The following is a 72089-nucleotide window of genomic DNA, read 5'->3' as shown; positions in this document are numbered from 1 at the left end:
TCCACCTATATTTTCGTGTTACTAAATCTAAGAGCACAATGCTACAGAAATCCATTCGAGGAATGAGTTGCTGCAGTGCCGCAGCTGATCACAGCAGGTGAATGAGGAACTGCACGAGCTGCAGGCAAGCCTCTGCTGCCACCTAATGGGTTTCCTTTTCCTTCAAGGACTGCAAAAGCTGAGGAACAAAGACACTTGGATGCATTCAGCTGAGTACCCAAAATGAAAAGAGAGGCAACGGGACAAAAAGCATGTTGCCTAACATAGCTGCTTTCCCCTCACCGCACCGTGTCCTTTTTGCAGTCAGAATTCCAGCTAGGAAATAGCAACAAGCCCACCTATTTGCTTCTTCCCACTAGCGAAGATTACAGACTACGGGCAGGGTGGTTTTTGGATAAATACAAAGGAGCTCAAATCTTTCATTACAAGTCACGGTTTCCAGATTTTGAAACGAGGCATGTTTCCAAATTGGCATTTTTCAGACAGCTTCTTTGAAGAACAACCTTCAAAACCAAGCTGTATTCCAGCAATGGGCTCGCCAGTGCTGGCTATAAATGCCGTAAGAAGTTCTTCCACTGTAATCATTGAGGCACAAGTGTAAGTCAGAAAAAAAGAATCCAACCCTCTCTTCTCAAAATTGTGGTATTGATTGAAGAGTATAACATCCAAAATGGAATTTTTTGTCTTTGGAAAAGCATTTCACAAACACCAAAGCATCCTTTCTGCTTCGAAACAATGAAATTACTTGAAGAAATACTTTCATGGTTGATACCATTCACCTACCTACTTTAAGGAAACATACATATCTTCCTTACTGTTAATTGAAAGGTTACATACCCGAAAAACAATCCAAGAAGCACAATGTAATACAGGACACAAGCATAAATTACTATAAAAACAAAAACAAACAAACAAAAAAAATAAATCCTGAAAGAATGAAGCTTCAGAGAAGGATTTGAAGGAAAGAAATACAACACCGTGTTCTTGAGAAAGGGAATCCAAAGCATTTTACCTCAAATACCCTGGAAATACACGTTTACTTTAAACAAGAGGAAAAGAGCCTTCCCGAGAGAAACGAAGTAATTCTGGTGCCCACACCGATGTTGTGCTTAGCACCAATTAGTACCGCTGACATTGGTGCAGCAACAAAGCAGAGCAGTTAACAAACAGCTTCTGGAAGATAAATGCCTGGGATCAGAACGAAACTCCCCCTGTGAACAGCTTTGTACAGTGGGGGAATTCTTGCAGCTTCCAGCAAAGCAACTGGTAGAGGCTCATGGTGAAGGGTTACTGAACTTAATGGATCACTGGTCTTGCTTCATTTTCTACCATACCTTCTCTCAATACCTAGGAAACTTTTTTGTATACCAAGTGTCCATGAAAAGCCATTAATCTCCAGGACAGACTTTGACAGTCTACACTTAACCAAGAAAAAATAAAAATCCCACAACCCTTCCTTGGAATTTACTCCAACCTAAAGAAAAGTAAATTCTGAGAGACACACTCTTGGGCATTTCAAATCCAGGTAAAATTGTTCCCTCATGTCCATAAAAAGGTAATGGATTGCTCAGTTCTAACACTATCCCTTCACAGTATGTAAAATTGTTTGTTATTTCCTTCCCAGATCTATGGGCACATAGGGAGAAAACAAGATCTGGTTCCTCATGCACAGTCCCTACAGCACAGCCCCCAGTTTTGTCCATTACAAAGCCACTAATCCTGCAGGTAGGCAGCAGCCTGACCAAACCACAACTCAAATGCAGAGGAAGGTAGGATGTGCAAGAAAAAATCTTATCACAGCTTATCTTCCCTGGCCAAGGACAGCCAGGATAACAAGTCAAAGTTTAGTCCTGCTCATTTCCTCATGCAGCAGATCTTCATCCTACCTCTTTACCAAGCAGATTGCGAAGTGTCATTCCAGCTGATAGACTGTAGCCTGTTCTCAGGACAAGTACCTTATGCTTTGATTATTTTTATGAAGTGCAGTGATCTCTAACATCATGGAAACTAACAGAGAATGACAATTTTATGAGCACAGGTATCAGCAGGAGCATTTCTGGATCTCAGAACAACGACATCGTGGTCACTTCACACCCAAGACCTTCTCCAAGGTTAAGATTCCTGTTATGGCACTGCAGGACGCCTGCATTTGCAATTTCATTGCAAAATAAACTAGAAAAAAAAAAAAAAAAAAAAAAAAAGGACAAAGGAAACAAATGAACCAAACCATTATACAGTGAAACACAAGGAGGGATTCCATCCTCACGCTGGTGTTTGCACCATTCCAAGCAGGAGAGCTTTAAGTCAGTGACAGAGGAACTTCCACAGAAAGGATCCCTGCTCTCAGCGATGAACGAACTTCTGGGCTTCGAGCCTTTTTGTTCATTATAGGTTGCCACAACGTCTTCAGCAAGCCACTGCATGTAAAAATAGTGGATGTTCCGTAGAACCTTGTGAATCAACTGTCTATTAAAAGGCTGCCAACAATTTCTTAATACCAGGCTGACCTACACGTCTATATTCCCTATGCCAACAAGGGTCAGCAATGTTTAGAGTGATTCCCGTGTAACACCACTGTCATAAAGCAGTGAGAGAAACCCAAGTGCTGTGGGCAGTCTCACAGAGCTAAACCCACGTTGAAAAGATCCGACATCACTCCTTGGCTGGTATTCAACAGGCATCACGACCCAAGAGGATCCCAAGGAATTTAGTGAATAGAAAGCAGTAAAGGGAAGGACGTCACTCGTGTGAGGTGCAGCACAGCACTGAAAAGTGCAGAGACAGCTCTAGGGCAAGGGGAATCAGACGAGTGGGATGAGCAGCCAGGGCTGAGGGAAGCTGCTCCGGCAGAGGGAGCAGGTTATGCAATAGGAAACAAGAGCAGACAAGCAGGAAGAGCCAGAGCCGTAAAAGGCTCTTAATCTGGGGCACATGCCACAAAATTGTATCACTAATGCTCCGGAAGAGCCACGGGCCTGCCCTGTCCGGAGCAGTGAGCAGAGAAATCCTTCAGAGCACGGAGAAAGAAAGCGGATGGGGTGTGGGCGAGGAGCTCTCACGTAGGGGAATTGCAACAGGAAGATTCCTGCTATGTTACACCGACGGCGAGCAGCCAAAGATATCCTGACGGTGAGATTTTAGGGCAAGTTTTTGAGGAGAAAAAAAAAAAAAAGTCAGATTAGACCTCAGGTGGATGCCTGCTTCCCACCCACCTGTTCTGTACTCCACGGCCTCTGCATTTTCGTGGGCACGCAGCATGCAGCTGGGAGAAGTCCCAGACATCAGGGAAGCACCTTGCTGTCTCCATGAAAACCTGTTCAAATCATCAAGCAAAACACCATGTGCTAATGCTTTATAACACTTTTTAGATGGTTTATTCTAAGAATTTCTTAGCATCTTGTCTCTAGCTAGCACAATCTCCAGTCCCTCCAATTATTTCCCAATTTGCTTTGGCCATTCTTCCCAGTCCCACATGGCTTTGGCTCCAGACCAGAGAAAAAAGCAATTACCCCTTTAAAGAGCAAAGTGCTGGGCTGGAGGCCAGGAGGTGACCATGAATTAGTCTTCTTTCCTCCAACATCTACAGCTGTGTCCTTCACAGCCCCAGATTCTTGAGAAAGTTCTGCATTCGAGGAGCCAGATGAAACTGCCATCCTCAGCAAGCTGGCAGAATTCATATCCCAATCTGCCAAGCAGAGCTGGGAAGGGATGTCTGCTTTGTTATGGCATATCCATAACATCAGCAGCACATCAGTCCATACATATGGCAGGTTATAGCAACGCAACAAGAGGAAAAAGACTTATCCTTCAAGTGCTTTGCGTGGATATCCAGCAGTGCCTTCTAACTCTACAGCAAGATGCTGAGTTAGGTAAGCCGTGCAAATAGCTGCTCCTCCGTGTGCAGAGGTGTTAACAGGGGACTTAAAGATCAATACTAGGAACGTCACAGCTGAGAGAAATTGCCAAACAAGTACTGACAGTGAATGCTTTTTTCAGTCACACTACAAAAGCTCAAAAAGACTGAGGCTGAATTTCAAAAGGCAGAAATTACAGTAAAACTTGATGATTTTACTCGCACTTGTAACTCATTTCTAACAGTGTTACCTTCAAATTCATGTATCTATTAGGACTCCAATCAAGCAAAGGATATGAGAATGCATTTAACCTTTAAAATACACAGATCACTCTTAAAGTTCGCGCTCACTCCAGAATTTAAATGTATCCTTTCCTTCAGTGTTTCACTGCACTGGGCCACAGAATGCCCAAGAGTATTTTGAGCACAGAGAGGACACACTGAAACCAACTCTGCACACTCTGTTTTGCTGCTTACGTGGCCTTTTCTGTAGTGACATTTTATAGTGTCCGTGTACCACAATGCTATTTTGGAAAACAAAAGGGACCAAAGAAATAGTGTGACCTTTAGACGATGTCAGTACCTAAAGATAAACAGCAGGATGACTGGGATGGACATAAAACAAATCTTTCATTTTATATTGTTAAATAAAATAAACTTTTAAATTAATTGTTTCCCTTTCACATTCAGTTTGGTGAAACCAGTTTTCATCTCTAGCTCGGATCCTCAGTTCCTCAGAAATCCTATTTCACTCTGTCAATTTGCCAGCACATGCTCACAACACAGCGCCACAAAGATGCTCCGTGTTAAAATTCTGCAAATTCTCAATGAACAGCCAAATCTTAATTGTCAATGTAACCTCACGGATATCAAAGTTATTTGAGAAATAAGAGGTCTTCAGGTTCAGACACATTAAAATCAACAGAGCTTAACAGACACCCTGAACAACACTATTGCCTTACTTTGGTAGCAATCATATACATTCACAAATGAGTGAAGCCCGACCTGAATATGTAATACTCGCATTTTCTTTTCATAAGTCTATAGAGGACTAGAACAAAATGGACTTAAATATACTAGGGGACTACGTAACAGAAATGTTGATGAAAGTAAGACTTGGGTAAGTGAAGCTTACATCAGTACAACCCTCTCATCCCTACAGCACAGGGTGAACACGAGGATCCTTAGAGGAAAGAGACTTGGGGACCACTGTGGCCGGAGCTCACTGAAGATTTGCCTCCAGAGCACAGCAAATGAACAAGATGCTAGGAGGCACAAAGGAAAGAGGAGGTAGTAAAAAGCTGGGAACAGATTCTGGGTGTTCATATCATTAGAAGCCTCAGAGATATTTCAGACTGCTTTAATTCTACTGCAAAATATTTTTCTTTTGACTTATTCATGTGACATCTGTTATTATTGTCAATTCCATAGTAAAAATACCCATACTTACACGTTACCTCTCACTAGGATTCCCACAACACCTCACAACATTAAATAAGGATTAAATGGACAGAAATCATTTTAAACTTACTATCATGGACTGCAAGCAGATGTCAGGACAACTATATGCATACGTAGAGATAACTGTCAACCTGCTTGGAAATATTGGATATTAAATCTTTCCAAAATTCCTGTGAAATGGGTAAGCATTATTTTTATTACTATTATTATTTTGCAGAAAGTAGTAAAACGAACCCATTCCAGGTTGTGAAGAAGTAGATTAACTGCTACATTTTGTCCTGCATTGCAAAATGGGGTATCATTCGATGAAAGGCTATAAATCCTTAAATCTTCAAAGCCATTTTAATTGTAATTTATATCAGTGAAACAGGTTCTCTCGATTTTCTACCTTTCTCAGACTAATATTTATTGCAGCTTTATTTCAGCTTTTAAAACTGAAGAACTACAGCAGCACATAATACATGGTAGCATCGGTATGTGCACTAGCTTGCAGCCATGCCACCTTCCCCCAGGAACAGATCAAATCCCTTTAAACAGGACTGAAGTGAGTCAGCGGGTAGATGGCAGCTTCCTAAAAGGAACTACGGTGCTGAGAGAAAGGGAAGTCTGATTTCAGTAGGAGGAATTCTCCGTGGGAAATTACTGCTTAAAACCCAGTGCTGGATTTTGTTCTGAAACTTTTCAAAGCGCACATCAACATAAAGCCACAAAAGATCTATTGTGGTATTTATTCATGAGTAAGCAATTTTAATCTGACGCCCCCAATGTCCAACTCAAAAACCCCTTTCTATCTTCTCTAGTTCAGTTTTCTCTGCTGTTTCAGTCAGATGAAGGAAATCTTATTTTTCTTTATTCTTATTTTTTCATTATTATGGAGTCACAATGGTTCTATATAGCAGCCCTGATTCCCTCAAAAGATTTTCATTTCAGCCCTGGTAGAGGAAGTAATCCTTGCAACCACTATTTACCTCGCAGAGAGGCTTAGCCAGTGTTTGCAAAGCAGCCGAGATCCTCTAAAGAAAGGTTACTGTGGGTTGCAAGGTTACCATAAAGCAGGGAATATCCCGAGCCAACTGTGGCACACAAGTGGCACCTCTTCCTATCAGCAGCCCTCGGGGCTTCACGATCTAACAAGCAGGCTTGTTCCCTCTTTATTCCACGTAATACTACCACCACCTGCTAAGGAGCTTAGATTCAGTCATCCCAAGAGGTTTTTGTAGCTCCCATAACCACTGGGAGAAGAGGTCTTTGTTCTCTGGATGGTTTAACTGGAGAGGGTTTTAGGCAGCTCATGGATCACGGCCAGATCAGCAGAGGTAAAGCAGCCAGTTTCTTTTCAATATTTTGGGAGCTTCAGTGGAAGTACTGTTTACTTCCTATCTTCTCCTGCCCCCTAGTGAGCTTTGGTTTTCACTCCACCTGAACGATCCTGGCTGCTTTGTAACTTACATGCACACAAATGGCCTGAAACACCAAACTGTTTTCTTTTTATGTTCTTCAGAACTGTTCCCTACATCCTTTTCCACTAAGTATCTCAGAAATCGAAGAGCATTTTCTAGCCCTACAGTGCTGATATGCCGTAAGTGACTTTTACTTAACAGGGAAACATCCTCAAGACTGAAATACCATAAAAGCACTTTATGTCAAAGAAAAGTCATATGTTAATTTATATTCCTTCTTCATATTATTCTTATATTAGAGCTCTGAAGTTAGAAAAATCACACACAGGTTCTTTCATTAATCACCCTTAAGTCTTAGGGGGAAAAAAAACAAAAACACAACAAAACCATAACATTTGCTGCCTATAAAACATCTCAAATACAACACACAAGCAAAGCCCCTGTCATAATCTAAAGAAAAGAGGAAGAGGGAAAAGTGACCTAGTGAGATTTTTAAAAAAATGAAAATTAATAAATAAATAAATAAAATAACTTCCTATAAGGTGCATTTATGGGGGATCCCTCCATGACACTGCATTTAACAGTAGCCAGTCCAGCAAACACTTATGTGTATTATTTACTAAATATGCCTACCAGTAAATGTTTTGGGGATTGGGCTTTTGGAGAGCAGCAATTCAGAAAAGAAACAGACATCACTTACTGCGCTAACTCTGCCTGCCTTTTCAATTATTTATCTTCAGATGTAAATCCAACCTCTCTCACATACTTCCTAGGAGAATTTTACCCCAGTACTACTCCCAAAAAGCAGAGTTGTGTAACGTGCAAGTATCTTCACAGCAACAGTGCTTGTAAAATAAAATACTAACCACATAATCACAATAGAATTCTTTTGCTACTGCAAAGCCTAGCAATGAAACCTGTCAGAAGCTGGATGAAGCCAGATTTTGTGAAGGAAATTAAAACAAACTGCAAATGGACAAGAACAAGAATGCAGAAGCATATTATCTAAAGCTGTCTCAAAATTAAATAAATACTTTGCCTCAGAATATGCAGGCTAAGAAGAATAGGTGGGTGACAATGTTATACTAACAGAACTTGTCACATATGAGTTGGTTATTCGAGCTTAACAACCAGGCATTGCAGACCAGATGATGCTACCTCAAAAACACTCAAAAACAAAAACCCACAGCAGTTATTTACCAAAAGTATGTCACACCACAGAAACTTTGTATCTTCCTGGTGGCATTGTATATGGAACATAAGAAATTGAAGCTCAAGTTAAAAGGATGCATGACCTTTATATATACAGCTAAGGGAGTTAAAAACAAACCTTGTAAAAGAACAGTAAGGGAGCTTCACTCATTTGCTTGTTTCACATGTGCATAAATCAGCAAAGAAAAGAGTAAGAGTGAAGGAGAGAATTACTACAAGTAGAGTTAACACCACAGCACATAGACCATAGGGATTTAAACTACACAATTTTTAAACTACAAAAGTAAGTCTGTAATAGCTTTTCTATAGCGCAACAAGGTGGACTATGTTAAAAGGTCATGCTTCACAATCCCAGAATTACAATTCTACAGGATGTTACCCCTGATAAAATAAAATTAATGTTATGGTCTGGGAGCTGTTTCCAGTCACATGATATAACTTAATTGTTACAATGGCCATAAGAAGCTCATCAAGAGTACTCCCCTCTCAGGAAAATATATTACATAAGGTCCTTTTGGTTATTGAATGAAGTGGACAAAATAACTTTAGGGTTGTAATTAAAGACTAATATGCCAGAAGTAGGTGATTGAGAAAGACAATGAGATTTCCTAGGAGTATCATGCGCAGACCTTCAGCTGCAAACCTGCACTGTGAAGCTTAAGTTGCCTGTCATGGCTCCAAACCTGAATGCCACAGGGGCTTAATTTGGTTTCACCTGAAAGGCGATATTAATCAAAACTTCTACTTTTGTTGCCAATAACTAATTTCTGCAGATCATTCTGGGATTACAGGAATTCAGTACGTTCAGTGCGTTTCCATCTGTTATGGAAAAGTAGGAGGGACGGTGGCTGAAAAAGCAGCGGGGAAGCAGAACTGGCTCTACCCGTCATGCCACAAAGGGAATCCCCAGCTGACTGTTCAGACAAGCTTTCCATTTCCTCTACCATCCAGAAACTGCACGTCAATTGTCTCTGACAGCAATATGGATAAAAAGGTCAGAGGAGAGAGAACTATCACACTAGACAACCAGAGAAGCATTCATCTTGATGGTACAGAAACCTTGGCTTAGTTGAGTGCAAGATTTATAATGAATGACAAATCTTTTCTTTTAGAGGACTTTCACTCTCTGCTCATAATTAAAGCTTTAAAGGTTTGGTTTTTTGTTCCTAGTGAAAATATTATCACAGATCTAAGGAGTTACAGAATATTTGTAATATTTGTAAAATTGTAATATATAATATTTGTCTTTGAAAAGTATCTTTGCACTGCACCTGTTGCTGTGAAACAGTAATGACAAGACTGTTAGGAATGATTAGACATTTATGGTATCCCAGTTTGTAGATGTCCAAACTGAAGCACCCTTAAAGGGTCTGTTTTTCAGCAGAGAAACAGACAGCATTTTAGAAAATTGTATCCCCTAACAGACGTCTCAAGCTTTGTACTCAAAATCGTTAGCATTATTTAATATATCTTGCCCTAAAAATTAAATGAAACACACACAAAGAAGCAGTAATAGAAAGAAAAGTCATTTTATTCTCCTTAAAAGGCCTTCTCCATCTTCTTCAGTAATACCAAAGTTTTTACAAAGCGATAGGATAATAAACACTGGAACATTGTTAGTCTGAGTTGTTACAAAAGCTTTTTTCTTGTAACAATGTTTGTAACATTTTTTTTTTTGTAACAATGTGGTTTTTTTTGACAATGTTTGCTTGGTATTTACATTTTCCTTGGATTTATCATTGAATGGAATGAAGTGAGTGGGATGAAAACACCCCGTATAGCCAGCAGAGCTACAGTTCCTACAACAAAGATAGATAATGACTGTAATAAAGTCAAAACATGTAGACCTAGGATTCACCTGTGAGATTCAGGATGCAATAGAAGAAGATACTCAGAGGGATTACTTACTGAAACTTTCCACGAGGTCAAGGGCAACGTTAGTGGCGATATCCATTCCAGTATTTATGTAAGACTGGCAGTTTTTCAGAGATGAGAGAGAGGAGTCCACGGAGTTGAACGAAATTACAGGCCCTGGCATCTTGAAATCGTTACTCTGGAAATAACAGATAGAACATTCTGAATGCAGTTTACACCTGAAGACTTTGGAAGATAAAAGTGCAAATAGCAGTGTTCACAGGATGGCTGAAACACTACAGAGCAGGGATAAAATCTTAGCTCATGAGTGATGTACTGGCACAGGCTGCCCAGAGAAAACTGTGGATGCCCCATCCCTGGAGGTGCTCAAGGCCAGGCTGGATGGGGCTTTGGGCAGCCTGGTGTGGTGGGAGGTGTCCCTGCCCATGGCAGGGGTAGGAACCAGATGATCTTTAAGGTCCCTTCCAACCCAAGTCATTCTAGGATTCTCTGAAGCGTCGGTGGAACTGCAACTCACCAGAGGTTTTCAATTGCCTTCATATTCAACATAAAGCAAATATTAAGCAAAACTAAACCCCAAAAAGCAACTTGCCATTTTCACCTGCTCATTTCCATTGCTAAACCACAATGAAATTTAAACTCAGTGATAATGTTAGTTTGAAAATTACTGCTCTATTTCAGCTCTGAAGAAAGCCCACATGCCCCAAGATTTGCCTGCGTTTTCTAGACACATTAGCAGCCAGGCTGGTAAGAAATATGACTTCCACATCAAATTCAGCCCCACCATCTACAAGCCTGTTTCAACAGTTTATCCAGCGGGGAAAAAATATAAATAAAGAAAGGGCAAATGCTCTAAGAATGTATTCAGCAGTAAATCATCTAACATCATTTTTAAATAAACGCCCACCTTACAAATGGTGCCTGCTGACCCCAAAGTTGTCACAGGCTGTGTTGTTAGTAGCAACGTTCCACTGGCACACAACAGCATCACACGAGAATCACGTTTGCTTCTTTACCATCACCTTCCCCAATACAAACCCACAACCTACAACTTTCCTGGGATTAACTGCTTCTCCTCTGTCATTAACGTAACCCTCAAGTCGGTTTGCTTACGCCATCCCTATCCACAGTGTTCATATCAGTTGGTGATCACCCCTCAAAAGTTTCAGCTTCTACCCTTCCTTTTTTATGCTTTACCATAACTTGCTTGGACGACATGAAGGTATTATAAGAAACAAGGATCCAGTGCGCACAGTTTTATACTTTAAGTTCCAGGAGATAAGAAAAATTCTGCTCTGCTTTAAAAACACACTTGTTTATTAAAGTAAGTCTTGGACAGACAGAAATACTGTATCAGTCCATGTAAACAGTAACTGAGATTTTCAGGGACTACACTCTGATCGTATTGAAGGAGGGAGAGAACAGAATCCATAACCAAAATTGATTTATAGTAGAAATTTTATCTAAATAGTACCCAAAATTACAAGGGGATGAGTTGGTATATCAACAAAAGCCTTTGACAGGCCACAATCCGACAGAAATATGCAAAATATTAAAGGATAAAGCTTTGCCCATGGTTTGCATATCTAAGGCTGTATCTCCCTCTCTCCCTCTACTACTTACCCTGGGATTCCAGAACTACATCTTATGCTCATCCTAACATGAATAACATTGCCATGTTCCTCATTAACATCGTGCAAATTGTGAGACTTGAGTACCTGCCATCACAGTCTCTCCTCTCCTAATGTTTTCTTTCATATCTTTTTGGTTTTTTCCTGCTTCAAAAATGTGTTTGGCTACTCAAGACCATCTTTTATGACACTGTTTTCAGGTCATGGGCTTACAACAGCTTTTAACCACATAGTGATTTTCTGCGTTTGCCACAACTTGGATTTCTGAATTCCATATTAACTAACTTCCTCTCCTTCCCTTCTAAAGGAGCATCTTGCCAGAGAAGATGCAGCACTCTTCAACAATTGCTCCGGTTAGCTCAGTTCATGCTCTCCCTGTCAAAAGACAGCAATTGTTACCTCTGGATGCTGTCAGACTGACAGCAGAAGACACGCAAAAAGTTCCTGACAGAACTCTGTGAAAGTTTAAAAAAAAAATGAAATAAAAAGATGCTCTTCGAGATATATTTAATAGAACAACTTAAAGCATTTGTTATTATTTTAGCTTTGTTTTTTTAAGCAGCTGTTTGCTATCTTACCAAGACTGTTTGTAAAGAACCTCTGTGCTCCAAATTTCATACACCGTTAAATAGTCACACAAAATCATGTTATCAGCTTTATCCTTCTGGGCCTATTTAGAGCATCAAAGTTAACATCAAGAACCTAATGGACTTCGTGAACCTGCTAAATCTGACTCATCAAGCAAGCCTGCTGTTCTTTTGGGAATTTCACACTTTTACACTGAAAGACAGGAATCTGTAAAAAACAATAGTGAGAAATTAAACCAGCTTCCTCTTTCTCTTAATATTTGTGGAAGCACTGACCAAGCCAAACAGAAACTTAAGTTACTGTTTACAATATTAGGTCATACTACTGAATTGGTATATAAACCACTGTATCTCAATTTGTAAGTTCAATAATGTAAGTTCTCTCAAACAAAAATACATACATATGTATATATGTGTATATATATATGTGTGTATATATATATAAAAAAAAACAAAATAAGCTTTATATAGAGAGAAATTGTTTTTGATCCCAAAGATTTCCCTCTCAAATTGTCTAAGTGAATTCTTCAACATCAGCTTGCAGCTGTCCGTGCTGCCAGCAGAGGAATAGCCACATCCTCACTGGTTTTACTGCTGTAAACCTGTACAGTTTTGTAAACCTGTACAGCTTTTGAGCCTTTTTTGCCTGAAAAAGTCTTAAGCGGGTGCATCCGCTTGCAACTCCCACCCCAGCACACCTCACCTCAGGAAGACACAAGCAAGACCTAGAGTTGAAAAAGCGACCAAGTGCAAGCAGCGAGGCAGGTTTCTTTCCACGATAAGCGACCAAATGGTCCAAACAGGGCTGCAGAGCAGAAACCTCAAATTACACTTCATCTTCTACCACATAACTTTGAGATTTGAGCAAGCGACCTGGCTTCCTCCCCCTTCACCCTCCCAACACGCGAGGCGGGGACCCACAGGCGCCCACCTCCCGGGCTCCTGGGTGACCGCCTGCCCCATGGGGCCGCTACTCCCCTCCCACAGCGCTGTGGAGAGGAGCCCCCCAAGCATTAAGCTCCTTTCCCCATGCCTCCATCCCCTCATCTCGCCCCCCGACCCCAATGTGAGACCGCCCGGCCGCCCTACACCAGTCCCACCCTGAGGGCAGCGGTCCCCCTCCATCCCCTCACAGGGTGCACGGGGCGTGCGGGGGGGGGGCTCCCTCAGCAGCGCCCGCTGCTCACCTAGAGCCAGCCGCCGCAGCCCGGAGGGGTCCCGGAGGGGTCTCGGAGGGGTCCCCGAGGGCCACCGACCCTTCCCTCGGTGCTAGGAGCTGGCGAGGCGGGCCGGGAAGGCGGCGGAACCGCCTCATCAGCCGGCGCCTCTCCACATGACGGCGCCATCATGTGATGGGAGGGCTGGGCACGGCCGCCGCCGCCTCCCGCCGTGCTGCCACCGCCGCGGCGGGGAAGAGGGTTTTTTGCGGGGAGAAGCCGGAGCTCGCCTCGCTGTCGGCAGCCCTGAGGCATGGGGCTGGCTCCGAGGAGGTCTCCCCGGGGCTCGTCCAGGCGGTGAGGGGTGAGGGAGGGCCTGGCAGGGCGGCTGGGGGAAGCGCCCGGGGCTGAGGGGAAGGGACAGGGATAGGGAAGCGCCCGGGGCTGAGGGGGCTGCGCTGCACCGGGGGCGCGTTTCGGGGGGCTTGGGTGGGGTATTCGGGCTAAAAAGGCACCCTACAGCCCGACAAGGAGTGGGGGAGATGAAATGTAAAGCCCAGTCCTGTTCCATCGGGGTTGCATCCTGTTACACCCCGCTGGGCTCCACACGACGGGACGGGCAGGCTCCCGGGTCGGGTCAGGGGGCTGAAGGGGCGCCCCCGCTGTCACAAGGGGCTTGGAAAGGTCTTGGTTAAAAAACTGAAGTCAGCTCGAAGCCTCACATAAAGGCTCCTAAAAAATCAAAGCTTAGTTTTAAAGGTGCTGTGCCGCATATCTTGAAGGAAAAAATGTCAGTAAATAAAAGGCTGCAGCACAAATGCTGGCCCTTTTGCTGCAACAAGTTTTCCTTGTTTTGCTAAATCCCGTTACAGTTACTTTGTTTGTATTTTAACCTATTATAGACACCTAACGTGTTTTGTTTTCCTTGCCACCATCTCCTGCTTGGCCTCAATTGCTTCAATATTTGTGATCGTTTCATTCTTTAACCATTCTCTTCAAATTTTCTGGTCCAAGAAACCGTGCTTGTCTTGCCTGGTTGCACAGGTGACTGATTCAAAGGCTGGGTATATACTAAAGATGATTTAAATGCACTTTTTTCACTTCACCAGCTGCTTTAAACAGAGCATTTATCTTTCAACTGAAAGATTTCAGCATGTGCTTAAAATCTGCATGGATTGAACTATCAAAAATACAAACATGAAGCACTGAATGTGTGTGGTTTTGTTTTTACAGGCGCTGTTGATGGAGCAGCTAGTTTTCTCATTCTTCTTCAAATCACCTGAAAACTAACGTTCTGAAACAGAATACAGGACCTGTGCTACGTGTTCACCTCCGGCTCCACGATGGTTGATTTTCTTGCTGAAAATAATCTCTGTGGTCAGGCAATTCTTCGGATTGTCTCCTGTGGAAATGCCATCATTGCAGAACTCTTAAGACTCTCAGAATTTATTCCTGGTGTTTTCAGGCTGAAGGACAAGGCTGATCAACAAAAGTATGGAGATATCATATTTGATTTCAGTTATTTTAAGGTAAATCCTTTTCTTCTATTGTTAAACTTCACTTTAAAGTGTTGTCTTGGTAGAGCATAAGGGCTACAAAATAGCCATTCCTGAGTGCTCTGTTTATTACCAGCATGCTTCAGAATTGACTGCAATGACTTGCTATTTGCTTAGTGCTTACCAGAAATCTACTGACTGAGATAGTAATTGGGATATGCTCACATGCTAACGTTCCATGTCTGGACTGTCTTGTATTTTGTATAGTTTTGGTCACACTTAGCCTCATCTTACTCATTTGAGTGAGCAGAAACAGTCTGGTGAGCACGCCGTGCTTAGGCCCCTAGGCAGAATATACATTTAACCAGCACCCACACTGAGAGTTTTAGGGCAAGAAGTGGAGGCAACTTTAAGTGCATGCATAGAATAGCAGTCTTTCAGAATGTATGATGAGTCATCTGGCCTGCAAATTTTGATGGGTATTGATCATATAAGACTCGAGTCCTTGGTTATTATTTCCTGAAGGAACTTTAAATTTTGCTTTGACCAGCAGGTCCTGAGCCTGTGCAGTGGGTTGTTTTTCTTTGGAGCACTACTGTGGGCAGTATGCCCATCTTCCTTTGGTTATCTGTAGCTTATTCTTTGCAGCTGTGAAAACTGCTTCATGCTTTCCTGTCTGACAGTACCATGATTGTTCATTCACTGGACTCGTCACGTGCACTGAATCAACAAATAAATCAAAGAGCAGAGAACATGAAAAGCCCCTGTTTCCCTTACAAACTTAAAGCTTCTTGTAGAATGTATTTCCCTCTATCTTTCTCCAGCATGATTTAGAAGAAGCTGTAGGGACTATATAATTTGACTTTATCTGAATTGTAGAATAAAAGAAAAGTTAATAATACAGCAATATGGCAGGGGTGGAGAGGAATTGGTAAGAGTTGTCAACTTTGAGTACTGGCTCAGAACCTCAGGCACTGAAAACCCTAAGCACAGGTGATTTCCCAGATACCTTTAGATTTAAGTGTTTCAAGTCTCTCTACAAGTCTCTTTTTTTTTTTTTTTTTTTTTCAAACTACTTGAAAATTTTAAAGCGGATAGGTGTAATTGGTAAGAAATACAGTTATCCTGGAAACTGGAAGGATTTTAACATTAAGGAAACAAAGCAGTGCTGCTACGTTCCGGAGTGATTGCACCAAAATCAGTAAAATACATAAAAAGACATACTTAAAAAACAGATTATATCACTGCTAACACTTCATTCCTATATACATGATTCTTAAAATTAATTAACGAGAAAAGATTTGACATTTTGAAAAAATCCATAGGCAGTTTGGAACCTACTTTTATCCTTTGTTTTATGTAGCAATTTGAAAAAGTGAAACACAAGACCATTTTCAAACTACACAACAATTACCAACCAGATATTAGGCTTGATATTTTATTTTAACTCAATTTATTTTTTTAATCAAGTTCATGTTTATTGAATCCTTTGAAGTCATGGTCTTGTGCCATGGTAAGTGGCCTGTGGAATATCAACAATATTTTCAATTAAATATTAATGTTTTCAATTAAGCGTAAGTGATATTTTCAATTAGATCTTAGTGATGAGACCAAACAGAGATTATAAGAAACATTTACCATGCTAAATAGTTAGAAAGAAAAGTTTGTGGCCTTGTTTTCAGAAGGTCAGGCTTGTCACCCTTACCCTTTTTTCACATGGTTCATAGTGACAGTTTTTGCATTAATTTCAGGAACTGTTGCTGAGCTAGATCCAATCTGTAAAAACTCTCCGATAAGTCTAATGCTTTCAAGCAGTTCAAATGCATAAGAAAGTACTAAGCTCACAACTGTTTGTGAAGCCTCAATGCTATGTAATCTGGCTGAGAAATCAATCAGATCAAATGTGTAAAGGAAGAAATTCCAGCAGGGAGATGGATAGTACTACAGAAAGTCCATTGTGAACCCCACAGCAACTTCAGATGCGTCAAAGTTTTACCCAAAGTGTTAACTATTCTTTTCTATTGGTTAAGTAAGAGAAATCATACTTAAAATAAAAGTGTAACAAAGTATAAATCTAATTGTAAGTGTCATGAACACAGTCAAATGCTGTCTCTAAACGTGAATGTCTTTTCTTAGGGGCCTGAGGCATGTGAAGGCAAACTGGAAGCCAAACCTGAGTTACTTGACTTAGATGAAGAATTTCGTGAAAACAACATAGAAATTTTGACAAGATTTTATCTAGCTTTTCAGAGTGTACATAAATACATTGTAGATTTGAACAGGTATAGTATATTTTATATATATATATATACATGTAGAGTTTCTGACTGGAGTACTGTTGAGTCTTAATGATGGTAAGCTTTTTCTTCAGAGACCCAGTTTGCTCACTGTTTAAATGTAATGATGTGCACTTGGGAGCCTGGATTATTGGAGTAAGCATTAATGTTTAGAATCATAGAATCCTCTTGATTGGAAAAGACCTTCAGGATCTACAGGTTTAACCATCAGCATGATCTACTGAGTCCCATCACTAAGCCATATCCCTTAGTGCCACATCAACGTGTTTCTTAAATACCTTAGGAATGGAGACACCGCCACTTCCCTGGGCGCCTTTTCCAATGCTTGACCACCCCCTCCACGTAGAAAATCTTCCTCATGTCTAATCTAAACCTCCCTTGGCACAACTTGAGTTTGTTTCCTTGCATCCTATAACTTGTCACTAGATAAAAGGCTGCCACCCTCCTTGCTGCAACCTCCTTTCAGGTAGTTATAGAGATTGATGAGGTCTTCCCTCAGCCTCCTTTTCTCCAGACTAAACAACTCCAATTTTCTCAGCTGCTCCTCATAACTCTTGTTTTCTGGTACCTTCCCTGCTCTTCTCTGCACACACTTGAGTACCTCAATATCCTTCTTGTAGTGAGGGACCCAAAACTGAACACAATATTCAAGGTATGGTCTCACCAGTTTATTCCTACTGTTGCTTACCAGCTTAATACATTACTTGAAAACATTCAACCTGTTAATTAGAGATATTTTTTCTCCTAATTAGAGATATTTTTTCTCCTTTATCATTGATATTGTCATGAAGATTTTTGAATAAAAGGAAACTCCATGTTGTCAACCTAAATTTTTGTGGTCTTGCAAAACAATCTATCAGAGAGTGCGTTGTCTTTAACTTTCATTGTTGTTATTTTCCTGAACTTAATTCTTCAACTGAGTTACCTGAAGTTTTCAAAACTTGGAAAAGCAGTATGAAAGGTTCATGGAACACTCTGAGAAAAAGCTCCTGAGAATCTTAAGCATAAGTTTTTTTTGTTGCTGATTTTATCTGAAAAGATTTATTGTAGGGTGATATGTAGTGTTACTGGGAAGTCCTTTAATAAGAAGAAACTCTGTTAATCCACAAGAACATTCCCTGTTCTGAGCTCCACCTTCCATATTGCAGTTGAGATAAATTTAACCTATTTCCAGGGGATATTTTGGGGATAACTTAAAAATGTGACAGTTTTACTAGAGTGGGGGAGGAGCTTTTCTTTCTCAGTATTTTGTTCTCAGGCTGTTTTCCACCCATTTGAAGGTTAAGAGGATGTCAGCTGTAAGGTACAGAGTATCCTCCAGCACAGTTCACACACACCATCTGGAAATGAAAGGAGGATTTTGCCAGCTGGTTGGCTCTAGCTAGGAGTTCCAGCTTTTCATTTCAGACTAGCATTTCGTCCTCTTTGAAAAACTTGATGCTGCTTGTGCTAGAAAGATTTTCTGACGCCTCTCTTGACTTTCAAAGGATTTTGGTCAATTGAGTTATGAAGAAACATAATTTGAGAGCAAAGCAGTCAATGACCAACTCTCTCTGTTGTGATTCCTAGATACTTAGATGACCTCAATGAAGGAATTTACATTCAGCAAACATTAGAAACCGTCCTCCTTAATGAAGATGGAAAACAACTTCTAGTAAGTATTCAATAATTTTGTAATATTAAACAAGGTACCAAACAGTTCTGTGCCACTCTAGACAAAAATGAAAATTCACCAAATGCACAGTAATGCTATGGCTTATTTTGAGGAAGACAAAGACCGAAAATCTTCAGTCTACCATTTTTGACAGTGTGTTGACTACATAGTTGCCATTCTGTTAGTTTATCATCACTTGCTTGTCTTTTAATGTTACTACAACATTGTGTTGATGCAGTTTCTTCCCTTTGTTCTTTCTGTTTCCGAACAGTGTGAAGCACTCTATCTGTATGGAGTCATGCTACTGGTCATTGACCAGAAAATTGAAGGAGAAGTCAGAGAAAGAATGTTGGTTTCCTACTACAGATACAGGTAAGGTATATTGGTGTTCAGAAGCACTCAAGGCTGAAAGAATGTGACACGGTATACTCAATTCACTGGGTTACTGAATTAAGATGATGGAAATGTCAGCACCTGTTTGACTGTACATATAGACTGATAATTGTGCAGAGCTCTATGAATACCAGTAGGGCTCCTTGCATTCACTGTTTTTGCAGGTCTGGCTGTAAAACTGCAGCAACAAATTTTTCATGCTGTCACAATAGAGATTTGAAGTCCACTGACAAATAAGCTTTCAGCTAAAGCTTTAGCATTGCAAATGTCAGCTGTGAAGATGTCATAGATAAGTGAGCGAATCTTGGTGAAAAGTCATTTTTATCCAGATGGCAGATGCAAGTCAAGCTTCTTGTAGTTACAGTGCTAGGCAAGTGGAACTTGTGTTTTTTATGGCACGCCAAACACTAATGTCACAGTTCTTAACTATGATAACTGAATTCATAAAAGGAAAAACAAAATAAAATGGGATTTCCTAGGAAGGCTGACAGCTTTGCTATAGGACAGGTAGGGTCTCAAAAAGTGAAAGGGAGCATCCTTTGCCTGTGCTGCTTTGACTACATTGAATGCAGAAATGGAGCAACAAGCAGAATTCGTAAAAGGCAGGTGGAAGAAACAGAACAAAACTGTTCCTCTGAATACAAAGCTATTTTTTGTCCCTAAATAAAGTTCATTTTTCTGTTAGTGCTTTGTATGTTTATCTGGGATTTCAGTGTGGATATGTATCAGTGTCCTCCTATTATGGTGAAAACTGTATTCATGGGATAAACATCCAAAAACATCCCAGACCTTAATATCTGATTGCTTTCTTAGAGGAAGGTCATGATTACAAGGGAAGAGAAAGGAGGAAATAACTAGGTCATAGAGCTCAATTTTTGTTCCTTCCTTCTGTAAAACAGTGCAGCCCGATCCTCTGCTGATTCCAACTTAGATGATATCTGTAAATTGCTTCGAAGCACTGGGTACTCGAGCCAACCTGGAGCTAAAAGACCTCCAAACTACCCTGAGAGCTACTTCAGCAGGGTACCCATCAGCGAAACATTCATCAGCATGGTTATTGGCCGCCTGCGGTCAGACGATATTTATAATCAGGTAAGTTACTGTGAGATAAAAGAGAGATCTAAAAAGACTAGCAGATGATTTCTCAAGTAAGCTACTCAACAATGAAGCACAGAAGAAAATACATAATCACCAAATTGTGGAGGTTGGAAAGGACTTTTTGCAATCATGTAGTCTGAGCTCCTGGCTCAAGCAGGGTCAACTCTGGCAGATTGCCTGGGACCACGTCCACTTGGGCTTTGAATATCTGCAGAGGTTGGAGAACGCAGAACTTCTCTAGAAAATCCATTCCAGTGTTTGACTAACCTCACAGTAAAAAAAGAAGCAAACAAACAAACAAAAAAGAACCCACCCTTTTTCTTTAATGTCTTTAAATCTTAAATGATTGGTCACTCCTAATAACTAATCCCCTCAGAGATTGTAGTAACTAACTAAAATAACAGCAAAGAGATTTATCATCCCTTAGTAGACAGCTTGATTAAAAAGAAACCCTTATGTCACAGTTCTTAACTATGATAATTGATTTAATAAAGGGAAAAACAAAACAAAAGAAGCAAAGTATGAACAATGTCTGTCTCCTCTAATATGACTCCTTTGAGAGAGCTTTAAAAAAACATTTGCTTTTGAGCAGAATTTGGTCTGTAGCGTGGACAACCTTTTATCTGTAACTTTTAGCACACATTTAGTGAATCCTGGATGACTGAAACAGGATGTAGATGCCAGAAAAACAGTGTTTGAAGATTAATAAAAGATAGAAGAAACGAGCAAAGGCTTAAGTCTGTAGGTAGGAGTAGTAATATAAAAGTAGGGACCTTACTGAAAATGCTTTCAGACTGTGGACAGACATACTAATGTTCAAAGGAGAAAAATGCCTCATCGGGTACTGTACTGCAGAAATTTCATTTTTGATAATTCAAATTATCATCATTGATAATATGAATCTTTTTGGTCTTGCTGATAGACGGAATTCGTGAATAATTAAATTACGATCATTCTAATTGCCTCTTTTATTAAATTACTCTTGCTTTCATTAAATTAATTTTTGTTTTTATGTGAAATGAACTACAGCATCCCCAGTCCTTATGTAATATTTATTTCTATCTCTGTTCCTTTCATATAATCTTAAGCTCTTTTGTTCGTCCCTTCTTTGATTCATGTACGGCACAGTAATATCTTGTGGTAGCCTATTAAATTAGCAGATATCTACACAGTCAACTTTTATATCCTGTAAAATATATCTGGTAAATACACTGCATGTATAAGCATGTCCCACTTACATGCATATGCTCTTTGTCTCATAGTAGCCTATATATAATACATATATCCTATATATATATAGGATATGTAATAATTATCATATATATATTATATGATGTATATATATAGGATATGTGTATTATATATAAGTTACTATGAGACAAAGAGCATATATATATCTTGTAGGATATATATATTATAACATATATTACTATATGTTACTATTATCTAATATGTATTACTATATAATATGCGTATTGCTTTCTAATGTGCCTCATGATATTTGCAAGTGATTTATGTTGCTGCGTATTATATTCTTGTTTTATTTTGCTCCCTTTCCCTAGGTTTCTGCATATCCTTTACCAGAACACCGCAGCACTGCCCTGGCTACTCAGGCTGCTATGCTCTATGTGATTCTGTACTTTGACCCTTCTATTCTTCACACACAGCAAGCAAAAATGAGAGAGATAGTGGACAAATACTTTCCAGATAATTGGGTAAAAATTAATTTTGTTTTAAAGCTATTCTGTGGATTTTATGTTACAGAAATAATACGCTTAATTTTTACAGCATGCATTGCAGAAAAAATGTTCTAAAAGAATCTTATTATTTTCTGGTGAAGTTTTACTTGGCTCAGAATGAACCAGTCTGAGTCAAATCTGGGTAAGCACAGAAAGCTATCCTTTGAAAATAAGAATTATCACTGTAAATCACAGAATTGTAGGGGTTGGAAAGAACCTCAAGAGAACATCGGGTCCAACGCCCCTGCCAAAGCAGGTTCCCTAGAGCAGGCTGCCCAGGTAGGCATCTAGATGGGCCTTGAATATCTCCAGAGAAGGAGACTCCACAACCTCTCTGGGCAGCCTGTCTCAGTGCTCCATCACCCTCACCATGAATTTCTTTCGCATGTTGGTGTGGAACTTCTTGGGCTCCATTTTGTGGACATTGCTCCTTGTCCTATCACCACAAACCACTGAAAAGAGGTTGGTCAAATCCCTCTGTCTCCCACACTTAAGGTTTGTAAACATTGATAAGATCCCCTCTCAGCCTTCTCAAGGTTGAAGATGCTTAACTCAAATGCTTAACTCAACTACATTCTGATACCACAAAGGTAAAGTCAATCGTTAAAAAAAAAAAACATCAGCTGGAAGGTGCATTTAGGCTTCTTCTAGTCCAACCTCCTTAAAGCAGGGCTGGCTTTAGAGTTAAATCAGGTTGCTCCTGTCTCGTCCAGTAGAATTTTCAACATATCTAAAATTAAGATTCTAAAGCCTCGGGGCTCCTGTAGCTAGTTTAGTCACTCATGGTGAGGAATTTCTTCCATCTGTCCAACTGGAATTTCCCTTGTAGCTCATGACTGTTACCTCTTGACTTTTCACTGTGCACCTCTGAGATGAGCCTGGTTCTGTTGTATCCCCAAACTTCTTTTAGATAGTGGAAGGCTGCTATCAGTTCCCTTAGCCTTTTTTTTTTTTTTTTTTTCTCTAGCATAAGCAAAGCCAGCTCCCTCAGACTCTACTTCCATTGTGAGTCCCATCCTAGTAGCCTTCCATTCACTCCCCTTTGTCCATGTCTGTCTTGTACCAAGGAGCCTAAACATAGACACGTTACTCTAAATGGAACCTCACGAGGTCTGACTAAAAGGAATAGTCACTTCCCTCAATCTGCTGGCCACAGTCTGGCTGGCATAGTCTAGTGTATGATGAGTCTTCATTGTCGTAAGGCTGTGTGTCTGATTCCTGTGCAGTTTGTCCACCAGGACACATATGTCCTTTTCTAGAGAATTCTTAGGCAAGCAGGCAGTTCCCAGACTGTGCTGTTGCAAGAATTTGGCTTTGTCCCCAGCTACAGGACTTTGTGTTTAACATTATTGAACTTCCTCTGGTTTTGCTGGTGAATTCTACTGATTTGTAGAGGCCTCTCTGGATGGCAGTCCTGCTCTCCAACAAATCGCCCACACACACATGTTGTTTGAAAACTAGTTTGAGGACACATTCCGTGCCATTGTCCAAATAACTTAGAATCAAAGCCTGTCACTGTGCAATTCTATAGACTGGTAAGATGCAGTGATCCAAAGGGCATTTCTGTGCATCTCAGTGCTAAGATTTAGGATCTCCAACCAGAAGCCCTAATCTGGACAAAAATGCTACTGAAGTAGGCTGGCGTGTAACAGTATAGTCTCTGGGTAGTTTATATCAAAGGGAATCAGACTTCACAAAAAAAATAGAAATTTATGTGTATCCATTGGTTTTAAATTTTATTCCTCTGTACCATTAATAGAACAGTGAAAAAAGGAGTGAAGAAACTGCAGTAGCTGCCTATTTTACTATAAGCTCATTACAACTCATCAGGTTTTTTTTCCCCCTTTTTTCCTGAAAAACTTTAAGCTTATATTAGGGATGAGAACTCAAATTTTTGAGTATGCCAGCATTTTTATTCACTTGACTTCATTGTACAGACTGTTACTTCAATACAACGCCTGTCTTGTGATCAGATATGGATGAGTTACCCGCATCATACAGAAGCGTTTCAAATCAGTCTTAGCAGTGGAACTGTAGCCTTTTAAGGAACTGACGGCAAGAAACACTGAGCTTTATCTCAGCAGTATTAGAAGGATCTTCTCATCAGCAGACCAGCATCTCATTTACCTCTTCAGGCTTCTTTTTTGACATTTTACAAAAAGGTCAGTGGTTGACAGTGACCTAGATGTGATCACTCCAGGATGGACCAATATTTTTTGCTCCAGTTAGAGCGATAGTGTGATGAAGCTGATAATGCCAAAGCTCTGTATATTCTTCATCTGTCAGTCACCCAAGACTTCCATTTTTAATCATGCATCTTACAAACACTTGCAAGCCGACCACAATTCAATTTTTAATCACATTTAAACTTGGTCTGGGGGTCTGAAAACAGTTCCTCTTTGTTCCTTGAAAATCAGTGTGGAATCTTAGCTTCCTTCTGTTTGTGTTTGCAATGGAAGACACGATACATTTCTGTTTGGCACTTTGGGCATTCTTAGAGTAGGATTAATTTAGATGTAGTTTTTGTTTTTTTTTTTTTCCCTCTGTCATAGTCAGTTCCCCAGTCAGTCTTGCTTTTGTCAGTTTTGTGCACAGGAACATGGAAATTCAGAAATGAAAAGGAAGTCATAAATTCTTGGGTAGGAGTGCGGAAGAGAGACAGAGGATCAGACACAGTGACTGAAAAAGCTGTCAGCTTGTTTTCAGAACTAAGCTTCAATTAACTAATTAACTATATTTTTTGATATCTGTATTCTTTGCTCCAGGGTAGGAAGAAATAAAACGAAATACAGTTATCTCCTATTCATACCTACAACATATCACTCCCTACTCATGTTGCTAAATGAAAAGCATGTCTTCTAAATAAAATTGTAAACACAGCTGCTTGTTTTCTGCTTAGGTTATCAGTATTTACATGGGAATCACTGTAAATCTAGCAGAAGCATGGGAGCCCTACAAAGCTGCTAAAACCGCCCTCAACTACACTCTGGATATTTCAAATGTCAAAGAGCAGGTATGTAAGACAGCATTCAGTATTTTTAGCAAGGTTTCAGGCAGTGTGGCTATCTCTAATATCTATATTTTTCTTCTCTTGTCTACAATTGTTTGAATTGTATTCTAGTACAATACTTTGGGAATATAACTTCTGTATAAAACGGAGTTAAATATACTTCAAGATCTCAAAATCTTGTACGCCCATCATTGCTTGTTTCCCTTCCTCTTGTGGAAAAAGAGGCTAGAAGATTCCCTTTTCCCTAAAAGTTCCTGGGTCACAACTTGACAAAATAGATGCTGGCGCTCAACACCATCTTGTTCAGTATGGCATATCTTAAGCTGACTATGGTGTTTGGTCTTCCATAGGTAAAAATTTTAGAAGTTATACATTCATTTTGATAACGTGGTACTCAGCCAAATAGTTGTGCATTGTGCCTCAAACAATAATCTGGAAAACCCACCTGATTTAAAAGAATGATACCTTAACGTTGCAATGTAGTTGCTGGGTTTTTATGTGAAATTATTTTTCTGTGCCTAAAAAACAGTGAATAATACTGGCCTGTTTGTAAAACCAGACAATAATTGGGGGATTTTGCTGGATTTATGATTGTTTAAATGCCTCCTTAGGGTTTGAACAAAGTGTTCAGAAAAGAACACCACGCAGAAGTGTCTGATGAGAAGAACCATGTTATACGTTGTCTTCTAAACGTAGGGAATATGAGCGGACATTTCTTGTTAGTCTTCAGGGAAAGAGTTTGCTAAGTAGAACTGGCACTTAATTCATGACAAGTATATCCCATTTTCAAGTAGTTTTTGTCTTCTTTCTTATCACCATGTTTAGGAATGATTTCTAGCAAGTATGTAAGTGAATATATAGGAAGTTCACAAGTCTGCATTTTTGAAGCATTCCTTTGTAGAGCAAAGATCCTGAAATACACTTTGCATTCATTGTCACATAGCTGCAGTTGATGATGTCGCCTACTAGAAATGATAGTGATTTTTTTATATCACTTTCCTGATCTGATACCACTTAAATTTTTAGAAGCCCCAGCTGTATTTTACATGACGCGTTCCTTTTGAGGCAAGGATTGTACTGACACAAGCATTGTGTATTCTAAGGCAAGCAGGTACGCTGCGGTCACTGAGCGGGTGCACACTCAGGTGCAGCAGTTCCTCAAAGAGGGCTGTCTAAGGGAAGAGCTGGTGCTGGACAATATTCCCAAGCTGCTGAATTGCCTACGAGACTGCAACGTGACAATTCGCTGGTTGATGCTTCACACTGCAGACACAGGTAAGACTTCGTGCCAGATTTTTATTCCAGAGTTGTCAGTCGTGCTCTACTGGTGCTTCGTCTTAGGTCCTGAAAGAAGTTCACTGTGTGCTACTGTTGAAGTCAGCAGAATTTAATTTACTGTTTTCAGTGGTTTGTTGAGCTCTTCTTTTGTTAACAGTCTCCTAAAATCTTTGGCTGAAATGTACACACATGCATTTCCTTAAATCTTGCAAACCATGTACAGGTATAAAAACAACCTTTGAGAAGTCATGATCCTGTTGAATAATATTCTGCAGAAAAAGTCTGGGAGTGTTATCTTCTTGTGCCTTATCACTTGAAGCATCATTGTGAGAATTGTATGTATCACTAAAATGAAAGCCATAGCCAGCTTTTTAATATCTCAGTGAATGTTGAATAATGTCTCTGACATGAGTTTGGATCTGCGAACTTACTTGCTTAGGCATAGCCTTGGTTGAATGCCTGTGCTGTCTTTGTGACTTCTTGGTATGTGAAATCTTCTGTTGTACCTCCACATGTTCTCTGTAACAGTCTCAGAAATGCTGATCTCTGGGCTTCTCAGACAGGAGTACTAAATTCACGCTTAGTTTGCAGAAGCTCGCAGAAGAATTTTAATGAAGCTTAAGCACCCCAGAAACCTTAATTATTCCCTCTTCTAAGGAAGGGCAGTGATACCATGTAAATGAAGAACAAGTGGGGACTGACATATCAGAACAAAATGTTTTTGCTATTAACCTATTAAAGAGTCTATTTACAAAGATTTAAATGCTTGGCCAAATTCTGTAACAGTGGAGAAATGTTGTCCTTCCATTTTCAGCTTGCGATCCGAATAATAAACGACTCCGCCAGATAAAGGATCAAATTCTAACAGACTCAAGGTACAATCCCAGGATCCTTTTCCAGCTTCTTCTGGATACAGCTCAATTTGAATTCATTTTGAAAGAGGTAACGTGCTGCTGCTTTCTTCAGTGTTTTACCCTGAACAGCAGAGCAGAGATGAAGACTTGATTTTGCCTGAATATCATGATAATCAGCAAGCTCAAATGTGTTGAAAATGCTGCACAACTTTTTATCCTCCCATACTTCCCTTTTCCAGGCTTTCTTTAAAACAAAGAAGAAAGCCCTTGTATGTTGAGGATAAGCTGCTAGGAAAACTCTTACATCTATATATAAATTTATGCCGTCTGTAAAAAACACTCCCAATTAATTCTGTGCTACTAATCTGGTAAAATACATACAAGCATGCTTAACTTCAATTATATTCTCTTTTAATTGAGTTTCTGTGTATAGGCTGAGATGACTATGCAAAGTATAACTCAAAATTAGATCAGTCTTCTAGCATCTCTAAGCTAAAAAAGTCACTGGATATTTCTATAACTGTCTAAATGCCAACAATATCTGTCGTATATATTTTTTAAATTCAGTTAATTTATATCATCATATGTACATCCCACTGGCTGTATTTCTCAATGCTTTAAATTTTGTATTTCATGTTCTGGTGAGGTCTTGAAGTTATTTAGTACTCCCTGTAAGTCAGTTCCATCTGTTTTCGGTATTTCATTTCATTTATTGTAGTTTGCCTTCTTGACAGTTTCATTTACCAAATGCTTTGTTTTCAATAGATGTTCAAACAGATGCTGTCAGAAAAACAAACAAAATGGGAGAACTATAAAAAAGAGGGATCTGAAAGGATGACTGAACTCGCTGATGTCTTCTCAGGAGTTAAACCTCTTACAAGAGTAGAGAAAAATGGTAATTAATAAAAATTAAAGTGATGGGAAAAAAATATTTTTCTTTTTTTACTTCTAAATGAATACTGAAAGAAAATTCATGAGGCTAATACTGATGATAATAAAAAAAAATTCATGTCCTTCAGCTGACACAGACATTTCTTACAGGCTGTCTTCCATATGTTCTATATGTAAGCCGTGTTTAGATTCCTAATATTTAGATGGCTATATTTTAAATTATTTTTCTCTTACTGATTTGTGTAGAGATGTTAGGTAAGGTAACAAAATGCCATTTCACTTTTCCATGTGTAACAGAGTTACAGAGTCAGTGTTACTGTGTTCTATATTCAAAGGAGTGGGAAAATCATATCTGTTAAATATGGGGTTGCTTTAAGGTCTCCTTTCATTCTTTTCCTGGTCATGAACTGCATTTGTTCTATCAGCATTTTTTTCAAAGCTTTGTTTACTTCTATTCTGCACCGAATCTTTGAGATTCTCCAATGAAATGACTTAAAAGCATGAATTTGTATTTCCAAATTTCTTGCTCTGTTTTTTGAAACCTTTTTTTTTTTTTTTTTTCCCTTAGTTGATGTAAGAATGAGAATTTTAGATCACTGTCTCATTTGATCACAAACACCACATGTCAGTGTAAGGGCAGTATTAGTGATAGCTATTGTGGAACTAAATTTAGAATGAAGACAATTTTATCACTTTCTTCCATATAAAAGCAGAATTACCTTACTGAATTCTTTCTCTCTATCATCTTGATGTCAGCAAACTTCCAGCTAAAACACAGAAATTGCAGCTGCCAACACAATTACCGTTGTAAAACCATTTATAAAACACAAATTCATAATTTAAAAGGTTTTATCTTCTTTGTATAGGTTTTATTGTGCCAATTTGTTTTGATAATTGTTTTTTTTTAATGTTCCGTGTGACACTTACCTAAGCATTTGCTCCTTTAAGAGTCTATGTCTGGAAAGGCTAGAATTGTAGAAGTAAAATGAAAACATTGTAAATAATGCCCTGTATGTATAGTGTTGAATATTTTTGTTCTTCTTATTGTCTAGCACATTCCTGGTGTCTTTATGGTTTACTGCACTTGCAAAGATTTAATAAAATTTTTCTTGTTCTTACATAGAAAATCTTCAGGCATGGTTCAGAGAAATCTCCAAGCAAATCATGTCTCTCAACTACGATGATTCCACTGCAGCAGGCAGAAAAACTGTGCAGCTCATACAGGCATTGGAAGAGGTATGGCAAAGAAATCTTGAGACAAGTGATGAATTACAAGACAAATCTTCATTTTAACTATAGGTTAAATCTGTGGATCCTCACAGTCTTGCATATACAGTCATCAGGACTTGCCTGTAGACCTCATCATTGTAAAATAAGGAATACTGTATGAAAAACCATGCCACATACAACTGATGATTAGTAAGATTTTCCAGAGAAATGAGTTCAATAGTAAACATTTTTTGTCAACATTACATACTATTTTATTAAAAATTCTGAAAATAAATTCATTTGAAGCTAGAGAGGATAATTTGGAAAGCAGAATAAAAATAGTAGGCCAGGATTTGTTAAGTGTTTTACTGTATCATAGTCCTGAAGAGAGAGATCAGTTTATTGATTTTATTAATGTTGTCGTCTTTAAAGATGAATGGACAAAAAGGGGAATTTTTTGTTTGGTTTTGTTTTTAAATACAGGTCCAAGAGTTTCACCAGCTGGAAAATAATCTGCAAGTTTGCCAGTTTCTGGCTGACACCCGCAGATTTCTTCATCAGATGATCCGAACTATCAACATTAAAGAAGAGGTCTTGATCACCATGCAGATAGTTGGTGATCTTTCTTACGCGTGGCAATTAATTGACAGGTATCCTAGCAAGAGGTCTTTCTTCTAAGTCATCGTTAGTGAAACTTTTAGGAATTAACATGAGTAAACGTTTTTTATAACACTGTTGGACTTGATAACCTTTGTAGGACACTTCCAACTGGAAGTATTCTATGAGTTGTTGAGAGTATTTTGCTCTAACCAACTTGAATAAGAATTAACAGCCATTCTTGGCATGTTGTTAGCTGCAGGCTAAGTAATACCATAACTTTTTAGTTTATACCCTGTTCCAACTAAAACAATTTTGTTAAGTTTCTATCTCTACCCTTTAGTATAGTCAAGTGTTCTCCAAGATACCAGTTCTCGTTTCAACCAAAACCAGACAAAAATGTTACAGAACTTCTTTTTCTATGGTGTGATTTTGCTAAGCTGCTACTCCGTTTGTTTGGCTGTTACTGATGCCGCCTTCTTTTGCCCCATCTCCCCCTTTATCATAGAGTTTTTTTCTAGTCAGTCTCTTCAGACCAAAATTCCCCTTTTGTAAAGTTTCACAGATCTCCTGTGCCATTTCTGGATCACGCTGCTGCTAGTTACATATGAATTAAGAGCTGACAATACGTTTCAGGGGAAAGAGCTGATTCATTTTCTTTGTTTCTTACCCCAGCTTTACATCTATTATGCAGGAAAGCATAAGAGTCAGTCCATCTATGGTAACTAAACTCAGAGCTACTTTTCTAAAGGTAAGTAAGAAAGAAAATGAAGGTACTTTAATACTTGCTAACCAGAGCATTTGTTAAATAGACCTTGAGGCTGTGAAGTCACAAGTGATTAAAATCTTTTTTTACCAATGTTTTCTATATCCAGCTATTTTAGAATTAAATTATTACATTAGCTCAAGGTTAGTTTTAAAGAAAATAAAATCCAGTTATGTATGTTTGTCTATACAACCAGTGACATTGCCACCATTAGACAAATTAGTCTCATCATTCAGGCTCTACTCATTACAGTTACTTACTGGAGAGATCATATCCAAAGGGTGAATTCTCTGCATATGTATCAGGAGAGACTGAAGGAATTACAAAAGATAGGGTGGCTATGCTCTTTTTCTGTCATGGTGAAGATTTGGCATCAGATGAAAATATTTTCTATAGAAACATGAATAGGAAGTAGCATGGAGAAGGAACGGTAAAATTACAGAAAGAAAATACCTCACATAACTGATAAGATTAGGGAAAATGAATGCAGGGAATGTAGCATTATAGACTGTTGAACTTTTCTGATATTTTAGCAAAAATGTATATATTTTACTTTTTTTATTGGCAAATCTGATGTTGTAACACTGGTGTTTAGGAAGAATGTAGTACTTCAAGGTATAGTTTAAGAGCCTGAGGAAGAAAATTTAGGCATTTAATTTATATTAGGAAAGCAAAGGTGAAGTTAAAATGTTAACTTTGTTTCTAGCTTGCTTCTGCTCTTGACCTGCCACTTCTTCGTATCAATCAAGCCAACAGTCCTGATCTTCTCAGTGTATCACAGTATTATTCTGGCGAGTTGGTTTCCTATGTAAGAAAGGTAGGCATTTGAAGAGACATAATTGCCTCATTCCATAATTACCTTTCCTCAGTTGACGATTTTTTTATTTGGAGAATGTTCTGACTGTGTTTGTCTCATCTCTCTTTTTACAAAGGTTCTACAGATAATTCCAGAAAGCATGTTTACTTCTCTTCTCAAAATTATAAAGCTTCAGACTCACGATATTATTGAAGTGCCTACTCGCCTTGATAAGGATAAGCTACGAGATTATGCTCAGCTCGGACCACGATACGAGGTGCAGTTAAAATAGGGAATTCTTAAAAAGCGTGTCTTAAGGGTAGCCGCCTTCAGCCTAAGTTTAAATAGGTTCAGCTCCACAGAGTTAGCACTTTAACAGTGAAGGTGGGCTTGTTGACTGAGTAAAAATTAAAACTGACTCCTGTTACAATGAGAATACCTTAGTTTTCCTGAAGATAGATAAGTACCTCCTCTTTTGTTTGTAAAAGTCCAACTTTTGATCATGCAGAAAAGGAGAGGAAAAGTAAATATATTTGTAAATGAGTATAGAGATTTTGGATTTATTTATATGGTGGTGGAAGTGACACTAAAAACCCAAGTCTGAAATTAAGCCATCATATTTGGAATGCTTGTTCTGGAAGAAAGAGAAAGTTGAAGACTGAATAAACCAGCAGGGTTAAGCCTTTTGTTGTCTTCAAATGTGAAGGGAGGATGGGGACACGTTGATTTGATCAGGTGAAGAAGCTGGTATTGCTTGTTGAAATTTCTGTCTGTGTGAAGTTTCTGACTTCTGCACTGTTACCGGTTTGGAAGAGTGAGTAAACATAAAAAAATATTTGGTTTTATATTTCACAGAAGATTGAGGAGCAAAAAAAATGAGTAAACCTGTAATTTTTTCCCCTCAAATAAACTTTTTCCCCTAAATATTTTAGTTCCCCAAATACCAGTAAGGATGCCATCTTTTTTTTCACCAGTTTTTGCGAAAGTGTTATGAGTTTTAAACAACCAGGTTGAGATCTCTAACGAAGCTGACATTCAAACCTGAATACTAGCTTAGGCTTTCCCATTAAACTTTGTAAGGATAGCTTATTTGGGAGTGAGTGGGGGGCAAGGATAGAAGAGGAGGCAGTATTCAGTAACATTCCTTTAATTTTGAGGAAGGAGAAGGGTGACTTCTTACTTGTGATTTCTGTGGAACTGTAAGTCTGAACTGTGTTGTTTCTATTCTCTATAGTAAACGTCTTAAAGGCAAAAGACTGGCTTGTCTGAACTCTGAGCAAAAGGATTCCTACCTAATAATTTAATACTAAGTGAATGTGCTTCTGTATTTTGTCAGTGGAAAGGGTGAAGTGGTCTCTTTGCTGGCAGCGGGCTTTGTTGCAGAATAACTACTTCAAGCCGTGCCCCTTGCCTGCTCAAAGCTACTAATGTGCTTACTAATGTGTACATAGTTTTATCTATGATGTTTTGTATTCATGTGATATAGCCAGCCCGGTCTTTTCTCTCATCTTTATAAAGCTGCTGGGAAATACTATTCTTTCCTGCTGGTAACATATCTGTATCGATCTAATCAGAAGATAGATTATTAGTGTACTATATAAGTAAGCTTAGAACAAGATGTGAAATTGAAAGTACATCAGTGCATTATTCTGCGACAGGAAACTACCACTGGAGAAGATGTTTATCTTTCTAGCTTGATTATCTGAATCTGTTGAATCACTTGAATAAATTGTATCCTCTTTTTCTATTAAAGGTTGCCAAGCTAACCCACGCAATTTCAATTTTCACTGAAGGTATCCTCATGATGAAAACTACTTTAGTTGGTATCATCAAGGTAACGTTCCATTATTTCAGTAGTCATTTGGTGGCAATTAGCACTTAAGCACAGCTATTTCAGCACAATAAGCAAGACCCAGAAGACAAAAAGACAAGAAAAAAATGAGCTTGCAGACTAGTTTTCAAACAGAGATGCCTGATATGGCATCTAGGTATGAACTGTGTTATTTAAGGTCATTAAGAACCCACAGTTCTCATTGTGCATAGGTTCCTCAACCTTAATTGACACATTTTTTTTCCTATTAGAAAAATGACTGCAAGCGTTTCTGAAGAGCTGTTTCTTCCACTGGCAAAGGCTGCTCTACCTACATTAAGATTCCTATTTCAGGACTTCGGAAGCAAGCATTCTTGAAGCAATATATACTTCTTAATGTATTCTGGCTTTTTATAGTTGTACAACATTCTTAATGGATCGTTATCAAAGCTTGAATATGGGAACAGACCTTTGCCATTCAACTTAAAGGAATGATTTATTATCTAGTAGAAGTATATAAATATTAATCTTCTGGACAAGTAACTGGTGGGAGAGTGGATGTGTTAGCATTGCTTTCCTATCAGAAAATAAGTATTTAACGTACTTCTTGGTAAACCTGAAATCTTTTCATATTTTTGATACACTTCCAATTTTCAGGAAAAAAAAATATTTCTTCTACTTAGGTGGACCCAAAACAGTTACTAGAAGATGGAATAAGGAAGGAGCTAGTAAAACGGGTAGCTCTTGCTCTTCACAAGGGACTCATCTTTAATCCTAGAGCCAAGGTGTGTAACAGCTTGATTTGTTTTGATTTTTTTATGTATCTCAGTTTTGCTGACGCTTCTTTTATTGTACTACTTTCTAGAAAATAATACTTAATTTTCTGTACAGGTTTCCTTTGTGTAAAATACATTTTCTTAAAGGTTATTCTCAATCTTATTTGATGTTGCAATGAGTTTATAAACTGGTAAGAGTGCACAGAATTCAAAAACCTATTTGTATTCTGTTCCAAGTGTCCTGTGAATGCTGAGTTCACAGTTGTCTTTGTGATGATTCATGGCAACACGTGATAATCTATACAAGTCAGGTTAAAAAGAAAAAGAAAAAGTAGAATAAGGATTACGACTCTTTGTTTTATTTCTGTCCAGATTGTTAAGCCTCTGTCCCAGATCAATCAATAGTATTATTGAAGCCTAGAAAAAAAATTAGAAACAGGAAGAAAAAAATATTTTACAAGAAGAATCACTTAAGATATTAAACAACCTGTAATGCATCTCCCAGTGTTTTTTTTCAGTTCTGTAAGGAATATAGTGAAATCCTGGAGAGATTGTTGTGTAAAAAGGCATTTAGAAGCCTATACATTTAGCTTGTATTCTGCCTGCTCACAGTTCTGTTTTTCTTTTTCTTTCTTCCCCTCTGTAGCCAAGCGAACTGATGCCTAAATTGAAAGATATGGCAGCAACAATGGATGGATTCCATCGATCATTTGAATATATCCAGGATTATGTCAACATATATGGTTTAAAAATTTGGCAAGAGGAAGTGTCTCGTATTATCAACTACAATGTGGAACAAGAGTGCAATAACTTCTTAAGAACAAAGGTGCTGGTCAAAACCAAAAATGAACAAAAAAGATGATAAATGCTTTTATGTTGGGACGTTCATGCTTGTGAGTGATGGAACATGTAATGAATCATGCACGGTCCATAGAGTTGTGTCTTCAACTAAATCTGGCCTCAGCTCTGAAAAACATCTGGCCTCAGCTTTTTCTGAACGATTTCAGCATCCCCCCTGCATTGGTTGTACATAAGAGCAAAGAACCCCAACCAGAATATTTTAGTGTCTTTTGCCAGTGAGCAATATCCTTCTTCTCTTTCTCAAAGAAAATAGAAAATAACTAATGAATCCCAGTAGTCTTCTCTATATCTATGGTTAGCTATCTGTGTGCAGGCTTAGGAAGACTGCAGTAGTTACCAGCTCTTTTGTGATATTTCCCAAGCAGTGGAAGGAATACATTTACATTTGGGAAACAAAATGGTAGACAGTTTTCCTGCAGAAAGGACCAGATGGAATTCTGAGCAGGAGTGGAGGTAGTTCTCTCAACCTCCACACTTAGGTTTTCCTTGCCTTTGTCCTAAGACCTGTTCTCTGCTTTTTTATGGTTTTTCTTTTGTTGTTTTTGGTTGGTTGGTTGGTTGGTTTTAGTACCCTGCATTGTATAATTACTATATTGTTTTACACTATACTCCTTTAACTTAAACAAAATCAATAGAATTCATAGGGCAGATTAAAAATGTGCAATGTTAACGCTGCAAAAACTCAAACTTATTTTTCAGATTCAAGACTGGCAAAGCATATACCAATCTACTCATATTCCTATACCAAAATTCACCCCTGTAGATGAGTCTGTAACATTTATTGGTCGGCTCTGTAGAGAAATCCTGAGGATCACAGACCCAAAGTAAGTACTGTACATCACAAGCCATATTACTAGCTCCATGCATTGAATTGGACCACTACCACTATATGCAAATGAACTATATAATAGCTTTCCTTCAACTGCCATATCATCATCTTTATCTAAAACCAAACTTACCCAATCTGCCCTGTATATTTTAAATGTTAGCTTAGAAAATTCCAACTTGAGTATACAAAGCAAAACTGTGCATGAGCCCTTGCAGAGAGACTTTCTAATGTCTTCCAGAACAAGATGACTCATTACTCTTATCACAAAAACCGTCTGCAGCTTATTCTGAAATACGTTATTTCTCTGTTTAATTTTTCCTTAGAATCACGTGTTATATTGACCAAATGAACACCTGGTATGATATCAAAACTCATCAGGAAGTAACCAATAGTCGCCTCTTTTCAGAGATCCAAGACACTTTAGGTACCTTTGGTCTCAACGGTTTAGACAGGCTGTTATGTTTCATGATTGTAAAGGAGCTGCAGGTAAACTTTTGAACTTCAGTTTCTCAAGATCATGTTGCTTTTATTGCTTGGTAACTTTTCTAGTGAAATAAAAATCCAATTAACTTTTGAAATGGCAAATTCAAATCAAAAGCATTTGAAAAATGTGCTTTCAAACCCAAAGGTAAAATCTGAGTTGAAGATATAATTATTGGGTTTGTTGCTCTTGAGTAAATTGAGCTAGGCAGTGGTTATGTGTTAGACGATACCTCTCAGAGGTATACAACTTCAGGTCAGCTTTTGTTTTTTATGTCTAGATATCAATGAAAAATTGGATTGTTTGAGTCTACTGTGATATGAATAAAGTGTCGATTCTATGCAATGATGCCTTTCCATAATACCTAGGAGTGCAAGCAAGGTGTTTTGTTTTTTCTTTGAAAAATCTAGTCTGGGTAAAGATTTAAAATAAAAATTAAAAAAAATGATGAAGACAGTTTTTCCTTGCGAATTGAATACATTATTGGCTACAGTGGGTATGTGTATTGAGGAGGTGAATCTGCTAATTGTCCTAGCACAGATTAGTGTAAGTCAGAAAAGCAAAACGGTTAACTACATATTTGTCAACTCTTAATTTCTGGAAATAGTCTTTCCTTGCTTCTTCTGTAGCAACAAAGGACTGCTGTTGAAAATTTGGCTGTTGTACTACCAAGATTAAGCATAGCATACGTGTGTGAGGATTTTACTTTTCTTTCTTTTATTTAGAATTTCCTCAGCATGTTTCAGAAAAATATATTACGAGACAGGACAGTACAGGATACCTTAAAAGCACTTATGAATGCTGTCAGTCCTCTCAAAGGAATTATAGGTAAGTGCTGGTTGGGATGGAAGAAAGCTGTTGTCTTAGTACATTTGCATTTATTTATGCCTCACCCTTCTTCTTTTCTCAGCAAACTCAAACAAGGTTTATTCTGCAGCAATTGCAAAAACTCAGAAGATCTGGACAGCATATTTGGACTCCATAATGAAGGTAGGCTCATGTTATTCAGTGATATAAGGAATCTGTTCTAAGCACTTTGGTTATATACTTCAGTCTGCTTATTTTACAGTGTTGTGTAATGTTAACATAGAATTCTGTAACATTGCAAATGAAGCAGGACTGGATTTTTGAGAGCTCCTGAGCTTCAACTATGTGCACAGCTTAAACTCCACAAGGTGCTTAGCACTGGAGTCCATATGTAAAATCCAGTAATTCACTAAAACTGAGTACAGCATTAGAGTTCTGATCTGGGAAGACTGAGGCAGTGCTCAATACCAGGAGCTCTGACACACCTGACAGTGCCATGTGGACTCTTGTGTTCCTAAGGCTAAAGTTTTGAATAGTGCCATGTCCTGAGCTTGCCTCCTTCACACAGAGGGTGGTCTGACATGCCAGAAACTTAAACTGTGCCATTAACACGTCTGTTTGCCTTGCATTTGTAATGATGCTTTGCAGCCATTTTAGAGGGCCCTGAGAATATTTGCTTATGCTATTGAAGAGAAGAGGAAGGGGCAGGCAAAGAAGGAGAAGAAAGTTGACAGGAATAAGCCTCTCCATGATCCCCTGTTGTCATTTAATCCCTGCCATTGCTGACCCTAAGGTCTAGGGAGAGGTGGGGAAAAGAATCTTCACTTCCCAGTGAAAAACAAGCAAGTAACTGGGTTTTTGTTTCTGGTACCTTTTCAGTGCCCTCTTCACACTGTCTGTATTTGCTGTCATGAACTGCATAAAAATCTTGAGCAATGTGACTGTGCCCCCCCTTTTGCGCAGGTGGGGTCTGTCAGTTCTGAATTTGGGCAGTCTGAATCAGTGCTCTCTTACAGAAATGAGAGAGTAGCTCCAACCACTGTGTATGTCCCTACTTTGGGCAGCCCTGCAAAGGCTGTTAGTTGTAATTAGGGCTTTATATAATCTATTTAAATATTAATTACTGTTGCTTTAAGTTTTTCCTTAATTTGTCTTTCTTCTTCCCCCATTGCATTCAGTGTAACACCACTTTTGTTTGTTTGCACAAACAGGTTGGTCAGATGCAGATTTTAAGACGGCAGATTACCAATGAGTTAAATTATTCCTGCAGGTTTGACTCCAAGCATTTGGCTGCTGCACTGGAAAATCTCAATAAGTAAGAAGTAAAATGTGCTAAAGAGCTGTGTGTGTTACTGTGATGTGGTTATTCAGGTTGTTGTCAGATAAACGATCTGTGAAATCTATATTATGGCAAAATATGGAGTCTGCTTGGGTTTCAGTTCTTGTTGATGGTTATTTGAATTTGAACCCAACAAAAACTGGTTAAAAATAAATAGAATAGAATTGTAGAATCATCCTAGAATGGCTTGGGTCAGAAGGGACCTTAAAGCTCACACAGTTCACGATAGCAGAGTAGAGGGGGTGAATCACCTCCCTCGACCTGCTGGCCATGCTTCTTTTGATGCACCTCGGATACAGTTGGCTTTCTGGGCTGCAGGCACACATTGCTGGCTCACATTGAATTTCTCATCCACCAACGTCCCCAAGTCCTTCTCCTCTGGGCTGCTCTCGATCTATTCCCCACCCAGCCTGTATTCATGCTTGAGATTGCCCCAACTCAGATGCAGGACCTTGCACTTGTCCTTGTTGAACTTCAAGGTTCAGTTGGGCCCGCTTCTTGAGCTTGTCAAGGTCCTTCTGGATAGCATCCAGTCCCTTCAGCATGTCGACCACACACCAGAGTCATTGTAGTAACTCTGCTAGTATAAATAACTCGGCTACTAATTGTATGAACATATTAGTGGACAGCACAGGTTTTCAACTGCATTTGCTTTTACTTAGCCTTGAATTCATATTTGGATGAGAAATAAAAACAATGAAAGCTTATTTTGAAGCAAAAATTATCTTTGTAAGAAGACATTTCACAAAATGTTGTTCACTCTTGCTAGTGATCATTTACAGGTTTTGAGTGCAAGAAGCTTTTATATTAATACGGAAAGTGGCATCACATTAGCTTTACTTGTGGATAGTTCAAATAAGTATTTAATGGAAATAATTTATGTCCCTTTTAGAGCAATACTGGCTGATATAGAAGCACATTATCAGAATCCATCTCTGCCTTACCCTAAAGAAGACAACACTCTTCTGTATGAAATCACAGCTTATCTGGAGGCAGCTGGCATTCACAATCCTTTAAATAAGGTCAGGCTTACATTTAAGTGCTTGATATAGTTTGCTTTTTTGCTTTCACAGATGTGGAAAAACTGTGCTCTTTTTTTTTCTCCCCTCAGATCTACATCACAACAAAACGTCTGCCATATTTTCCCACTGTCAACTTCCTATTCCTGATTTCACAGTTTCCAAAACTTCAGTACAACAAAAATTTAGGTATTGTATAAGTTGCTTATTGTTTGTGTAAATCTGATGAAAAGCTATGTGAAATCATTTGCATTGAAGACATTCGTTTTTTTTGACTTGAGTCCACCATGTTCAGACAGGTTTGTTTTAATATTAAGGCAAAATAAAATGGGATAGGAAACAGAATCCAAGTTTCTCCCTTTCTCATTCCATCCTATGCCGTAGTTAATATTATTAAGCCATTTGCTGTGGAAGAAATACAGTTGCTACATTGTTTTTTGTTTCCTACTTGTGGGCAAGCAGAATGGGAGGCACAGCAGAAAACCTCATGAAAATATATATATTTGTCCCTGCCACAAACATATATTGTTTTATAAACATGTGTTGTTTTTGTCTGTTTTTTTTTTTCCTTTTTCCTTTGCAGGAGTGGTGTGCAAACGGCCAGCTGATCAAATTGACTGGCTTCCTCTAGTGCTGGGCCTCCTTACCTTGTTGAAACAGTTTCACTCAAGATACACAGAACAATTTCTGACTCTCATTGGTCAGTTTATTCGTTCAACGATGGAGCAGTGCACAAGGTATCCACATGTCACTTTCTACTTACCTGCAGAGGGTTTCAGTATTTTTACTACTGCTTTTTCAGTGTGTTCTTTTAGTAAAGTATATTTGACGTAATAATAATATTATTTGACTTAAGTGCAAGATTAAAATGTTTGTCTCCTTGTAATTGAACCACACGGTAATTCGTGGAATGAGCATTTTTGAAGAATGGGATTTTCATGTAATGTTATGCAAATAACTGACCAGCTAGTAAGACTGTGGTCTTCATGATTGCTTAATATTAGCCAGAAGATACCAGAAATGCCTGCTGATGTAGTGGCTGCCCTCATGTTCCTGGAAGACTACATTCGCTACACAAAATTACCAAGAAAGGTAAGAAAGAATTCCATGTCTTCTGTAGAAAGCACTGGGAGTGCTGGCCCCTCTGGACTTAAATATATCTCTAGATCCTAAGACAGTGTCTGAAAGAGAATTTAAAATAACGAGACATTTCTTTACGTGACATTAACTGTTGTGGAAGCCAGTGATATAACACTTTCCTATATTAGCTTGAATTTGTCTGGATTATTTTCAGACTATTTAACTGCTACTCACTGTAAATTCTTTTCTCCCGTTGTTCCTTACAGTTATGTTCTTAAATGCAAAAAAAAAAAAAAAAGCACAAAACAAACAACTGTAATCAGGTCTTCTAGATAATTAGTGCTGTTTCTGTTTCGAGAGAGATGTGTACACATTCTTTTCTGTTTGGAGTCCTCCCCAGAGGAGTTAAATCTTGGTTTATGCTGCAGCTGCATACCAGCAGTTTGATCACGTGTGCCTACTCAAGAATGTGGCATCACCTGTAAATGAATATGCAAAATAATGGGCTTGCGAAGTATGTCCAAAAAGCAGTATTTGCCCTTTTCAGATGATCTGTAAAAGGTCACCAAACTGAAATGTGGATGAAAAATCTGTTACCTGATAGAAAATGGTCAAAACAGATTCTCATACTCTGTACAACTTACAGCTTGTGTTACTTGTATACTTTGTGTAACTATTTTCATATTAATCTCAGTGTCATTGGAAAGAATATTTTTCTAGAAAATGCAGAAAGAATAGAAAATACAAGAAGGATTTCGGTTTTGTGTGCAAGAGTAGCCTGTTTCCATTTAATCTTTGTGTCTGTTGCTGGGGGCCTTTTGGGAAAGGGAGTAATACAACAAAAGTTCTGAGAAGTCACAGAATTAAACAATAACAAGCTTATCAGTATTCTAAATCCAGGGCTAAATGCTATTTAGGAAGTTTAAATCTCCAGTCCTTGATTTCCTTTCCTTCCCTTCTTCCCAAAGCAGCAGGGCTTCCTAGGCAGCTTCTGTATTTCACGTGCAAAGGAAGTTCTGGAAGACTGTGCTTGTAGAGACTTTCTTTTAGGATTAAATGTGACTTAACTCCTTTTGAAGATAATATTTATACATGGTATTAAAAATAAGTCATAATCCTCTTTGCTATTGTCTGTGCCTCAGTTAAGAAAAGATGATTCATGAGTGAGCTATTTTATATTTCTTAGATAATACTTAGGACTAAAAGAGATTTTTCCAGCTTCACCCTTGTTCTAGCAGGAAGTCCCCATGTCGGTCTTTCAGCTGATGTGTCTGGTACTTGTGCCAGCTTCCACTTCAGCCTGGTGCTATGTGAAGAAACAGCGGAGAGGGTGTCAGTGTTCTTCCAGTCTCGCACAGTAGCTCTGGTCCCAACAACTTTTTCCAGCCCTGAGCTAGCTTCACATGTCTGATACCGTGTTCCTGCCTTGTTCAGGTCGATAGTATTGCATGCTTGATTAATAGATTAGATATTCTGTATTAATTGGTGAGCAGAGCATACAGATTAATAATGAAGAAAATATCTGACCGACTTCCTTTTTACTCTAGGTTGTTGAAGCACATGTGCCTAGCTTCATTTTTGATGAGTTCAGAACTGTTCTGTGAAAATGGACAAAGACCAAGGCTCTTCCCCAAGTCCGAAACAAGGAATTGAGGATGGGCCAAGCTTTTCAGAACTGTATCTTTTCTGTGCTTTGAGGCAATACCTGCAACTGTCACTACAAAACATAACCATCAGCACAAGTCTATATCATTAACACTTGTTTAAATCTTGGCATGAAATGCAAACCATATCTCATCCAAACTGTGTACATTTTGTACTGCACATTATAAATGCTGTATGTAATTGTTTACGTATAAATCATTTAGTTTTTTGTTCTGAATAACTATTTGTGGAAGTTGGATTTTTGTATCACAAACGAGCAATGAAACTGGAAATAAAGGTATCAGATTCTTTGCCAGGACTCCTGAATCCCAAGTGTTGGGTTTCGTGTCCAAAGGACTGTTAGTGAGAAAAAGAGAAAAGATGTTTGGTGTCTGTCTCTGTGCTACAAAAAATAATTTTCCGTTTTGTGCTGTACTATTTAAAGGCACAAAAATTTCTTTCCATGCAACTGTAGCATGACTAAGGGTAGAAGCAAGTTCGTGTAACTCTCAGTGCTGGTGTGGAAACTCTTGCACCCAGCGTAACTTCCTGCATAACTTCCTCACTGGGGGCTGCTGTGGGAAAGCCAAGGGGAGGTGTTACCCTGCCAGGGGACAGCTTGGTCATTATCAGGCTGAGTCTTGACTTTTTTCTTTTTTTTTTTTTCTGAAGCACTTCAAATGCAACAGCAGAAGGAAAGGCAGCAGAAGGATGTTTCTGACACTAATGCAGACAGGAATGCCTAGGGAAGAGATAGATGGCAAACGAACTCACAGTTTGTGGAGTCTGTGTGAGAAAGCAAGCATAGAGGAGAAAGGGCAAAGCCCCAGGTCCTATCTGTGTCACCCCCTGCCTCCAGTGAGGATGCATCCTGTTCAGCTGCTCCTGCATACCCTGGCTTTTCTTCCTGGAAACAACGGGTTGTCTTGTCCACCTCCACCAAGACAGGTGAAGGGGGCTGTCCAGGGCAGCTGCCACCCACACCTTCCACTTGTTCTGCATTGGATTTGGTACAATAAATAACGGGTTATGGCCCTCCTGGCTACCAGGGCAGGAATAACCTTAGTTCATGAAGCATCCATCCTGTCACCCCCAGCATAGACAGATGAATGCTAAATGAATTAATGAGGGGCAAGAAGATCATGAAGTTCTTGTAATTTTGCGCTGTTTCTCAGATCAAGCATGGACTATGAGAGTGCCTGAACATACCACAGAGCACGATCTGTCTGCACAAAATATTTTTTATGCCACTGGGGGGAAATCTTGCGCTGGCACCTGATCAGCTCAGACCTGGAGCTCATGGCAGGGAAAAAAACGTGGCTGCAACCCTTGTGGTGACCTCCCCTCCGTGCCTAAAGCCTTAAAACACCACCGGCTGGCTGGGGGGGCATGGTGCTGCCTCAGGGGTACCCACACAGCCCCACACAGGATTGTCTCAGCACCTGGAGGAGCGCTGCCTGTCCCCGGGGTGTCACCTGCCCCCTTACACCGGTGGCACCCTGCTAAGAGCCTGCAGGCAGGATGGCAGGGAGGCACTGAGCAGTGCTGTGGACAGCATGTAAGAACATGCTTGGGAAATTCATACAAGGATAAAAACAATACGAGGATATAAAACAATTCAGGCATCATCAAATTCCTGATGGAGTATGGCTGAATCTGCTATCAGATCAACCCCCCCCCCAAAAAAAAAAAAACAAACATGATTTATAACTGAGCCCCAAAAAAGGTCGATGTACAGTGTTGTGTAGGATTGCTGGGGTAGTGGTGCTGGTTTATCCTGTCCAGCACAGAGTTTAGGGTCCCTGTGTAAAGCAGTGAGAAAAAGGAACCAGTCAGTATGGGGGAAAGATGAAATGAGCTTTTGAACAAGCCAGGCTTGCCATCATTCTTGTGCTGGGTCTCAAGCAGCCTCACAAACCTTTTCAGCTGCATGTCCTAGGTTCAGGAGAAGATGTGGCTTGTTGGAGCCTGAGGCAGAACGATGAAGGGAAGGAAGCTGCGCCCCCCGCCTGGGCTCCTGACACCTACCCACTGATGCGCTGCCCCCTGACAAGGAAGCCCTCACAAAAAGACCCACAGAAATGCGAGCACCTGGCAGCAGGGTGCAGCTGGGGCCGGATGGTTTTGTGCAGTGCCAGCAAGCCAAGGACAGGTAACGCTGTGCTCATACTCAGCTCGCTCCGGTGTGTTCACACTTCTCTTTGCTGAACCCCATAAAGTTACTGTTGGCCCATTTCTCCAGCCTGTCCCGGTCCCTATGGATGGTAGCAAAACCTTCTAGGTTTATCCACCGCTTCTCCCATCTTTATATCACCTGCAAACCTGCTGAGGGTGCAGCCCGCACCATTATCCTGCTCGTTAATGAAGAGGTCAGACAGTATTGGTGCCAGCACCAACCCCAGGGGTCGATGGAGCCGGTGCTGCTGATCTCCTACCCCTGTTGCAGGCAGTTCAGCCGGCTGGTTAAGTGAGGTTTTCCCCTCATAAATCCACGCTGAATACTCCCAGTCACCTTCTTGTCCTTCACGTGTTTGGAAATGATTTCTGGGATGATTTGCTCCAGCATCTCCCCAGGTATCAAGGCGAGACCGGCCCTCCTGTAGCTTCCCAAATCATCCTTCATGCTGTTCCTGAAGACAGGAGCAGTGTGTGCTGCCATCCAGGATCACCACAATCTTTCCAAGAGACTTGAGAGGGGCGTTGCACTGCCATCAGGTGGCTCCCCCAGCACCCACGGGTGCATCTCACCAGCTCCTATGGCTCCAGGTACACCCTTCTTGGTTAAATATTCCCCAAACTGGTCCTCTGAGGCACGGAGTACGAACCTTTGGAGTTCAGTGCTGCAGGGGGATGCTGGTTTGCCTACTTCCAAAAGGAGGTTCACAGTGAGAGAGAGAAAGGAGGTTCACAGTGATAGTAAAATTGCAGGTAAAAATAAATAAATAAATAAATAAATAAGATATGTGGTGAAATGGAGGAAGAGTCAGAGGAGGAATGACCTCCATCAGAAAGCAAAAAGGCCAAGAGTAACAAAGGAAGGAAACAAGTTGGTATCAAAAAAAATAAAAAGATTAAAAAAAAAAATCCCTATTTATATTTTTAAGCAGTTCCTTTAGAAAACCCTACATTTTCCCCAAACAAAAGAAAATATCCTGTCCCCACCACGGAATTAGTTTCCTAAAGTTGGTTTTACATAAGCTAACATCTGGAGAACACACTATAATATCAGTGTCTTTGTTATTAATGCTTAGTTTTAACATTTGTGGCTCTCTAAACAAAAATCTGCAAGATGAATACTTTAAATAATCAGATATGTAAATCCAGGAGACATCAAGTGGTTATATCCATAGTTTTTAATCCTTCTATAAGCTAAATAAATAGAAATCTGCAGAAAACAAGGCTTCCAGCTCTCACATTCTGTAATTTTTAGAAAGGAACAACAAATAATATATTAATAAAGACCAGATTATACAAACAAAATAACAACAAACCGTGTCCTCCACCTTCAAATCCTCCATCTATAAATCTTTGTAATGCAAAAAATAAGTACCGAGCATGAAGGAAAATTGAAATTTCCCTGCATTTACAAAACCTGCACAGTAATAGGGCGTTTGAAATGCCTTCCCAAGGAGAGCAGGAAACCCTAACCTGAGTCTCCGTAGGGACTCCCTAGCACTAAAAAAGCACGTCCCAGTGCAGGGCTCCCTCCTGGCCATGCTCCCCAGAGATGCAACGGTTGTGAAGGATCCTAAAACCTCAAGCTGTTTGCTAGCAGAAACACACTGCGCCCTTGAAGCTAATGGTATAGCCTAGGCTAATACAGATACAATCTCATGTCTTTGTGCTTGTGTCTTTTAAAACTGTGAATACTGTGCTTGTCTCCATGTTGCATTTGGCAAACAACCACCTTCATTTACTCGTTTGAATGTAACTGGTTAAAATCGGGACAGTCCTTTCTGGAGGGATGCTGGGCCCTCAAAGCAGTTATATGGATATCTCTGCAGCATGCAGCTCCAGGGCATCCAAAGAGCCACCCTGGTAGCATGGGGCAGCTGAGTGACTGGTGATGTGCAAGTCTGAGAGCCGAAACGCCTCCCAGGGACAGGCTTTAATTTGTCTGATCATAACGATGGCGTGTGACAGGCACAGCAACCGCGAGCTGCTGCGAAGGCACTGGATGGAGCCGAATGGTGCCGGCTGAGGCTGATGTGATCGGACACCGAATATGAGAGACATTGTGGTGCTGTGCTGTGAGCTACAAGCACATCCGATACCGAGGGAACCGGGGGAAGCCAGCATCCAATTTCCAGCACCGCACAATTGCCTCTAGTCACTGCACTCCTGCATGGCCAAACACAAGGCCGTGCTGACTTACCGCTCACCCCATGACAGAAACAAGGAAACTTGAGTTGAAAACTGCTGCTGAATCTGATCCCTGCCTGGTGATAGTAGGAGCTCCTGGGGAGATGGAGACTTTGGAGCACAATGTAATGTAGGTGGCAATCGATTGAGAAGCTTTCAGGCATGTGGTGAGGCAACGGGGAGAGAAAGTGGCCACAGACATCCTGAGGGGGGCAGTGGCAGAAGCTTCTCCCGCCTCCTGTTGATTCCCAGCTGACGGAGAGAACTGGTCCAGGAGAAGCAGTGTTAGGCTCAGGGTTAACGGAATCGCCTCCCCCCGCTAGGGATGGTAACAGGGACTTGAGGGAAGACAGAGGCAAGGGCAGGGACACAGAGCCAAGATGGATTTCCTGCCTGTGACAGCATCTCATCTCAGGTGCCGGAGGCGTTTTGGTGTCTGCAGTGGGATGTGCACTGAAGCACAATCATCGTCAATGAGTGGCATTTCAATCCATCCTTCGATGATGACACTGCCTCGCACGCGTTTCAAAAAGCCAAGCAAAAATGGCTCAAGGCCACAGCAATGCCCAGCACGTTTTCAAAATAGCAGCCGATTTCTTGCTATTTGCATCCTCTTTTGATCCTCCAGCAGATCGTAGGACAAAGCACACGGTAAAATGATTGTCCTAGCACAGAAAGCACAGAGGCAGCAAATACCTCCAGTCACAACGAAGGTAGTAGGGCTTCGTAACATAATACACAATAAAAGGTTTATATGGATGCTGAAATATGGGTGAGGGAAATGTTTATGCCATACTTTCCACACAAAGGGTGAACCAGTGGCTTCTGGGCTCCGAGCTGTGCCTAGCAAGCCTCACGTGGGCATTTGGGCCCAGGATCTCAGTATTCACTCCATAAAGCTCGTAAAACACGTCAGGACCCATTCTCTGATCTGACACAGCGTGGCTCGTCATCCCTCACAACCCTCACGCCCAAAGCAGGGCAGCCACGCCCAAAGCAGGGCAGCCCGATCCACCCAGCGCTGGCAACGATCCCCTGCGCGAGCCGCCCTGTGCCAGCACCACTAAGGACAGAGGGCTCCCGATGAAGGGGGACAAACAGCCACTGCCCCGGTGCATCCCCCAGTGGGGATGAGGCCAAGATCTCGTCTTCATGCCAAAAATCCCCAGGTGTTACGCTAGAGGCAAATTTCTGAAGGAAAAGAACTGTGCCTCAAAGACCTGAAAATGCACTACTTGTCTCAGAGCGGCCCACAGGCAAATGAGGTATCGAGATGGAGAAACCCTAAAAGTTCCCGTGGAAAAACAAATTACCCGCTGTGATAGCATAGGTGGAACCACTTCTAAATGAGGGGTGAGAAAGCAACACGCCCCACAAAGTTGTGTGGGTGCCTCTCCACAACTGCTCGCTGTGGCGTTGACAAGCGGCCCAGTTCAGTGCTTGGTTCCTGGTTGTGTTTGTGGCAGGCTGGCCTGGTAACCCCTGCTGGAAGACTGGCTCTAAAACCTGGCTGAAAACCTGAAATCCTTCAGCCACGGCTCTTCTCTATCTCTTCACTCTTTGAAAATGCAGCCAGCAAAGCCCAAAGCTTCACTTGACTCTGCCCAAAGCATCATTAGCTCCTGTTGTGACGCATACCACTTGGTGCAAAGGCTCGTTTCATGCTGAATTTTGTTCTCCATGCTTTTTATTTTTCCTTTAGCTCTCCACTAACAGTTTCAGCACCCTGTTTACCTTTCTGGCTGCTGCTGCGAGGTGAGCAGAGGCTTGGGGAGGATGAGTCACGGTGACTGCAGCACCTCAGCACCTACAGCTGCACTCCAGCACCAGGCCTCCTTTTCCGACCTCTGTTCCTTCCCTTACATTGATGGATTCCAATTGCCCCTCAAAATACCCCATCAGCTTTCATTTTCAGTACCTTGACTAACTTTATCTCAGCAAGCTGTCGTGCTGCTGCTCACCATGCACAACCCAGGGGCTGGCACAGCTCTGCGGAGCTCCAAAGGGAGCAATTTAGGAACTGCTGACGCTGTTTTCCGTGTGGTAACGTCATGCTGAGCAAGCCTGAATTTCGGGATGCATAATTTATCAACTGCCCATATTTATTCGGGATTGAGTGGACTTTGCTTTTGTCCAGAACACAAAAGCTGGTTCCAGACAGCAGAAAAACCAGCAGCAGGGATGGGAGAGCAGGGGCGTACGACCTGAGTGTGAAGGAGAGAGATGACACAGACATCCCCATTATCAGGAGGGAGCAATTATAACCACGCTCAAGCGTGCTTAATCAAAACCATGTCGCTGTTCAACAGGAACAGAGCTCGGGCAGTACCCCATGTTACTGTTTCATTACTCCAGGTATTAGTGGGATTGTTCTAGGAGTAAAGGCTTTGAGTGCTCTTCAGCCATTACAAAGCATTTACATCTTCAGGAAATGACGCACTCCTCTTTGCTTCAGCTGCAGAACAGAATAGTTAAGCCTCTGCTCACATCATTCCCCAGAGAGGCACTATAATTATGCTGGAGATATCTAGCATCACATTTTACTACCACTGTCAGGACGATCAAGTTATAAATTGCAAAATCCAGCGGCTGACCCAAGACTAATCAGGTAGTTTCTGTGTTCCAGGTGAACAATCCCCAGAAGACCAGGAACACTTAACCTACACGACAAATTTCTCAGACCAGCTCCAAGGAATGTGACATTTCAATGCATCACTCGGCTCCCCACACTACCACCAAACCACCTACGAGCAGAGAAGGCAACTGGCTTCCTATTTCCTCCCCCCACTCAGCATTTGGTTGCCTTTTTTATTTTTAAAGCTACAACCTCACTATATATAGCTTATATAATTATATATAGCTTAAGTAACTATATATAAGTAGTCATTTAATGAGTCTCGGTTTCAGGTCGCTCTTCTTTAGATGTATACACATGATTTTTTCTCTCCTCTATGATATTTACCCCATCACAAAGACAGTTAACCATGCACTGATTTAAAGGGAAAATTTTTTTAAAAGTGCTTAAACATGTATGTAAATCTAAGCACACTGGTATTTCCTGATCAATCAGACCCTAATTAAAGCTCATTATCCAGAGATACACAAGAGAAATCGAAAAATCTACAGATATCAAATTTTATTTAAGTTAGCTGAGGGTGTGTATTTGGCTCAGGATTGCTTATCCTTGAATTTAAAAAAGAGTGACTGCAAATACTATTAAAGAATAGGAAAAGTAGTCAATCCTTTTAAAAGTGTCACAAATTTTGAAAACACTTGTATAAATTCTGTGAACTTTGTATAGCCTTAAATGGGCATCATTTAGTTACCATGAATAATGATATCTGAAAATATTAGTACTTCACCCTAAAGTTTACATGCATCATGAATGTGCTTATATTTAATTTCAAGAGGGTATCAAAAGTGATAATGGTTAGAAAAATATATACATTTTTGTCTCTTCTAGAAAAAAACATGGTCATTTGAAATAACTGTCAAATAAAATACTAAAATATCCCCTCCACAGATTTTTTTCCACAATCCAACATAAAATGTAGGATTATATACAGCTTATGCAATCTGTCATTTTTAAAACATATAGCCAAAGTTTTTTTTAAGTACAGAAAAACATATTACTGCTCTCTAAACTCTTGGCTGCACCGATGCATGATTGTTTAGGCAAGCCAAAACAGGAAAGCCACATGGTGATACACAAAGCAGTCGTAAGAAAGGTAAGGAAAAAATGGAAGAACACAAGAACAAAAGAAAGCGTACTGGTTAAGGTAACATCGAGAGGAATATCGGCCAACAGTGGAATACATGGACTGTCAAGTAACATGCAGTAATTTCTACAGGAAGAAGAAAATATATTCCAAGTATTAAAAGGACACTTTCATGGTACTTCACTTTTTTTTTTTTAGAAGTAATATTAATGATTACTGTCTACTGGAAACAGCCTGGATTGAAGTTGCATTGGACACAGTTTGTTGCTGTGCTTCAGTTAGTGGCAGTATTGAACTCCAATTGCACACACACCAAGCAAAACAAAGCAAAACCTCTACGTTTTTAAAAGGAAGCAAGATGGGAAGAAAGTTTCAAAAACCATGTGCTTTCAGTACCTGGGTGCAATGCAGTAGTCGACATGACCATGGTTTGATTAGTACTTGGTTAAAGTAATTCTGGTGTGAAGAATGATTTCAGAAGAGTAATATGGCATTTGCAACAGTGACTGACATTAAAGATACAGTGACATTCAGAATCTGAAATTCTTTAGTGTCCTTTTAAGTGCCAGCATACTAGTATCTTAGCTGCAAATGAAAAAGAACAGAGGCAGATCCTAATGAAATAACCCAAATCAAGAATTTTTGTACAATATTTCACAGAAATGAAGAAATATTTTATGGAACTATTGAACAGAAAGAAGCATGAAGGATAATAGCAGCATATGGTTTACAGTTTTCACTTTTCAGTTTATTAATATTAGTGGTGCAGTCTGCAATGGATAAAGCGAGGGGTGAAATTCTGACAAAACTGGCAATTGTCTACCATATGTCAACACTTAATTATGGTCCTTGTAAACAGCTAACTCCTCTTTGAATTTTAATTGCAAAGGAAAGAATATTTACATATAATATATATGTATATAACCACAAAACCAAAATTAAGTCAAATTCTGATCAAGGAAATCGCATTTTGAAGAAAACATAATACAATATTAAATAGTACGTGTCCAAAGATTTTAAAGGCATCGTGATCTTCATGTTTTCTTCTTCCAGTCATTTCCCCTTAATAGATTAGGGATTTCATTTCAGAGTAAATGAGTGGAAATATTATAGAGCAACTCCTGTAAAGTATAGCTCCACTACTGAAAAATGCTCGAGGCGTGGTAATCCAGGACTCTGACTTAAAGCAGAAATAAACAGCATAAAGTGCCACAGCAAAGAAGTGGCCAATCAGTACCATTGGCTTAGGAGATAACCTGCATAAAAAAATGGAGAGATAAAATATGTAAATAAAAAGAACAAAAAAAATTATTGTCAAATTTTCAATTTACAAATTGAGCTGTTTACTCGAGATTACACACAACCCTCTGATGTAGGCAGCTGGGATCCTAATGTGATCTCAACTAGAAGTAATAAATGAGTCTGATTGTCCTGGAGCTGCGACACCCCCTGTATTCCCTTCCAGAGGTTAGCCAATGCACAGACTACTGGACAGGAAGAGAAAGCAGGGGTGTATCTGTCTTCAGCAGCTCCCAAGAGGTTACACAGATATTTACCTGTTTCGCTGTTCCTTTTGCTGACTTGTGGGAGACCTCAGCTGTCACTACTCTCAGCTTTTCAAGCATGAAACACCTCCACCAGCTCCTCACTCAAACTCCCATGCCACCTATATAAACTCTCTAGCTTGTAGAGGACCTTTTAAAAAAGCTAAAAAGGCAGCGAAGACACGGCTGCAAATAACACTTCAGGCTTTAGTATAATTCTAAAAATATTGGCTCACGTTGACCGTTCTCCTCATGAAAAGTTGACTGACTGAGAGCAAAGCAGATTCTAAGCGAGGCTCACAATGCTTGATCTGGCTGACATTAACTATTATCAGCGCACTGAACTTACACAGACAGCAATCCAACAGGCCCCGAGACACATTCTCCACCAAGTCTGAAGTAATGGAAACAGGCTTTCTTCAGCTGATGCAAGGAATCTATAAAATTAATTAAAATGACTCAGCAAAGACTGTCAACAGATAGTGAAAACCTTTTCAGAAAATGCAACAAAGATATAAAATCCATGCCTTTGGCACTTTGGTAGCTGTTGCTCTGTTAAATTCAGCTGGATTTGGAGATGGTTTTATTTAAGTACAGGTTAATCTTATGGAGTATCTACATATTCCTGAATACTAACTGACACAAGAACAAGTGATTTCGGTTATTTTGTGTTTTGTTACCAATATAAACACAAACATATACTAATATGCTCCTCTACATACACATCCCCTCCCCAGACATATCTATTTACCAAATTTGAATTAACCAGAAGTTATCTTTAAAATATATTTACCATCTGTGGCAGCAAAAAGTTCATAAAGTGCTTGGGCAAGAACATTCACTACAAAAGAATGAGACTTTTTTCTTGACCAGTAAAATGATTTTTTTGCCTGCAAAAGAAAAAAAAAAAAAAAAAAACCACCATATTTATATCAGGCAATATAGAACAGCATTGAAGTGATTTCTAAGTAGGTGATATGAGTCATAACCCATGTGAAAACACAGAGTGGATTTAGAGATACACTGGGTATGTTCCGAGCTAGGTCATTAAGGGACCTTGGATATTTGTTAAACCAGTTATGTGGCTCCTCTGACACTGAACATAGAAAAAAAGGGCAGTTTCAGGGTGTGCTTCATCTCATCCGATGGTAGTTGGCTGGAGTAATTCAGACACTGGAAAGATAATACTTGCTTATTTCTCCCTCTTGACTGAGAATAAATAGAAAATAACTGAAAGTCTCAGGTGATTAGCTGAGATATAGGTATCTGCATTTGGTCAGGTAAGTTCTGTATTGTCCTGACATTCCTTTTAAATGTTTCTCACTTCAAAACAAAACAAAATCTTTTTTTTTGAATAATTTATTTGTGGTCTGTAATTACTTTGGCTGTCATTTAGCCAAATCAATATGCCTGCCCTGATCAAAAGTGGTAAACAAATAAATCAGAAATATTACCATCCACTGATCAGAATTTTTGGGTCTAAACCTTAGTGATGGTGCTGATTTCTGGGCAAGAAGGATGTCTTCTAACTCTCTATTGTGAGATTAACGTGGCAGGCAAGAGGCTGGTGGAGCGTCAAGAGGCACCTTGACAAACGAGGTGTACGTGCTCATTGTTCTTTAAGTACACTCATGCAAGGTAATGGTACAAACCCGTCCAAACCCATCCCATATGAGCTCACTCTACATTAACAAAAACACTACCAATGCAGGAACATCAGGTACTACGCTAGCAAAGCACGATGACGAGACACAACACACCAGTCTCCTGAAGCAAGACTGATCTGTAAGCCCTGTCTTGTATCTGCCTCACAGCCATAGCACTCAGTAATCACCACTGTTACTGACGAATGCCTAACGCATGATTTGTAAGAAGTATGAAGAACTGTGACTCACTAATAACTTACACGTCCCCCTGCTGCATAAAACTTTAAAGTGTGTCATCTAAAGTGGAACAGAAGTCACCTGAACAAAGTCCAAAATAAAGCTTTACCTTAAGAATATCAGAATCTTCATACAGGTCTGGAATATCCTGGAGCAAGCTCCTCCATATTTTGACATCGTTTAAAACAACACTCATTCCTCCACCAGTCAGAGGGTGTCTTATATTATATGCATCTCCCAAAAGAAGAACTCCTAAGTAGAAGAAAAAGATTAATGGACTACTGCCCAATCACTATATAATCTTACAACTCAAACTGTCTGTTACCAAGCTTATTGAGAATTCAATCCCATCAGGAAATGAGATGAATAACTAGGAACTGAAAAAAAAATAAATATAAAGGGGGAAAAAAGAGATGTCCTTACTTTAACAAATTTAAAAACTTCAAAATACAAAAAGTTCAAAATATTTTCCCCTATATGTATGCATGTGTGTATATCAAAGAATACACATACACAGAGTTCAAGGTAATTTCTTTTTTAAAGAACAAGTTTTCCTTAAAAAGACTAAACTTATATAAGCATGAGCAACTGAGTCATTTAAAACTAAAAACTGAAGCAGACATTGATTCAAAGTTTTGTGTATAAATAAGCATTCTAGTTAAACTGTGCCAAATGCGTACATTTTCAAACTATTATCTTTTTCATAAAAGGATGAAATAGTTGTACTGAGCAACAAGCATAGATTTGTGCAAACATGGCCTTAAGTCCCAGAAGTTTATAATGCCACCCTCCCACCCTCTTTATTTTACAATACACACCTTTTTTGTTAACAGCTGAAGGAGGTAAGAAGCTTGCTGGCATAGTCCTTAAACGATCGTTCTGAACTGCTGCTAAAAATGGTTCCTTCAGGTGATCTGCAATAACCAATTTTTCAGTTACCCTACTTTGGTAGAATCTTAAATAATTTGCATACAACTCATTTTAACCTCTTCTCAGAGATGTAATCCTTCCAAACATCTAAACTCATGGATGTCAACTGAACAAACTGCTATTTGATGTGGAATTTACGTGAGAACAGTTACTGAAACAGGAACTGTACATATGGAAAAGAAAAAAAAACACAAATACACAGTTCATTGGATTGAAGGAAGCGTGCCTTTTTGGCAGACTCTAATTGTGACAATCATGAAAGGATTTCATAAATGCTTTCCAAACTTACCAGGTAGTTGTGGATGAATGTTCTCAATCATATATTCTTTTAAGTTTTTTGGCATTTTCCCTCGAATATCAACAAGGACTCGAGTCTCAGTTGAAGAAATCTGATAGATTAACACTGGACTAGTTTTAGCTAAAACAAGTTCAGCATAATTAGCTTTAAACTGTGATGCATCCTAAAAAGAAAAAGGGGAGAACAGTTGAAATCAATTAATAAAAGGATGCTAAACTTCAGATATACAAAATCATTTTCTGACATACTTCAAAATAAAATCCTGTATCAATATTAAGTTCATACCCTTTTTTTTTTCTTTAAACGAACAATTAAAGTGTTTTCAAGAAGAAAGTTCTGAATTTCTGTGTAGTTACAATTATTTTGGCAACACATTTTAATATTCATTAAAATACATTTTATATGTTTCATTTGAAAGCCTCACTAGTATTTAAAACATGCCACTGAAAACCTGTAATGTAATCAGTGTAGTGGCTTTTCATAGGATCATTTTTACTTCTATGAAGAAAGTTATAGGAGAGAAAGAAGGACACTAAGCTGTAGACAACTACACTTCTCGTGCTTAAGCAAGTTTCCAAAAGTACAGAAAAAGAAGGCAGTTGTGCAGCAATAATTATAGGGATAAGGACCCCAAAAGTGCTGAAGCTCCTCCAACTCAGACTTCTGAGGCCAGTGGAAGTTCTGTAGTTTTTGTTCACTCTCCCTTCATTATTTTTTTATTGTTAATCCAACAGTTAACACAGCAGCTTTGGAGGACAACACAGTCAACCATCCAGCTACCAACCTGAATTCACACTTTTCCCACTCACATTTATAGATCCTGAAGGTTTATATGTACCCTGTTATAAGGTACCCCATTTTTAGGCAGGAACAGAGTTTTGGGTATTCTTCTGAGATATAAACACAGATGGTTTGACCCACAGCTGCTAGGATATCAAAAACTCAAGGTCTTTGCTCCCTGAACAAGTGCCATAATAAGAATCCTGTGTTACTATCTTTGGTATAGATATCTTAACGTGAACTACTCGAAACACCCATATCCAGAGTGACAACTTTACAAAGTAGGTTCCAGCACTGCCTACCTCTAATCCACAGATTAAAGCCAGTGCACACGTAGCAAACGGTTATGTGAGATCCTGAAACTTTTTTTTCCTTCAGTATTTTCCATAATCTGCTTCAGTGCTCAGCTTAAAGTAGCTATGTTGAAACCTAATCCAGTTGTTTAACCCTCTCTTGCTCAACTGCAGAGAAATTATCTGATTAGGTTTCTGGCTTTAAGAGTAGAGTTTGTTCTTAATCCAACTTTTAACCACAATATTAATGTAAAAAGAAACATGGCTCACAGATATTTAAATGTTTTGAAAATCTGACCTATACTTTTACCAAATATCCTAAATCTGCAAGTTCAGCTATCCCAGAGATGGGACAAAGTATACATCAATAATTTAAAAGTTAAAAAACAGAGATGCAAATTTCCAAGCACTTTTCAGTGTGGCGGAGAAACCGATAGAATAGCTGAACAAATATTTAAAAGCACTGTTCTAACTGATTCTGTTGAAAAACATTTAATGTTAGAATTCAAGACAGTCCTTACAATAAAGTGTCAACAGTTGCTTTAACAAAGAGTGCTTAAGTCTTTCATTGAAATATTCTCTACCTACGTAAACTTCTGTAACTCTGCAGTTACATTTGATTAAAGTATTTCTTGCATAAATCTCCTTTCACAGACTTCTGGACATGTCTTTCATTTCACAAAGCTCTACTATAAACTCCCCTTCTGTAGGAGCTCATATTAACAGGTTCTGTAGGCATCTATACATTTGGATGGAAAAAACAACCAAACAACAACAAAAAAAACAACGCCACTAAACAAACAGGCCAAAGAGGTGTTGGAAAGAAAGCGTGTGAACATTTCCCAAGGACAAACAGGCAGCCAGTGGAGACCAGCAACCTGTTGATCCAGAGGAGCTAATAATACTTTATTATACACACAGGACTATATACACCCAAGGCACTCTCCAAACACCACTCAGAAGCTCCTGGAGTATCACTACAACCCTCTGCTCCTGATTACAAAGACAGGTTTGGCCTGCTAAGCACTGCTGCAGCCAAGCAACTTTGAATATGAGAGCCAGGTACACGAGTGAATAACTCAGCGTGCTGTACATGAATAGTTATCTGCCATTAATAACTGCAGATGAGTCTGTTATTAACAACAAATTAATGAATAAAAGGTGTTCCAAGCAATGCTTACTGTGACCTGTGTACCCCCTAAACACATGCTTGGCCCCCTTTTCGGGTAAAAGCAATTTCCAAAGCATATATACTAAATGGTGGTTTTTGGTACCACCTTGCAATGATCTTTCCAAGAACACTTGGATGCTGCAAGGCCTTTGTAAGACATCAGACTCTGGGATTCTTCTCATTTCTCAGTATAGTTCACAACAAAGACAATAAAAGATTATTGAGTGAAAGCCAGGCCCGCACTAAGAAGAGGTAGCATAGTGGCTTATATGCAGTAATACGCAGAAGTTACCTTCAAAATGCAACCAACAAAATGGGATGAAACAGTAACATTGTTGGAGACCAGGTTCTTTCTAAATTTGGAGAAAAGTCCATCCGCTACAACAGTAAGAGGTGCATGAAGTTCCTGCAGCATAATAGAAAGACAGGATATTTTCAATTTTGTTTCGGAACAATGGGAAACAACACTCAAGCCCTCCTTATCAGTTGCCTGTTAGATGCTCTTCAAAACAATAAGCATGTAAGAAGTCCACAGACCACACCTATAAAATGTCTGTTAGAAATAAAATACTTTTGCTTTCCTCATCTTGATATTAAACTATTTATTCTGAAATTTAGCCCAATAATATTCTTCAGCTTTTTTAGACATGCAATCACATAACACAGTAATGGGGACTGTGTCAGAACTCTGATAAAATGGGACAAAAAACAGAATAATTGCTTCACTCAGCCTAAAATCCTGGTCAGGAAAACAAAAACCAAAGTGCAATAAACCAAAATGCAGTCAACATGCCCAGATCTCCATTCAAAGAACAAGCACTGGACTCTGAACAGTTCCTAGTATACTTAGGAACTATAAACAGAAATACTGTATATAGAGAAAATACAAAATAAAAACTGAGTAAACAGATTAGGTTCAGCCTGAACGCATGCACAAATTCCTAATGTTTAATACATACACTGTTTCCTAGCATGAGCGAATTATTCTGTTTTTTAAAATATATTTTAAAGCATTTTATTGTTATGATAATGTAACACCAGAATGAGAAAGCTTTTACAGGTAGATGTTTCTTCCGTCTATGTACAGAATTCTCATTGCCATTTGCAGTTAAATCACTGAATATACATAACTGATATATAGATTTATAATGAGCATTAGTCCTTTGTCTTCACACACTTGGCATAAGCAGAAAAAATAATTTGCTTTTTAAGCTTCCAGGTTGTAAGCAACAAGGCAAAACAAAAGCATACTGTACTTCATTATTACTATTGGATAAAAGTGTCTGGTGAGGCACTGTGCTGGTTTTACCCAGTTGGGCGGTCGAGATCCGCCACAACCACTCTCCTCCCCTTCCTCAAAGGGAAGAGGGGAGAAAATACAAAAGAAAGGGCTCAAGGGTTGAAATAAGGACAGAGAGATCATACAACAGGCGTCATCATGGGCAAAAGAGACTCACAGTAGAGAGATTATAAAATTTATTATCTATCACTAACAGACTAGAACAGCGAGAGATTAAAAACAACTGAAAACACCACCCACCCTCTTCCACCTCCTCCCCATGAGCACCACAGGGGAATGGGCAATGGGGGCTGCGGTCAGTCCCTGACGCTTCATCTCCGCCGCTCCCTCACGGTCCCTCTCTGCCCCTGCTCCCCATGGGGTCCCTCCCACGGGATGCCGTCCTTCCCGAACTGAGCCTACGGGGGCTGCCCACAGGCAGCAGATCTTCAGGAACTGCTCCCACACGGCTCCGTCCCATGGGGTCCATCCATCCCCCAGGAGCAAACTGCTCCAGCACGGGTCCCCCACGGGTGGGCGGCAGCTCCCCCCAGCCCCCTGCTCCTGCGTGGGCTCCTCTCCACGGGCTGCAGCTCCAGCCCGGGGCCTGCTCCTGCGGGGGCTCTCCATGGGCCGCAGCCTCCTCCAGGCCACATCCACCTGCTCCACCAGAGGCTCCTCCACCCATGGGGGGGCTGCAGCGTGGAGATCTGCTCCATGTGGGACCCATGGGCTGCGGGGGGACAGCCTGCTCCACCAGGGGCCTCTCCACAGGCTGCAGGGGAACTGCTGCTGCCTGCCTGGAGCACCTCCTGCCCTCCTGCTGCACTCACCTGGGGGGCTGCAGGATGGTTCTCACTTCTTGCTCTCCCAGCTGCTGTGTCACAGCAGGTTTTTTCTTTCCCTTTCTTAAATCTGCTCTCACAGATGTGCAAATATCACTTACTGCCTTGGTTCTGGGTAGTGGTGGATCCCTTTGGAGCTGGTTGAAACTGGCCCTTATCTAACATGAGGAAGCTGCTGGATGCTTCTCACAGAGGCCACCCCTGCAGCCCCCTGCTACCAAAACCTTGGCCCAAAAGCCCCATGCAGGGGCTTGTAGATGTGAACTGTACATCTACATGGAATGAGCTCCTCTAAGCGCAGTTCTCTCCTGCAGAGCAGTGGGACTCAGTCACTTGTGTGACACGATCTTTACAACTTTTTCTGAGTGAACTTGGACAAAATGAGAGTAAATATATACGTAATATATATTTTAAAAATGTATTTATATCCCTGAATAATATACGTGTTTCTAGTCCCTGAGCTTACAAAAGTGAGTTCAGAAACAGCCCATGAGACAGAGCTAACATAACCTCTTTCCTATTGCAAGCTCTAATTATTCCTGCAATTAGAGCAAGGTCTCCTGCCCATATGGATTCCCTGTTGTTTAATGAGCTGAATACTCATACTACATTTTTTCCACAGTCAACACACTAAGACCTTTCCTCTGTTTAATTGCCTCTTTTTGATAAATTTTATAACTTGGCTTTTATCATGCTGGCTAAATTAAACCTCATTTAACAGAACAAAAACCTCAAAGGTAATTTGATGGAGACTGGAGATGTGGAGAATTGAAAGTCACAGACATACAACATACATTATCCTCCTTTCCTTAGGAAAGCAGGCTAAGGAACAGACACAAGCTCTCCCCCACCCCAGTAGTTCCCCAGCTGTAAAAATTAACAGATGGTGTAAGAAAATTCTGATAAAAAATTCTTCTGTGTTTCCCACATTTCCATAATCAAAGGCTATAATGGACAGCAAATAATATCACTCTTTCCAGCCATGGAACATCAGCATTCAAAGCAAAATGTGAATTTGCATATCCCCATTGTACAGACGGGAAACTCAAGGCTTTAAGAACAACATCAATGCTCTCAGAAATATTATCAGCTAAAACACTTATCACCCTACCACTGGTCACATAGGTCATATTTAAAATTACAACAATAAAATCCATAAATGTGTTTTATGGAAACATTTTATGTGAGAATTTCCATTTTCATTTCTAAATGATCTAAAGATGAGAGATTTCGTTAGCAATGCCTAGAACTGAATCTGCCAACTACTCGGAAGCTTTCTGCATCTTGTACGTAGGGCAGCAGAGCACAGACAGGAGATTCCTGCCTCCCCCATCAGAGCACATCTGAAGACACTTAGTACATAACTTTAGGCAGCAAAGGAATTTTAAAGCCATGAAAGTGGAAACTTTCAAATTTGGCTTTTCTAGAGAGTAGGCAGTATATCCAGAACTTCAGAACTGGTCTCTCCTAAACTTATTATATTTTCACTCAGTTTCATAGCATTTAGGCAGCAATTTAGTGTTAGTTGGGGCAAAGAACAATCACAGGCAATTGAAATAGGCCAGAATTCTCTTTCTGTGATTCAGTGACTGGACACAACTATATTCTGACCTTTAGACACCTCAGTCAATGGTGGAGGTATACGTGGAAATGTAGACCACTGTGTACAAACAAAGCATCAATTGCTTTTTCCATCAGTAACTTTAAAAAGATTTTAAGCTCCAGACATACAAATACGGAAGAAAAAAACAAACTGAATTCTCCAGAGACACTGATATCAGAAGCTGCGCAAGAAGTTATAAAAAGAATTCCCATATGCCAGGACTGCATCCACTAGAAAGCAATCTCCCTTTATTAAAGCTTTCACCTCCTCGGTAATTGCAGTTTCTCTGCACCACTGATCTGAAATAGCAATGTTTCTGAAATGCTATATACATATAATTCTACTCCCACAGCAGTTAAACGAAGTTCAAAACAGAAAACTGTCTCACCTTGGTATCTCCAGTTTCCTTGTCCTTGTACTGAACACCCACAACACAATCATCTTCTTCAAGCAGTTGTAACACAGTCCCTTCAATGAATTTTGCGCTGGAGTAAAACAGAGGAGTTAGAACAGAAGGGAAGAGGATTAAGGATGCATTTCAAGGCACTAGGCACAGAAGAAAAAGCTGATTTCCACTAATCTCTGCCAACACATTTTTTTAAAATATTACAAAGAAGTGTCCTCAACCACTATTCCAAAGCCATACTAAGTGTCAAAAAGTGCTTCTCATTAATTTCAGTTCACCATGGCCATTTGGCTTGACATTTGAGGATATTCTAAAACCATAATGCTTAATGTAAACACCCTGCCACTTGGCAGAATCCCCAGTTTTGCCTTAGGTGCTCCATGGCCACGTGAGAGACACAGGGAGGAGTCTGACACCTATTTACAGTCAGAAGTCAGCCAGCTGAGTCATCTCTGCTGAATGGTGAGCAATGCTGACACTCCAAGTGCAGCCTAACTCCAAGTGGAAGAGAAGAGCAAGATCCAAAGCAGCACTGCAATAATTAACAGGAACCTAACTTTAAAATTTAGATGATTTGGGACTATTCTTTGTGAGTTCTGTAAACTATCTAACCTGTTTAGGACAGAAACATAAAGATCTGATAACGCTTATGATCAGAGTTTGAACAGAGTATCCCTTGCATTTTACCTCCCAACCAGAGCTACCTGGGTTTCACAAACTATGTTTCTGCCCACTTAAATCCCTTGTGGGGTCTGAGCTGTTAAATCTGATCCCAGCAGTTCAGGCCAGCTTGAAACAGACACTCTCTCTACTTCACAAATATTTTCATATCTATATGGAACACAGCTTCAAGAAATGAGATGAAGACCCATATGAGCATATGACAGCTTGGTACTTTAGGCTCTCAAGGGAAACACGAGTGATTGAATTCATGTCTTTGCTACAGCTGACCACCACAGAAATTTCAGAGCAGATCTCCCACATCCCAGCTGAGTGCCCTAATCCACATGCCAGTTGTGCCAAAATTTCTTAGCCACAAATGGGCTTCATAAGCAGTTCATGTTCCTAGGCATTCCCAGAGTACATCTGTCAAATTAAACCTCACAAGTAAGATGTGGAAGTGACCAGCTTAACTTTTCCAGGCAACAAGCGGGTGGGCTTTATCAAAATACGAATGGTTATGCATAAGCACACCAACAGGAACTTCAACAGCAAGGGAATGCAGCAACCTGTTAGTTAACAGCAGGTGAACCAGTTCTGTGGATCCTACTAGCTTTTATATTTCTTCTATAGCTGTTATGTCATTTTTGAAGTGCTTACTTCCCTTTCTGATTCTAATCCACTAAAAAATAATTAATTAATGATGCCCTATCTCTTTTCTCCTCAAAATCATTTTCACTCATCTGAAATTAATTTATATTGCTTAATACAGATAAAGAGGATATAGAATCATCGAATTATTTTTATAGTGGGCTAGAATCGGAAAAGGAAGCACTTAAATAAATAAAAACTATAAAGGAAATATGAAAATATATATTAATCAGTAATTATTCCCTATATTTTCATAACTTATAAGATGAAAAAGAAAGCTTCCCAGCATTATTTGATCTCCCCTGAGCCTTGATTTAATATGCAGTTTTCTGTGCTATAATGAAAATGGAAAGCAAGCATATCCAAAATGAACATTAAATAAAGTGTGGAAGAAGGGGTAAAGATTGAATTCATGACTGAAACATAACCTTTTAAGCAGAAATTTATAAAAGCTTATGTACAGCTCATGGAGTACCCTACAAATTCAACAACAGATGTCCAAATTTCAATGAACTTGAAGCCTTAAGAAGAAAGCTTTAGCTTTTATCACTAGTAAATGCAATTGTCATTGATTTTAACGGTATTTCAGAGTTGCTGTATTTTAGTGTTAATAATTCATATCACATAAAAGCTATGATAAGAGAAAGTAATTTTCCAGCTCAGAATAAAGACATGCAAAGTAAAAAGAAGATAATGCCTTGTGTATTTCTCTGGTAAGCAGTATTTATGTAAAGAAAAAAAAACAAACAAACAGTACCAAATAGAAACAGCATCCAGAATCTATTCTGTTTTAAGAAAAGTTACCTTCTATCTCTTTTATACAAGGAAGTGATCAGTTAAAGTGGAAATACCAAACACTACTTTTTGCTTCATTGTGAAGAGGACGCATCTTCAAGATTCTAAAATGCAGAGGTTACTGGCAGTAGCTCTTTCCAGGTATTTAGTGCTATTTCTAGCTATTTCGTTTGACTTCTTGTTAGCAGAAAAAGCAGAACATGCAAATGTAAAATAAGTTTGTTCTCTTGCATGCATCATAAACAACACCTCTAGAAGAAATGACACCAGGTGTATCGTACATTTCTTTACCAAAGAAGTTCTATGCATTGCTCCCTGAGAAGAGGTCGCTGCTTCTGGTAAATATCAAACCCAAGAATCAGAAGAAGAGAATCAGCTTTTAGCCCTGGACTATTCTCTCACATGGACAGGCCAGCATCTTGCCTCACATTTAAAGCCTATATTCCCATAAGTCTTACAATTAATTTATCCCAAAGGTGAATGTATGAAGTATACTCCATTCGTGGGTCTGTCTACAGAAAACAGAAAGAGTAACTACAGCTGTCACTTTGTCTCAGCCTCATCCACTGGAACCCTCTGTGTTGGGACAGAACAAAATGGACAGGGAACCTCTCTGACCCTGGGAACCATGCTACAGCATCTCAGGATCCAGCCTGTGACATTCACTACCACAATGAGACTCACTTGGGCTCTGCCATAGCTGCCTTTCGGAGCCCCATGATGAACTTGCCATGGTGAAAAGACCTTCCACTGACAACACGGCCATCTTCAGATGTTGGATAAGGAATTTCAACCTCCGACTTGGTCTCTATGTCATGAATTACGTAGCCATTTACTGTTTGTGCATCGATACCTTCTACCGTATCTGCAAAATAAAAGCCAACAGAAGAGTTTTAAAAAGCCTTTTAAAAGCTTGATTATGTATTATAAGTTTTTATTTATGTAAACTCCCATTTTCTTAATCAAAACATAAACAAGTGAGGAAAGAATATTTTAAAATGCTTTTAATTCAATTAATTTAATTCAAATATACATCACAGGTAATCTATTTCTTCATCTTCCCCGTAGACATGCTTTTTCTAAAAACATAGTTGAGTGCAGTACCTGTTGTGTTATAGATAAAAGTACGGTTTGAAATGCACTCACCTTCAAGACCCAAATCTCTAAGTGCATTGAAGCCTCCAGGTTGCAACAATTCTCCAACTATCCTGTCGGGTTCTTTCAGATCCCTCTCAATTACAGTCACTTTCCTTCCATCCCGTGAGAGCACTGCGGCCAAGGAAGAACCAAGGACACCCGAACCCACGATGATAATTTCTGGATCGTATTGCGGTGATAAGGCTGTATTTGTGGCAGTCTCTGTCAGATGAATGTCTGAGCAGTTTACTTCTATTCTACCCTGTAGAAAAGAAAGACAAAGTTACATGTGCTGATAATATCTGCATCAAAACCTTTCCAGAGGGCTGACCTTGGACTAGTTCTACTTTCATCCTGCAGACGAGAGCTTTTGTGGTTGGACGGCAGCTTCCTGTTTAAGTTTTGTTTAAAATGAGACCAGTCACACTCGACAATGCACCAAAAACAAATCCTAGAATTGTTTGGGTGGAAGAGAACTTAAAAATCACCTAGCTCCAACCCCCTGCCACGGGCAGGGACAGGTTGCTCAAATCAAGCAGGGAAAACAAAACAAACTAATTAAGACTCTATCAGGGAGTGTAGTGATAGGACAAGGGGAAATGGCTTTGAACTAAAAAGGGGTACATTTAGGTTAGATGTATGGAAGAAATTCTTCACTCAGAGGGCAGTGAGGCCCTGGCACAGGCTGCCCAGAGAAGCTGTGGATGCCCCATCCCTGGAGGTGCTCAAGGCCAGGCTGGATGGGGCTTTGGGCAGCCTGGTCTGGGGCGAGGTGTCCCTGCCCAGGGCAGGGGGGTGGAACTGGGTGGGCTTTAAGGTCCCTTCCAACCCAACCCATTCTGTGATTCTAAGACACCTGCTTACAACTGCCATCCTGATCAAAGAGGAACCATTAACATAACCATGGTCTCAGATATCCTCAAAGTCAAGTTCCTACAAAAGGCAGTAAACCAAGGCCGCCCCATATTCTTGATCTATGAAGTAATATTCCAATGCCTTCGTATCAGTGAGTTCCTACTACATGGCGGACTTTGCACTGAGCAATTTAAAAAATTACCATATCCACTGGAAAATGTATTTTTCTGATTTTATTGTAAGTGAACCTGTGTGTCAAAAAATAATAATGGAAATACTCAGCAAGGAAAAATGTCAGGAGAAACTGCTATGTAGGAAATGTTATAAAGAAGTGGTCCTAGAATGAAAGCTCATCAAACAGCCAAAAATACGTGCAAAATTACCATATTGCATGGTACAATGGCCGACATTTAACTGCCCAGATGTGACATACTTCACATTACACACCAATTAACGTGTACCTGGTACCCGATGACCAAATATGCTGTAGTAACCTCATAGCAATATTTAATCACTCAGTCTTCAAAGTGAGAAAAAGTTCCAGCACAAACCTGCAAGTTGTTTCTCCAGCCACTAGAATGAAGCCTGGAGTCCAATCCACTCTTTTACAAATGCCTCAGCACTTCGTTGCTGACAGCAGTAAAAATACGATTACATCAGTGAAATGAATGGCCAGAACAACGCAGACACCAGGATTTCTAAGGGCATTGTGTCATGTTTATACCTACCACTCAGCATGGGCGTGCAAAAATAACAGTATGAATTTGAGCAATGCAAGAAATGGGGGGAAAGGCAGGCTTTTACCAGCAAAATCAAATAAAATCCGGGACCTACCAAAAAATTTCATGGGGCACGCATCCAAAAAGTTTCAAGTTCTTTTGTGCAAGGGGTCAGTGCTCAGCTGAAACATGCCCAGAAGTGCTCAGGCAGGTAGCCAAGCAGTGCTGACCCGCAGAGGTACTGCATATGCATGTCCACTTGGTGCTCTTAGATTGCAGCACCGCTGCCAAACCCCAGCTCTCCCCAGTGCTCCCAGCAAGCCTGGTGAGCTGGGCACAGCTCACCACACTGCCTACTTGAGCTTGGGCTCTGTGATATTGTGCAAGCACTGTTTTAGCAGGAACTCCCAAATAAATGTATCTGCAGCTCTCCAGACAAACGTGCTGTATGCAGAACTATAAGGATGGTACCCACAGAATCCCAGAATATCTGAGGCCGGATGGGATGGTGCTTTGGGGACCATCCTCAAGCAGGGACACCCAGAGCAGGGTGCCCAGGTCCACGTCCAGGTGATTTTTTAAGATCTCCAATGAAGGAGACTCCTCAGCCTCTCTGAGCAACCCGTGCCAGTGCTTCATCCGTACAGAAATGCTTCCTGCTGTTCAGATGAAACCTCCCATGTTGAATTTGTGCCTGTTTCCTCTTGTCCTGGCACTGGGCAGCACTGGCTCTGTCCTTGTTATACCTTCAGCAATGTGTACATGTCCTCCCACGAGATGCTCCGCTCTAATCCCCACCACAGACCTCCAGTCGAATCCACCCTTCTGCTAGTCCCAAAACCCCCTTACTACAACCCTCCCTTCGAGCAGTCTCACGCCAGTCGACTTCACAAAACCCCTACAAACGAGTTTCTCCCTTCCCTTTTCCCCAAAAAAACAACACCGAGCACAACCCACCAGCCACCCGGGGGGACATCAAGCCAAACCCTCCCCAACCCTCGCTGCCCTCAGCGGGGCACACCAGCAAGGTGAAGCCATCCCCACCCCACATGCTGCCACCCCCCAACCCCATTTACCTTTCGGGCTTCGGGGGCCTCAAACCTCCGAGCCCCAGCGTTGGGCTTGGCCCAGAAGAAGCCAACGAGCGGCAGAGCCGAGAGGAGGTCGGAGAGCATCCCCGGGTGGCTCTTCTGCCGCTGCTGCTGCTGCCTGGGGCCCCCGAAATGGTACCTGTAGGACAGCAGCAAACCCAGGGAGAAGAAGAGGAAGGCGGAGAGCAGCAGCTCCTTGTTGGCGTAGCTCAGCAGGTCCCCGCACTTCTTGTACACGTAGATGAAGGAGGCGATGCCCAGGAAAGTCCACATCGCGCCCTGGGGCGGCGTCCCCCTGCAGCCGTTACCGCCGGCTGGTGCTCCCCAAATGAATTGATTGATTAATTAATTTATTTATTTATTAAGGGAGATATTAATTAGGGAAACGGAGGCTTGCGGTGCGATGGAAGGAGGGGGGGGGCAATCCCAGCCCCAGCTCCAAAAGGGGATCCTATAAAAACCTGCCCTCGGATGTCTTCTTAAAAACCCCAAGGACCTGCACAGCACCTGCAGTGCATTCCAAAAAAATAAAAATAAAAACAAAATAATAAAAAATGAAATTATATATATATAAAAAAATAATTCTTGCAGCACCTGGGCTGCCGCAAGGGATGCTCACGGAGCTCAAGGCTTCTCGCTATGATGATTCCCTTCCCTAATCTGGCTGTGGGGCCGCCCCTTTGCTGTGCCCAGCCTGCCCCTATCCCCTTATCCCCTATCCCCTGTCCCCTATTCCCTGTCCCTTGCCCCCTGTCCCTGTCCCCTACCCCGGTCCCAGCCGGGGGGGGGGATCAGGGGTGGGAGGGGGGAGCGGGCTGGCGCCAAAGTGGGCGGGGATATGCTAATGAGCCTCTAGCCCCGCCTCTCCCTCGGCACCGCGCGCCCCGTGCCCCAGCGGCGGCTGGCCAATCGGCGGTGCTATGCCGAGATGGCGCTATGGCCCGGCGCCCAATCAGAGGGCGCGGGAGGCGGGGCTTGCGCTCGCCGTGCGGCTAGGGCGATGTGACGAGGGGAGGCGGGGCGGGGGCGCTGCGGTTGCCGTGGTGATGGGATGGAGGGGGGAGAGCCGCGCATGCGCGCTGCTGGGGGCGCGGGCCCCTCAGGGCAGGTGGAGGGGCTGAGGGGAGGGAGGGTTGCGCAGCGTGAGGAGGCTTTAAGGCTTTTGTGTTATAAAAGAAATTCCTATGCGTACGGCTGCAGGGCACTGAGAGGGGCAGGGGATGGCTGCCATCCACTCAGCCGCAAACTGAGCCCAGAAATGTAAAGCCAAGGGATGGGGGAAAAGGATAACGTGCCCCAAACTCACAGACAGGAAGGGGAATCCAGAGGTTTGGTCATTGAGTTACCTCTTGGGCTGTATGAAACCATCGCAACAAAACAAAACAAAACAAACAAAAAAAAAATCAATTTTTTAACACTAAGTTCCTCAGGAGCAGACACAAGTGGTCCTTCCTGCTCTCTGTAACCTGCAAACTGTTACTGAGCTGAGTGTGTGTGGCAGCAAACAATGCTGAGTGTGCCTCTTGGGACATGGTACAATGATACTCAAAAGTAACGAAGTCATGAAACACGTCAGGGCTCCACTTCACACGGAACTGGTAGAAAAATAAGCAAAACCACGCCAACAGAACAGCGCACTCAGGCTCAAGGAGGAGATGAAACCCTTGCAGTGGCAAAATGACACCACAGGAGTGGATTGTGAAGAGGGGGAGAACTTTTAGCAATGTCCTGTGCAGTAAAATAAATAAATAAATGAATGAATGAATGAATGAATAAACAAACAAACAAACAAACAAATAAATAAATAAAGTACGTTTGTATGAATAAAGGCAAAAATGGGAGCCAGGAGAACGGGGTTTGGTTCATTCTCCAGGTAACTCAGGCTAAAAGTAAAGATGTGTGAGGTAAAAAGGTCAAGCACAGGTTATTTATATATATATATGTATGTATATATATACAATAAAGACCCTAGTTTCAGTCTCATCCAGTGATGGTGCTTGTGCCCTTAGCAATGGCATGAACTTTGATGAACTTCGGTGCAACAGAGACATCTGTAATGATAGGCATCTACTAGTAAAAAACATGTTCACAGACAAGCACAGGCTGCTTTTCCCCAGTTTGAACTTTATATATAAGTTTTATATTTAAACCACTTGAGACTGAACCTTTTAGATACCTCTGCACTTGATTTCTTCTGTTCAATTCTCCCATGTTCCTTAAGCCCTCTTAAAAAGCCTGTTTTATGAACTGGGCATCACAGAGTTGCTCGGTACTTTGGAAGACAAAACTAAACCATGTATAAGCCTTCTGGGCATTTCATGTCAGGGACCAAGCATGAACAGCAGCACAGTTTTTAAGTTAAAACATTTACTAGAACCAACACAAGCCTTCTGAAGACTAGGACAGGTAAAACAGTTGACAAGCATGATCCAAAAATTACTGAAAATAAAAGCAGGGTAATGCAAATACCTAGTAAGAGTTGGACAAAGGACAAGTAAAATTTAAGGAGCTAATAGAAAAAAGAATGGTGTTTAAGGAAACTGAAGCAGAGTGATGTGAATGAAGATGCTGCTATGATGATTTTAAGGTTAGAGTCAATTCATGCTCCTTTTTATTTCAAATACCAAAAATCCATGTTAACCCCCAACCTGGATCCTGATTTATGCAGCCAGAAGGTTATTTGCATCAACTCCCTGGTAACATGGAAATGTGATCCACTATGGAAAACCAACTTTCTGTCCTGTCCAGGTCATGCCGTGGACACCCAAATGCTGCATCTGAGACAGAGGAGAAGGCAGTAATATATGGCTGGTAAAAAACTGAGCGTGGGTTCTCTTCTGCTGCAGGTAGTAATTAGATCTTATTAGTGAATAACAAAACTACACACTTGGTCTCCTTCCACCCAGGCAAATGTTGATGAGATGCTTGTGCAAAACGTCTGCCAGGATTATGTAATTCCCGAGTATTTTTTTCTTGATATTTCTGTTCAGAGTAAATCAAAACAATTACAGGATTCTGGTTTTGTATACAATGCTCACAAGTGCATCTGCTGGAGGCTCAGATGTGCTCTGAACATTTCCAGCCAAGGCATGAAATGTGGGTGGCTCCTCACTGTCTCCTAGTTTACTCTCACTGGACTGGCTATGGTGAAGAGCTTGACACAGTTACATTTCTCCATTTTCTGTAAGAAAGGACTAACTTCTGTTGCTTACATTATTGTAAATAAGAAGGTATTCCTGTGGATTTCCTATTTTCCAACATTACAAAACAGCTTGTTGTTTTGTTCTGTATTTCTATGTGTTCTTGACCTTTGCTATGAATTTTGTTTCTAGAATAAGAAGCTTCTTGCCTCAGCTGTGAAGCACTGTGAAGATGACTGCTGTGAAACAGCATTTAATGATCCAAATTTCACAGCAGCAAATACAGACAGGCTGGAACAAGAATTTCTAAAACTGGAGAACAACTTCACAACCAGGAAATAAGGGCACCTGAGAAGAGTTTGGAGCAGACTTTTCTCTTCACTCTTTCCCAGCAGCAGCTTCACTTAGCAAAATGCAGTTTTCAGACTTGGACAGCCAGCTGTTGACAGCGATGTGAAATTGGGACAACCAGAAATGGTGGGCAGAACTCCAGGGTATACAAAATAAATAATTCCATTAAGATAGACTTTGCTGGTTTTACAGAAGCAGGCTTCATAAGAAAGCCATCCTAAGATGCCAACCCATAATACTCAAGACAGGTCCCTAGTGCATGGTCACAACTACCCTGGCAGTCCATGGATTAGGACCAATACCCAATTCTGTTGAGAAGTTGGATAGTTTAATTCATTTTTTGTAACAAATTAGAACAGAACATTTGGATGTTTTCTAGAACTGATCACAAGAACTCTGCAGATGTTTTGAGTCAGTTTTTAATAAATGTCAACAAATAACAAGAAACAGGAAAAACATTGTCAAATATAAATGTAACGCATGAATTGGAAATCCACTAAAAATACTATCAAGCACATTATGAAAGTTCATCCTCATGACACACTTTATTTTTAAAGTAGCCAAAGAGATGCTCAGCAATAGCTTCTCTCTCTGTCATCAGGCAGATTGTAAAATGCTTTTTCTCTCATTCATGCATAATTTGGGAATTAAATCCAGTAGTTCTTGTTTTCTTTGCACAACATTTAAGAGGACACCTCTTTAGGGGCAAAGCTGTAATACCTGGGGAGCTCAAGTTATAATTTAAGGTATCCAGGGCTTGAGGAATACAGGTATCGTACAGGCTGTCCGTGGTACAGGAGTGGCCACACGACCCCTAGTCAGCCCCAACAACCACATCTATAGGCACTGGCCCCTTAGTGGGCTGGAATCAAGCTGCTCATTTTTGTATCACTTCTATGAGATTGTACATCATGATTTTTTTAATATATTATCAATGTGTTTAACTTTTTATTTTATTTTATTTTATTTTATTTTATTTTATTTTATTTTATTTATTTTATTTTTTTTTTTTTTAATGATGAAGAGTGGGCCAGTGGTCAGTCAATGATATCCATAATCACAAGTTCACAATCACAGGTTTCCTTTTGAGCAGTTACACGGCATTTAACAGAAATGCAGCCTCTGCAGTGCCTGCCTCCACACACAATCCAAACGGTTCTTTCTCTTTACAGCAGACCAAGCTTGGGTCCCAGTGGTGATTTCTCTCCATCATTTGCTCAGACAGCAGTTTGTTTCTCCATAGCTGGTGATTAGATTCACCCAGAAGACAATCAAGTCCTCAAGGAAGGAACAATGCTGAAGCAAGAGGTGCACAAGATGTAAAAACCAGAAAGCAGCTCATACCTGTGAATTCCCGTGAACTGGAATTGCAAATTACACATCAACAATAACCCACCCATTCAATATAATTTCACAGGTGAGCTCTAGAGATCAGAGAGAAAAGACAAATGAAATAAGCTGAAGGGAGCAGTAGAGAGAGCTTAGCAAATAGGAAAAAATTCTTACGAGGCAGGAATTAATCCCCACTGACTTTGCTGCGAGTGAACTTTTCTTGCAGCTGAGCAAATTTACTTCCCAAGAGAGTTGATTGCTACATGCTAAACTGCTTGCCAGTAAACATGTTTTACATATAATTCATTTAACATCTATAAATGTCAAGGATAGGTAAAGTTTATG

The 72089-nt window shown here is 40.3% G+C and overlaps 2 protein-coding genes across 3 annotated transcripts; one reads left to right on the top strand and one right to left on the bottom strand.

Moving 5' to 3' along the window:
- The first annotated feature begins 13395 nt into the window (after positions 1-13395).
- WASHC5 (WASH complex subunit 5) lies at positions 13396-42219 on the top strand. Of its 2 annotated transcripts, none has more exons than XM_032181778.1 (29): positions 13396-13533; positions 14410-14705; positions 16809-16954; positions 18539-18623; positions 18895-18995; positions 19916-20108; positions 21677-21829; positions 24753-24866; positions 25967-26138; positions 26956-27083; positions 27761-27890; positions 29010-29122; positions 29579-29745; positions 30368-30443; positions 31165-31275; positions 31391-31531; positions 33008-33088; positions 33748-33849; positions 34487-34666; positions 35401-35525; positions 35854-36016; positions 36737-36839; positions 36922-37001; positions 38030-38133; positions 39050-39179; positions 39269-39365; positions 39760-39913; positions 40181-40268; positions 41804-42219. In XM_032181778.1, the coding sequence occupies exons 2-29, from the start codon at positions 14520-14522 to the stop codon at positions 41858-41860; spliced, it is 3480 nt and encodes a 1159-aa protein (XP_032037669.1). In that variant the 5' UTR covers positions 13396-13533; positions 14410-14519; the 3' UTR covers positions 41861-42219. The 2 variants fall into 2 exon arrangements, with proteins under 2 accessions (XP_032037669.1, XP_032037667.1); XM_032181776.1 differs by having other exon boundaries at positions 13396-13540.
- Positions 42220-49383: 7164 nt separating this feature from the next.
- On the bottom strand, positions 49384-67640 carry SQLE (squalene epoxidase). The gene is made up of 11 exons (XM_032181259.1): positions 66907-67640; positions 64266-64518; positions 63804-63984; positions 60996-61092; positions 57173-57286; positions 54628-54799; positions 54227-54322; positions 53518-53660; positions 52319-52415; positions 51875-51962; positions 49384-51237 (listed from the first exon to the last, which is right to left on the bottom strand). The coding sequence occupies exons 1-11, from the start codon at positions 67192-67194 to the stop codon at positions 51045-51047; spliced, it is 1722 nt and encodes a 573-aa protein (XP_032037150.1). The 5' UTR covers positions 67195-67640; the 3' UTR covers positions 49384-51044.
- Between the last annotated feature and the right edge of the window lie 4449 nt (positions 67641-72089).

Source organism: Aythya fuligula, chromosome 2 (assembly GCF_009819795.1).
Source record: "Aythya fuligula isolate bAytFul2 chromosome 2, bAytFul2.pri, whole genome shotgun sequence".
NCBI classification, from domain to species: Eukaryota; Metazoa; Chordata; class Aves; order Anseriformes; family Anatidae; genus Aythya; species Aythya fuligula.
The sequence above is the reverse complement of the archived record's forward strand: the minus strand, read 5'-3'. Positions and strand labels throughout refer to the sequence as shown.

What these genes read in the sequence shown, in the direction of transcription:
- SQLE (XM_032181259.1), bottom strand. Translation starts at nt 67,194, where the DNA reads ATGTGGACTTTCCTGGGCATCGCCTCCTTCATCTACGTGTACAAGAAG. An exon ending in TTCAGCTGTTAACAAAAAAG is followed by an intron (nt 53,661 to 54,226) that starts GTGTGTATTGTA and finishes TCTTCTACTTAG; the next exon opens with GAGTTCTTCTTTTGGGAGAT. An exon ending in CCTGTTGGATTGCTGTCTGT is followed by an intron (nt 51,238 to 51,874) that starts GTAAGTTCAGTG and finishes TTTTTTATGCAG; the next exon opens with GTTATCTCCTAAGCCAATGG.
- WASHC5 (XM_032181778.1), top strand. Translation starts at nt 14,520, where the DNA reads ATGGTTGATTTTCTTGCTGAAAATAATCTCTGTGGTCAGGCAATTCTT. An exon ending in TCTTTAATCCTAGAGCCAAG is followed by an intron (nt 33,850 to 34,486) that starts GTGTGTAACAGC and finishes TCCCCTCTGTAG; the next exon opens with CCAAGCGAACTGATGCCTAA. An exon ending in TGATTGTAAAGGAGCTGCAG is followed by an intron (nt 36,017 to 36,736) that starts GTAAACTTTTGA and finishes TCTTTTATTTAG; the next exon opens with AATTTCCTCAGCATGTTTCA.